Consider the following 72,089-nt stretch of genomic DNA (forward strand, 5'->3'; position numbering starts at 1 on the left):
CCAGTCCAGGATGAAAATCTGTGGGCTACCCTGGATCTCTAGTAGAGGAGTACAGCATCACTGTTAGAGAACTGAATGTTATCTCAAGCTGTGGTACCTCCAGGTGGGTCAAAGTTTGCTGGCATGCAGGAATTCTGCAGGAGAAACAGGGCTGCTTTGGGCAAAAAAATGGCTTTGCAAAAAAACCCCACTACGTGGGGCTTCACAGTGTTAGCGTGTCTGATAATTTGCAGTTGTAAAACAATACAACCAGAGGGGGTCATGAGACTACATAAGTGGTTTTTGCACCAGGTGCCAGAGCTGCTGCACACTAGTTCCACAAAAACCTTCCCACAGGTCTCTTCCATGTGTGTATCACAGTGCACCCGGAGCCCTCTGACGGCAGTGTCATGCGGTTGCACTGATCTAGGTCACGCTCAGCCCTGTGAACTATGAGGTAAGAAAAAATAACTGGTTCTTGAAGAGCCTGCTGGACTGTAGTGGGAGCTGAGGCATGCAGTGAGCATGATGGGTTGGCATGCAGAGAGCGTGGTGGGTTCCCATGCGGCAGAATTGCTGTACCTCTCCTTGCAACTGGCAAATGCAGTCAGATACATTTATTTAAACCAGAGTTCATTTAAATCTCCTTTCAGACATCAAGGAGCTCATTAAACCTATGTTACTGGATTGTGTGCCTGATTTTTAACAAATAGCAAGCTTTTGAAAATACATAGCATGTTTACCTAAACGTCTGCAGTATGGTCCATGTTGTCATATAAAGTTTAGCAACTGATATTTCATTTTGAGCCATAAATGTTGAATGAATTTTTAAAATGGATTCTAAAGTTGCAATATTTACTCATTAGCCAATGCCCCATGTGAGCAGAAATAAAATTTGTCACCAGTGCATTGTCCTAGGCATTAAAAAATTGTGAGGGAGTTGTGAAGGGAAGCTCCTTTCTCTGTTGAGAAATCTACAGCTGGTTTTGAGAAAGCTTTTGGAATGCTAAATGCCCTTATAAAGCAGTAAGTACCCCCCAAAGATGGAAAGAGAGAAAACTTTTAGCCACTAGATAAGCAAAATAACAATCCGTGTCCCATGCATACTCATCTCATAGGGTACTTCTCCTTAGAATAAAAAATTGCTGCCAAGCTTTTAAATCTCAAAATATTTTGCTTTGACATTTTCAAAAGGAATATTTCTGAATTTATAACTTCACAATAATTGTTTCATCAAGAAAAAGCTTGGACACCCTTTTTTTTCCCCCCCAGACCAAAATGAATTTGTTTTTCTTTCACCACAAATGATGAGATGTTACTAGTTTTGGATCTGAAACCCATTCCCTTTGAAATTATTCTGCTTTCTTTTCCCTCTCTGCCAAGTCCCCAGGGCACCTGAGCCTTTCACCAGTCTCCTGACCTCCATTCTTCGCCTTGTGCCCCCAAACCAACCACGTTTCTTGGGCAAATGCCACCAGTCAGGGAAAGCAGTGGGGACTGGCTCTAGCCTGTGTGACCTCACCAAGCCCCTTCAAAACTGAAATGGAAATTCCTGTTGCGAGCCAGCTGGTTTTGGACGCATTAGTGGTTTAGCACTACTTTCCCTTTTATCTCTGTTATTTCAACAACATCGCTGTGGTTTCTAAACTCTTTGGTTACAGCACACACTTGCATCTCTTGCCCATCACCTTCAGAGCCTGCTAATGCCTGCAGTCCATTTGAAGAGCAAAGCCTTAATGAATTTAGAGAAGAAAAAGTTCCAGATGTTTTGCGAACTATCAAAATACACTGGATTTTCTTTTTGTAAGGAACTTTTCACAAACCGATAAAAGCCTATTTTCTTAGCAAACAGATTATATGTCAGCCAGAGGTGTGAAACATTAATAGAGAAGAACCATATGCCAATTCAGGAGAGAAAAAAAAGCAGTCTCCAAGGGTCTCTACATGCTTCCTAATTCTCTTAAAAAAAGAGTGAATATCTAAGAAGAAAATTAAAATAAAGTGTGTTAAATAAAGGTAAAATATATTGACACAGAGTTTTAGTTACCTTTTTTTTTTTTTTTTACTTCAGACAGAAAAATATGCAAGAAAATCACAAACTACGGGGTTTTTTAAACTTACAATGAGTGAATCTTTACAGGGAGTGGATGAACTGGGCTACATTTGCTGAAATGGTGAATCTAAATCCCTTTAAGGGACCGAAGCTCTGAGTTTGGTAGTACATTGCCTGCATCTTGCATTACATATGTTCAAAGGCTGGCTAACTGACTCAGCAAAAAAATTATCTGCGTGAACATTATGTTTTGTGTCATGATGGATAGAAAGTGTTTCATGGAAACAACACCCGATGAAGTACTTTTCATCAGCAAAGCTCAGAGTGGTCTGGGTAGAAGATAACAGGTACCTTGTTTTACAGGTAGGAAAATAAAGATGCAGCAGCTTCCAAAAGCAGAGCTGCAATGGGCAGGAATCTCCTCAGATATGAGCCTTTACTCTATCTACCATACGTTGCTGAAAGGGAATACAGGCACTGGAGAGGTGCCTCCTGACACCTTCTTTCTCTCTCCTCCGATGGTCCTGTGCAGGGCTTTCAGGATTTCAGTAAAGCTTTCAATAGTGTCTCTCACAGTATCCTTCTAGACAAAATGTCCAGCACACAGCTGGATAAACACATCATGTGGTGGGTGAGCAATTGGCTCACGGGTTGAATACAGAGGGTAATAGTAATAATGGGGTAACATCAGACTGGTGATCCATCACTAGTGGGGTTCTACAGGGCTCCATCTTGGGCCCTGTGCTCTTCAACATCTTCATGAATGACTTGGACACAGGACCGGAAGGGATACTAAGCAAGTCTGCAGATGACACAAAACTGGGAGGAGCTGTTGACTCCCTTGAAGGCAGGGAGGCCCTGCAGAGAGACCTTGACAAATTAGAGGACTGGGCAATCATCAGCCCTATGAATTCAACAAAGGAAAGTGCTGGATTCTGCTCCTGGGATGGAGCAACCCCCAATGTACAGACAGACGGGGGAATGAGATGCTGAGAAGCAGTGCCATGGAAAGGGACTCGGGGGTCCTGGTCTGTGGCAAGTTGACTATGAATCAGCAGTGCCCTGGCAGCCAGAAGGGCCAACTGTGTCCTGGGGGGCATCAGGAAAAGCACCACCAGCTGGTCGAGGGAGGGGATTGTCCCTCTCTGCTCTGCACTGGGGCAGCCTCACCTTGAATATTGTGTGCAGTTTTGGGCATTGCAATATAGGAAAGATATTCAGCTCTTAGAGAGTGTGCAAAGGGGGGCAACCACGATGGTGAAGGGCCTTGAGGGGAAGCCGTATGAGGAGTGACTAAAGTCACTTGGTCTGTTCAGCCCGGAGAAGAGGAGGCTGAGGGGAGACCTCATTGCAGTCTAGAACTTCCTCATGAGAGGAAGAGGAGGGGCAGACTCTGATCTCTTCTCTGTGGTGACCAGTGACAGAACCCAAGGGAAGTTGTGTCAGGGAAGGTTCAGGTTATTGTTGGAAAGAGATTCCTCACCCAGCGGGTAGTTGGGTGCTGGAACAGGCTCCTCAGGGAAGTAGTCACAGCATCAAGCCTGGTAGTTTGAGAAGTGTCTGGATGATATTGTCAGTCACATGGTGTGACTCTTGGGGATGGTCCTGTGCAGGGCTAAGGGTTGGACTCAATGATCCTTGTGGGTCCCTTCTAACTCGTCATCTTCTGTGATCCTATGGTTCTGAATTCTTCCACCCGTGGAAGCTTTATGCCACCCCAGACAACGCTTGTTGCTGTGCTTTTGCAGTGGTATGAAGGATTTGCAGGTTTGGCAAAGGCCCTTGCTGGACTAGTTACTGTGGGTTGGAGGTGGAGTGCACTCTTGGAAAGCTGAAAGCCAGACAACCTTTCCTCCAAAATTGCTGGGTGCCATATTACTAACACTGTCTGCCTGTGTAGTCTCTCTCCTTGCACAGTCTGCAAGGCAAGAGGCTGGTTTTAGCACAGTGTGGACATATCATTACACTCACCAATTTGCAGTTGGGAATGAACCCAGCAAACACAGCTCCCATGCAAGGACACCCAATAGGAATTAGGGGGATAATGAATAGAGCTGCTTACAGACTGCAGGTGCTGATGGACATCATCTGCGCATGGATGACTAGTCTCCTGCTAATAGCAAGGCTCTGCCAGTGGCCAAATTCCTTGGTATGCATTGTTTTGCCATGTTACATGGATTAAAGTCACCTGTTGCATTTGAATTTCTCTACTGACATATGTGGGATGATGGTCCCTCACAAAGGTCTGGTAGATACTGATCTTTTTTGTTGATTTAAATATCATTTTTTGTACAATTTTTCTTGTTAATTTTAACCCATGTGTTTACCTTTAACGAGCTTGCTCATTGTGCCTTTTCAGATCTATATTTCAATACAGTTTTGGCATGATTGTGAATTCCTGTGTCCTTCCACTGGGGTCAGCACCAGTAGGCAGTTACACCAGTGTAGGACTGTAGGAGGCATGTCCAAGGGTGCGGGGGACGCACCAAGGGCAGAGAAGCCCAAGGGACATGCGCTGAAACAGATAACCCCGTTGGTCACAAGGTCACATGGTTTTAAGGGACAAGAAGGAGCGCCGAGTTTGAATAAACCTCTTTGATTGCCATCTCATCAGAGAGCTGACTCCATTTTCTTTATTATATAAAGACCCACGCAACATAGGACTATATTAAACTTAAAAATGTGTGTACTGAAAAACAGTATGAGTGCAGTCAGACCCACTCACCACCACATAAATAACAAACAGTAAAGAGCTCTTCAACTTTCGCGTAGAACAGCAGCTCATCCTTTGGAAACTGAACATCAGAGGAGATTCAGGAAGTTTTGCTGATGCTGACATCTGCCATCTGTGCCGCCTTGCCCACCTCTCCCCTCCTGTCTCTGGTCCTGCACATGGTGAAGTGCACTGTGGGTGTAGAGCCAGGAGGGATATTTGCTTTCTCCTCCCTGTCAAACCCCCTTCAAGGGCTCTCTGTGCCTCTTGTGCACTTCCCTCAGACCAGGGCAGTGAAGGGGAAAAGCTAAAGGACTAGTGAATCACAGTGAAGAGGCATCTGGCTGGTTTACATCATCAATGAACAGTGCTGAGTGCTTGCAGTCTCCTTTCCATGAAAGCTTCCTTGCGAGCTTTGGAGATAAGTTATGTGTACAACAGACAAAACCTCTCCTGGGTCTAAAATGAGGCTTATGAGGAGCAGGAAGTGCATATTAAAAAGAACAGGGCAAAGCATGGGGGAAGATGACCTCATTTTGCAATAGGTTTTAAGGAGAGTGCATGTGAAACCAAGCGACAGCAGGGTTACTGCCTTGAGTACAGTATCATAATAGAAAATGTATGGACCATCAAGTGCAAACAAAAGGTCATCTTGTTTAGTTTGAGCTGGCCACAGGGACGTGATCTGCCTTGGTGCTAGAAAGAGTGATTACAATCGTTCCTTTGGTGCTTTTTTGGCACCAATTGAAGCCAACTGAAAGTAGAATATAGGAGTTAGAGCAGTCACTTTTCTCTGTGGAGTGGCAGTATGTTGGCTGAATGTGTTGATATGCCACAAAAAGGAGGAAAAATACCTACAATATGTTTAATTATAGCACAACAGGATGCATCCATCAATGGGTAAAAACATATGTGGTTTTTGATCTCAGTGAAAAAAAGCCCAGTCTCCTGTAAAGACAGAGACCCTATTTTCTGAGGAAAAGGTGAAGCCTGACTTTTAAAGACGGCAGAAAAAGAGAAAGAGCAGCTAGAAGAAGACAAACTTTCCACAACTCAAGTCTGAAGAAAAGTTCCTTTTGCACTGCAGAGGTGGGTTGGCTTTTGGTCACACAGGCGTAAACAAAAATCCCAGACACTCGAGGTACAAAAAGGATGCACCCCCTTGCTTAAATATAAGCCAAATGGAAGAAATTCAATGTGCAAAAGGATCATATTCCATTACTTTTGAGTGGAGGCCTTACTGAAACCAGATAGTTTTTTACATGTGATACATCAGCAGGGTTCTGGAACTCTCCTTAGGAGAAACACAGAATACGTTTGTTCAGATTTAACACCTTATACATGCAAAAAAAGCCATTTCCCCTGCCTACTGGTTGAGTTTTCCTTGGCATCTATGACAACTCAATGGGAAACACAACAGATTAGTAATGGTCTGGAGGTTACTAGAGTCTACCTAGATGACACTTGGGTTTTGGGAGGAAAAACATGATCAGAGGCTCCTAGCAACTCTGGATTGAGCCACATCTGTTAGACAACAGTTAAACAAACACCATCAGCATATAATGGAAATAGCATACATGAGAGAGCAGGAAACAGGGTGCAATATCCTGAGCAATCACACTGAGGCTGTAACCATCACAAATACAGCTTCTGAGTATGTAAAAAGATGTTACAGAGATTATGAATCATGCAGAGAAATGCATGTATTAATTGACGACTTGAAGGAACAATCCAATACCATAGTGGCAGGGGATTGACAGAAAATATGTAATTGCCCTGGAGGTAATGCAGGAGTTACAGAGACCCTGCCTCTGAATCTTTCTGATAAAAAGTACAAAACTAAGATATTTGCACCCGCTTCCACATCAAGGGCACAACAAATTATAGGTAGTCTTTCTGGAGCCTAAAACCATTGCAGCTGCCTCAGGGGAGATCCACCTGGACACTTGGTAGTGCAGAAGCTAATGGGGCGTTACTGATCACAGTTGATGTTGTACACTTAGAGCCCAAATCTGACTTTATTTTCTATCATGTCTGTCATGGACTAGTATGAGCAGCCCTGCTAATTCAGAATCATATCAATTTATATAAATACCTGAAGGGAGGGTAAGAAGATGGAGGTGAAGCTCTTAGTTAAGTGGTGTGGGCTTTCAAATGGTGAATTATAATGATCTTGAACAGGCGGATATGCTAGGTGAGTTAACTGATTTCTGAGAGATTGTGCTTCTGTCAGTTTACTGTACCTCCAACAGAAGACAAGGAGCTCCGTTGTGCTTGTTTTGCTTTCATAGGTCCTGTCTGTGTGTGCTCACTTGCCTTTCAGCAAGTGTAACTCTATGACAGGTCCATTGTGTCCTGGTCAATGGTCTCCAACAGCTTAGTATCTTAGACCTACCTGAAATTGTGACATAGATGAAAAAAAATATCAGGACTTAGCAGCACTTCCTGTTGCAGCTTTATCTAAGATAAATGGAACACCTCTTAGGAAACACAGCAATATGTGCAGCAGACTGGAGGGAATCATTCTTTGCTCTATCTACAAGATGAAAAAGTTGATGCAAGAGCCTTTTGGTCTTCATACAGTAACTACATGCAGGTAATTAAGTCTGTTATTCATACACAAAAGGCTAGGGTCAGCCTAGGTATAAACACCTACTGCTGCTCTTGCAAGCACCTGCTAGAAGAATTCTTATCACGAAAGCTTAGGGGGGTACTTCATGTGGATATGAACATCAGGCAACACCACAGGGAAATATTAGGAAATAATAAAGAGGTAAGACATGGTATGGAAAGCTGGTCTTCTCACTGGATACATTAGGATGAAAGAGAAGACAATAGAGAAGGGAAGGCTGCTTGATGTAGAGTCAGAAAATGGTTCTTCAAAGCTGGATCTGCTAGCTACCTTTAACTCAATATGAGCATGGGTTTTTTCTTACCTTTCACTTATGGATATCATATTAGCAACTATTCCTTGCATTAATTCTCAGCCAAGAATTGTGGCATGACTTTGTGTCATTATTCTTTCTGCAAGTTCTCCTATTCCATTTCTTTGTCTCCAGTAGATACATGTTTAAACTGTGGTACCTAATTTCTAAGATGATGATACTTTTTTTCCTTTTCTTTTCATAGAACATCCCAGGAACGACCCAGGAATTTTCTTTAGGATACTTGATGCATCCCTGGTTTTGATTTCAGTCATCAAACATTAGCTTTCAATATTTGCTCAAGACACCTAGTTCTACAAAGCAGAGTGGTGTCCTGTTGTTACCAGGAACAAACAGAGCAGTGAAGTGAAAAAGAACAGTGATATTCATGATGCAAATAAGAAAAAAAAAGGATGCAGGACTGTAAAAGCCAGTAAAGCTGTTTATATACTCAAGGTGATCATTAGCAACACTTGGTTAAAGTTTCATGACAAACTCGTTCATAATGCTAAGTTTCTGGCAAACATTCTTTACTCTGAGGAATATGCAAAGCCACTCTCAAGCTAGAAGCTGCTATACAAATCAGCAGACATAAGTTCTTTCATAGGTTTTTAAAACTAATCTTTTATATGACAATTTTGTGATTCTGGAAATGCCATTGCGAAATATTTTGATGTTCTCGTCTGTAGTAGAACAACAAAAAGCCGGATTCTGTGATTTTACACTGGCAAAGCTGAGACATTGCACAAGAAGACAAGCTTGACAATTACTAACAAATTTTCCAATAGCCAAAGCAGATGGCACAGATTATTGTACACAATAAACCATTCATATGGATATACCACAGCTGGACACAAATTAACTTTCTTTTCTTAAAAGGAATCTGAAATTTGAGCTGAATTGTGGAAAGGAATACTATAATTTTTCTACCATCAAAAAGCACTTGATTTCTTGTTGTGTAATTCTAGAGAACTGAAGCATTTTGATAGAAATAATTTCAAATACTCCAGATGTTAAAAATACTTCTATTCATCATGGCAGGCTTCAATGACGGATTTCTTCCTAGAAAATTTGGGGTTGCTTTTCAAGTTTTACAGGGAAATCTCTTCTCAGAGCCTGTGACCTGACAGTAGAAAACAGAGTGTGTGTCTTTTCATAGGAGGCTTGGCTGCCTCTTCATCCTCTTTATTTTAAGAGACTATCTGCATTATCTGAAGATGGATACACAACTGGCTAGTCATTTTGAAAATTCCTAGCAGAAACCATCTATGCCTTTAAAAATTAGATGCATTGTTTTCTTTAGAAGTGGTTGAAAAAGGATCAAGGTTCACTGATGAGAAGGAAACAGAATTCGAAATAGAAGAGAAGCTTTTGAATGGATCTAGTTGGTCTGGAAAGGTTATGGGGACATTGCCATTACATTCTGATGAAAGCAGGTTATATTTTATTTTATTTTTGTTATGTGCTTGTTAAAAATCTTTGTCTCTATTTTCAGAGCTGCTAAGATGACCAACAAGAATCTGTAAGAGTTTGTTGTTTTGGTTTTTTTTTTAATGAAATCTAGGCAGACAGAATAGTGGAAAAATATTTGTAAGGGGCTAATTCAACTTGTGATCTTCTACAGTGGTGAAGAAAACAGTGTGCAAGTTCAGGCACAAAAATGTTTACAATCAGATAAAAAAATCTCTATCTGTCTTATGTTATTACGATAGCTTAGTAGGCAATAACCAGGATGTTATATTTTTTCTTTTCAGAGTCTTAAGCAATTGCTTTCTTCCTTCACCCTCAGTAAGATTCTTTAAATAAGCCTCAGACACTTGTTTTTCCATAAATGTAATGTAATACAGCACTTACAAAGTTATAGGTCATTATTAAAGACATTCTTGCAATTCTGTGGAATTTTCTATTTTTACTCAGGATTGTTTTTAGAAGCTGACAGAAATTATTGAATATTGGTTTAGACTACTCTGTAGACTTAAACTATTTTCCACAACGTACCCTTGAGTACTCAAAGTGTTCCTTATATGTCTGCTTCCAGATCACTGGTGGACTGTGACCCCAGTGTCTGTGACTGGGCAGTAATGAGCTGGATCACTATTTCCTGTCCTAGGCATTTTAAAATGAAGATTCAGCAACTGTTTGAATCAAATAAAATATATAGGACTCCCATCTATTTTCAGCTTTTAACCAAGGGTTTGATGTTTCTAAAAATAAGCCTTTTTATTAGAATTATTAGTTACCCCTGTGTGAGCAGTATAAAAATTTCTCATGAAGATGCATTCAGACTTTACCCAGAAATTGCTCTAGTTGCATTTATATTCTTTTGACGTTTGTTTTCTACCAACGACATTTTGCCCCCAGCATAACTGATGGCAGATGAAGTAAGTTCACATGCTCAACTATTTGCATTGGAAGTGATGGATTTTTTAGGGGATGAGACATCAGTAGATCAGGTTTCCTCAAGCCATTTACCAGGGCCCAGGTAAAGAGGCAGTTAAATAAAACATACACCGATCTGACTACATTTTTCTCAGCTAGGAACCAGACATACAAGTGATTATGCGATGCCAGTCACTAAGGTGCTGACAAAAATTACAATCAGCAATGCAATAATGTATCAAGCACATTTTATATGGGATTGGACACTGTTTATTAACAAGCACAGGAGCAGCAGGGTCATACACAGTAAGAGAAAGAATACATTTATACTCTGTTCCCAGCTAATAAATTTTATAGCAGCTTTAATACTTTTAGGTACATTGCTGAAGGGAAGTGCTATGAGATCCAAAAAGAAAGATTTAAAATGCTCTAAAACACTATAATCCTGTTTATTGGAAATTTGTTTTAGCGAGTTGCTTTCTCTGAAATAGTCAGGCTCACATTTATGCCTCCTTGTAATGTGAATTAAACTCATCTATCTGATCTGGGAAAAGAATTGTTTAATTAGGACTAAGAATGATTGATCAATACAGCTTGCATTCCAGAAATTATGTAGCAAAATATTATTCTATTTGTCAGAAACTGTACTTGAACTGAAGATGAAAAACCAAGCAAAGTCTATTAGCTGTGATGTTGAATTAAAAACCTGAGCAGCCTCCATCAGAAACCCAGGTTAAATTCATTGGAGGCATTATTCATCCTTAGGTGCTGCTGCCTACCCGGCTCCAGGAACACACTGGGATTCCTGCGAAGTGGGGATGAGGTGCCTGAGGGACGGGCTTCTCAGCCCCTGTCCAACGTCAAGACACTCAGCAGCATCTGCTCCACCATCACAGTGGCCACCACAGAAGTCCAGTAAATTGGACCTGATTCCTGTGCCTTTAGGGTTTTGCCTGATTTCAGTGGGCAGTCAGATGCTTCAGTGGCTCTGGCCATCCACATGCACACCAAATACTCTTTTATTTGGGGCCTGGAAGAAAGTACTCTTGAAGTTTATACAGATTAGAAAATATTCTGGGATCAAGAGTTACCTGGTAAGTGATAAGAATCATGTGTTGTTACTATTTCAGCTCTAGTTATTAAAAGGGTCTGATGCCATTAAGATTTGTACATAAACATTTTCTCTTAGGAGTATCTTTATCTGTACCTTAATGCCAAGCATTCTGTTGTTTTCTGTATTATTAGCTCTGTTGCTCAGTGACTCTGATACTTAACTACTTATTTCACTTCCCATTGTGTCTTCTGCTGCTGGGATTTAAAAATGGTAATTAATTATCTTAAATTCAAAATAAATATGATATTCAATTTAAGTTTCAAATGAACTTCTGAAGTTCTTCTGTTGATCTTTCTGTTCCATAAACCAATTTTTGAGCAAAATCTAAATTTGTGTCCTTTAAAATTTCCCTTTGCAAGCTGGCCAGTAAGAGCATATCTTTTAAGTTAAGAAAATAACTGCCATTTTTTCTGGGGTTTGTTGAGTCCAGCCATAAGTTTGATTTTTAAAGGTAGTGCATTGCTTGTCTTTCTATGAATGGCTGGACCTACTCATCCATGGCTTTTATTTTAAAATTAATCCCATGCATCCCTCAGTCTTTGGAAATACAGAAACCTGGGCTGCAGAGCCAGGAGTCTTTTATATTCAGCAGTTATTTCTTGGAGCTGATGGGCTATAAAAGCCCTCTTCTGAGATCTGTATCACTGGGAGATTGATAAGCTGGGCTCTGAGAAGGACTCCTATAATTGTGCCCTGATGCTTTATAAAAATATTACATCTTCATATGGAAACGAAAAAATGTAATTTTATTTGTCCTTACTTTTTTTTTAAGTTCTGGTCTTCCTAGAATGTCCATGTGATCAGAGACACATAAGTATATAGTTTAGATACCTACTCCTGTTCTTTCTGCTTTTGTGGCATTTCAAATACAGAACGTATGTATGCGCATCTGTACCTCGCATGTGTATGTACCAACGGGCTATGTCAGTATGGGTTGCACACCAGAGATGTATTGAAAGAATATCAAAGTTGCAAATTCAATCACTTAAAAGTTGGGAAGTACCTGAGAAAAGTACACTTCGCTAATGGCCAGTATTTGCTGACAGCAGAGGAATGCAGAGGTGGAGGACTCCTAAAACCATTTCAGCTCCAGCAGTAGCTGGCGCTATCCATCCATTCCCTCCTGACCTGATGCACTGGCACTCCTCTCTGTGTCTCTCTGTCGTGCTACTCCCTGCTTTGCTTCATCTTTCCTGATCCCTTGCTCCCTGCTTTTGAGGTGTGGGTGCCAGGCTTGGTGCCTGCCATGGCCCTGGCTCCCCCTCCTCCAGCTACTGCCACTGCTCAGTCCCACTGCCCTCAATGGGACCAGTCCCCCTACCCTTTCTGGCTGGCTCTGAAGGGGCATCCAGTTCCACGCTGATCTGAAGGGATGCAGGAGGTTTAGCAAGGGCGTAAGTTTTCTGCAGTTTTTGCCACTGGTCTCCATCGTCTCCTGAGCAGACATGACTGGCAACCACTTAAGGTCTCATAATGTAGTGAGACACAAAGCCTCACCAAATTTGCAGAAATTTTCATAGCATATTCGGAAGGCACATCCATATAGGGAGGACAGACCTGACACGCCTAAGTCTTCTTCTCCAAAGTTAGGTGGACAATAGCTTCTCATGGGAAGATTTTTCAAAGGTTTATAATGTTCTTGTATGGGCTCTTTTCAATGACTACTTGCAGAGTGGCTAAATGGTTGTAGATGAAGCATAAACAGAAATCTGGATGTATTCTGGCACAGAGAATTTCAGCTTAACTGGTTATAACTTACTGAGGTAATTGAAAATGAAATCTTATAGAAGGAATTAGTAGATGCCCTTAATAATAGGATTTCTCTCTGAGAAAAAATACCAAAACATATTTGTTCTATCTTGAGAAATTCTTCAGTGATTTATGCATCCTCAGTTGGGTGAAGATCCCTCCTAATCCATTACACAGAGAAATGCCTTGGAGTTAATGCCCAATATATTTCACACTCTTCTTGAGTGAATACTTGCAATGAAACTTATGCTAGATACAGATTTAGGATTTGAATAACGAAAAACTCCAACCTTGATAACTAGCTGTGAGTAAACTTTTTCAGAGTCTTGAAGCTAAAATGAACCATCAGAAGGCAACATTTTAAACAGCAACCTAGTAAAGAATGCATCATCCACATGATAAAATACCCTGCAGTAGGGAAAAGGATGCTTCATCGGTAACAAAAAGTTAATGCTGCATTGATGTGAAGAGGCTAAGTATAGTATGCATAGATTATGATCTGCTCTTATTTATTGATCTCTAGTTTCTCAAGACCAATATTTCTGACATTTCCAATTGTAACAGCATAAAGTCTGTGATTCCAATGTGAGCTTTGATAGCAGCATTTTTCTAATTTTCATCTGGTTAGGTGTATTATTAGATTATCCTGTGGATTTGTCAAGATTTATGGTGGCAACATTTTATGTGTTTTCTTTGACAAACTCAATATCATGAGCAGGCACCAGAAATAAACCAGTTTTTGCATCTTAATAGGCATGTATTAAAAAGTTTAGTTCATCAACCTGCACAAACTTCACTCATTTCTTACTATTCATTGACTCTGATAGCTCATGTATTTACTAGGTGATTCATAGTGCTGCAGTTCCCAAGGCTTTCAGGCAGTGGAGCTCTGCAGGTTTTATTTGGCTTTAAAAGTTATTACTTGGCAAATTCAGGCTGGCCCCTTCTTGCCCTTTTTGAGAGAAAAATGTTGTGAGAAGTTGTTATCTCTTTCTTTGTGTGCCCCTCAAACCCCAAGCAAAGTCTTTCTCAGCAAATACTCCTCTGGTACAGCACAAGGTCTCTCTAGAGATGGGCCTTGTGGAAACACGGGATGTGGGTAATTGGCTCTAGGTCAGCCAGTAGATGATGAGCACAGAGGGGCTGCCATGGGGCAATGTTAATTTCAGCTTTTCAAAAATGCCAGGGAAGAGGTTGCTTTTTGATTCATCCTCCTGTGATTTAATGGCATGTCCCACACAGGTTAAATCACCAAAAGGACTGCAACAATTTTCTGCTTCTTGGCAAAAAAACATAAATTTTGGTGTGCAGCCTCAATCCTTTTACTGTTCCCTGAAATAAATATTCTGGTTGTGAAGACAAAACAAAATCCAGTCTGGAGGCTGTGCTAGGACAGAAACCAAAGAGGATCTCAGTCTCTCAAATGGCCTGACTCCTGTGAGCTTACTGACAGCTGACAGGCAAGTTTTGCCCTGGCAGATTTTCTGATGCTGGAGTTTCCATCCCCACCTATCCATTATGTTCCCTGGTGAGCAAGGGGAATAGTGCATTTTACTGACTTGAGGCAAACTTTGTTTCCTGAGTTCCAAGCTCTTGGATCTTCTCTTGAACTGACAGTGAAGATACAGAGAGAGCTAAGATAGAGATGGAAAGGATGGAGGGTCCAAGTTCTTGTCATTAGGAGGTTTACTTAGGGGCACTGTAAAGGTATTTCTTGATATTTTGTTTGTGGTATAAAAACCAGTGCATCCAATCAGTGCATCCACCTCCTCTGGTGGCTGGTGCTGTACAAAGACGCAGGAAGCCTCCATGTGCTCCCCAAAATGCTAGTTGGTTGGAAGCTAGTCTTGTATGTAGGTAAGCATCCTGTGAAATACAGCCCATATTCATAGCTTAGAAGAGCAATCTCTGCTGCCCTGTGCTGCTGCGACAGGATTATTGTACTGTATCAGCTGTTGTTACACACTGATGAGTAACAGCTCTTTGGTGCATTAACCTTAACTCCAGGACATTCATGAAAACAAGTCTGGATCATCAGATCCTACCAGAGGCATTACTACCTTAATCTATATTATAGCTGGTATTCAATATTTTATTAGAATGGAGAATGGTATATTTTGATCATTCAAAAATGAATAATTTTTGCAATTCAGTGTTTGAACCATTAAATGATGTTTCTGTAAACAGAGATATATGTATCCAATAAAGATCATCAAACATGGAGCTCTATGGACACTCAAATATTTCGGATTGGGGCATAAAAGGTTTAACAGCAATAAAATTGAAATCTATGCTCTTTTCCTTTCTCCTCAAGGGATTTTAAAATTGTTTTTCCTTCCTGACCTGGAGTCAAATGTTTGTAGATGAAAAGGTAACATTTGATCTTTGCTGAGGACAAAAAGCAGGAGGCTAGTCCTAGTTTTTTCTTTTTAAGAAGGAACTTTCTGTTTAAAAGGAGCGTATTAAAAAGACCTCTTTGTTACAATACAGACTTAAGAAAGTTTTAAAAGGCTGCTTAAACCCATTTTTTTAAGACTAGCTCTTGCACTGTCCATCACATGCTTGTTAGAGAGCCCAGGTTGCATGAGGGCATGTTATGCCTTGGTCTAAGAACAAGCATTGACAACTTTTTGCACTGTTTTGCAGCCACCACAATGTCTTTTCTATGAAGCCACAGGAGTGCTCGTGGCACGTATGAGGTGTCTTGGGCTGAAAGTTGCTGTAGCCTTATGCTCTAAGGTACAACAAAACAACTCAGAGTATGGAAACAGCTGTGCCCTCTGGGCAGCCCTCAAGGAATCATATCAGCTTTTTAGTAATTAATAACAATAGGCCTTAATCAAGATGGCACTTTTTTTTTAATAACTGTAGCTAGTGAAAAGACATTTCATGAGGCAGCACTACCTTTTACACAGAGCAACATCATACAAAGTTCCAGACTTCAACTGAGGCATTATTCTCTCACTGAAATGTTTTGCATCTGAAAGGCAGTGCTGCTGGAGTGCTGATGCCAGCCACACAATTTGCTGGCTATGTTTTATATTCACACAATTCCTCCTTCTTTATTTCATAGAAGAAGCCAAACTTCAAACTCCCAGATTAAGTGGGACCATTTGAATCAGTTTTTAGTTTCCTAATAATTTTCTTAATAAAAACTTAGAGAAAAAAAGCCATACAAATAGGAAGAGGTTTTTTGGTTCCAAGGTTGGGTTAGGCTGGTAGGAAACTGATTGTTATTTCCTGATCTGCAAGCTTCCAAGTTGACAAAATTAGCTCTGAAATGTTAAGAAATACTGAGAATGTATTTCTACATTGAAATCCACAGGAACTGTAGATGTTTCACAGTGTCACAGAATTTGGCTTGAAATTACATTACAAAAAGCAGAAGGGAAAAAGTGAGTCTTTTTCACAGGTACAGCTGCTGTAATACTATGGTGGAAAGAGCTAGACATACAGAGAAAAAGACTGCTAAAAGACCACATGTTAAAGTACCTTTTAAATTCACACCATAATAGCTTCTGCCAAGACTCTCCTGGAAAGCAGCAAAAGCTCCTAACGGTGACCCGAAATAAGATGCAAGATGAAAAAAAATCTACTTGAAAATTCCGTCAGGAAAACATAAATAAAACTCAATTATGTTTTTTCTTTTACAGAGCCATCAATGTCATAAGGTCTTCAAAATTCACTGGAAGTTGCTCTGGCACTCAGAACTCCATTTCCATTCAGGGACAAGTGAAGAAATTAGAGTAATTTGACAAATAAAAATGCTGTTCTGTGTCAGGGAGATGTGCAAGTGACGATGCATTCAAAAGGTGATCCAAAGGGGCGGTCGAGACCTTGAAAGTGAATGTGCCACAAATCTCCGTGAAGGTCAAATTCTGCTCATTATCCTGATTCAGAGCTTCAAAGTTGAGAAACTTAAACATCTAAATCCAGACATACCTGCTTGACAATGATCCACTGGATGACCCAGTTCAGCCAAGGTTTGCTATGGTCAAGTATTTGTGCCTGTGTGCGGCATCTGTGTCATATTGGCTTGTGTAGGAGTTACCAGTGCCAGCAATCTCTCCTCTGGCTACTCACAGACAGTTTTTAAAAATGTTCATACAATGGAATGTCCAAGACTTCCTTAGGGGTGGTTTTCCAAAGGATTAGCAGATTTCACAGTTTCGTGGCATTGTGTATTGAAACCACTACCACATATGAGTGGAAAACAAAAAATGGCTGTGATGAAAGTTAGACTTACAATGCCTAAAAACTGATGAAATGAACAAGGAAATAAACAGATAGCTATTTTATGTAAGTATACATGTCAAAGTTGTGTATTATATGGCATCGAAGAGTTGGAATCCTAAATTACCTCCACCTGGAGGATGAAACTTCTGTGAGTTGTAGTTGGCAATACCCAGTGAGATTAACAAGTTGTGAATCTGACACCCAGCAGCAGTGATAGCTTCATTATTTCATTCCTTAGGCTGTGTATTTCACTGTGTTTGGCTGAACACCTCAACACTTGAGATCACATCCTTTCTATCTGAAGATATTTTTTTCCCCAGCAGAGAAAACATTAAAACCTGAACTCTGTGAAGAGTCTCACTGCCTGGCTGTGAGTGGTAATGTGGAAAACAAGGTACCCATTGATGCTGCGCTGCTCCTGGGATCCTCAATGGTATTTGGGGCAGTTTGACAGTATCATGTGCTTCTCTTGCTTGTGCTATACCTCTTCCTCTGTCAGGTTTCCCCTCATAAAAAAGCAAAAGATCTCTATAGCTATTTTGCTATAAGTGGCAGCTGAAGACTTATTTGACTATTTTATTTAGCAGTACACATCTCCAGTTACACACAACGTGTTTGTTGGTTTGTTATCCCGCTCTTATTTTCTGTTGCTATATATCAATGCAAAAGCACCCATAAAGATACTTTTCCATCTTAATATGTATTGAAATCAAATGCTCCAGGTGTAACATTTTCATCTGGAGCCAAAATCCAAATTCATGTGGTTTCAGTGGAGGGAATTCCAGTGACTTCAGTGGTTCTCTGTGTATGTACACGTGAGTTCAAAATTAAGCTGGCCCATTAATATCAGAGGCAAGGTAATTTTAATTTGCACAGAACTGTTTTTCACCCAGATATTCTTTGGAATATTTCATGTATTTGCTTTTAGTCTAGATGTACGTTTACATGTTGCTGTTGTTTTGCCATATGATCTTGGGCAAACCCACATAGATTCCCCAGTCTTTGTGTCCATTCATTTTATTTCTTTACTGCACGGGTGGTGAAGAGAGCAACTGCTTTATAAATTGTGAATCAGTCTATCGATGGAGGTCATGCAAATTCTTTAGATAAGTGATAACTTTTATATACAGCAATGTATAATTTACACTGATTGTATATATTACTAACCTATTCAGTACGGATGCGCAAAGAAACTCAGACAGCAATATATCAGACTAAATCCCACAGCATTCTGCCAAACAACATGACTGTCCTTTCAGATGAATGGAAATGTTATCAGTGTAAAAAAAATTACATTAATCCTGTGTATTTTACCTACTTATTTAAAAGATTAAGCAGAAATGGAAGTGTGAGGTTAAGTTGCTCTGAAGCTTCAGGTGACTTTGGATCCAAGGCTGAAAACTGATTTAAACTTTGCAGTTCTCCCTGCCTTAACAACAAGCCAAAGGGAAATGCTAGATCCACTTCCACCTCTCCCCCCATACAAATACAACAATTGTACCCCTCAGTATTGGAAAAGCAACTTGCAAGCATTTTTTGATTGTTTATATGAGGAAATCTTGTCCACTATTTTTTTTTCTTTATGCATTTTGCTTTTGGAACTCCTTAGTGTTTACGTTGTCATCCTGAGCATGATATTCCAGAAGAATGATATCATTATTTATACTTTGCCCTCAGAAATCTGTTTAATATAATTGTGACTTTTTCAGTTTAAGGTAAACATTAGCAATTGATGAAAGCTCAGTCCTTTACCTCCTCCCTTGGTAGCTGTTTATTAAGGTCTGCTATGGAGCAGCAGTCAAATTAAGAAAGTGGTGTTATTTCAACAAAGCCAGAGACCTTCTTTTGCTTGTAAATATTAGTACATCCTGCAAGCACTGGTGAGTGCTGCCAGCCATCCTGTCACTTAAACAGAGTCAAGACTGATGGAGGCCAAGTTTCTGTCAAGATCTGAAACTCAATGCATTAGCTCAGGAGTTCAGTGTATACATTTTTATTTTCACATCTACTCTTTTTATGTCAACAAACTTTATGGGTGCTGGTTTCTGTCACACTCCAAAATAATTAACCCTGAAAGAACATTTTATTTAATGTTTTAAGGAGCCAGGATTTGGTAACAGAGTAAAAAAAGCCAGATCACAAGCTGACATCATGTAAACCTGCCAAGTGGCAGGACATTTAATAGATGGGTGGCCCAGAAAGCCACAAAAAATGTATATGTATAACACCTAAATTAGGGCTATCATGAAGATTCAGATGTGTTACAGACACACTCTCCCTTCATACAAAACAGGTAGGATGAAATAATGAATAAACATGGATCAACAATAAGCAAGTGGTGATTTAAAAGTGAGCTACTGTGTACATACACAGAGCTGTTGTTAATGTGAGTGATAGTCCGTAAATATGCTACCAAGAATTGGTGAATTCAGTTAACTTTCTCTGATCAAAGTAAGCATGTTTCTTCTGTTGGAAATAGGAAGAAAAAAAAATTATAGCATAAATCAGGGCTAATTCCCTGTTTTAGGACTCCATTGGTTTCAGGTATGTTCAGCTCATACAACACTTTTTCTCTTCATATTCTACTCTCTTCTCAATCCTCACTATCCCCCTAACTTTTCTTCTTCCTTTGCTCTTGACTTTGTACCTTGCACCACATGAAAAGGACTTCTTCTCCCTCATCTACTGAACATTTCATTTCTTCTCTTTGAACTCTGACTCTGAGGCTTTTCTTGTTGATTGCTTCACTTGTCCTATTAATTGGGAGCTGTCTTTGCTATTTATGCCTCAGTACAAATTTAGCTAGCTGAAAGAAAAAACATTCTAACATATAAGTCCTTCAGGAATAACCCACAGAAATAGCTGGTGGCATATGAACTCAAAATCAGTTTAAATTTGCAGTGTTGATTATTCTTCTATGTTTTTAAAACTGAGAAAAGAAAGGGCCTAAATGAATCTAGACTCTTAATTTCCACCAAAAATATTTTTGAGCCCAGAAAAAACCCCAACCTTTATGTTTGTTTTGTTTTGTTTTTTAATAGAATGTGAAGCTCCTCACGATAAGTTTGTAATTAAAAAATAAACCATTTTTGAACACACAACACACCCCTGCCCTTGAAAACAGTTGGTCGAATATCTAGCCTTGCTTGAATATTAGCCTTTTTGCATTGAGCAGAAAGAGAGAGAAAAATATTGATCTAAGGGAAAATTATGGCATATTTAGAAAGAAAGTATTTTAATGTCACCAGTTTTAGACCAGCTGCTGAAGTTTTGAAGTTTAAATCAGAGCACTCTTGCTTATCGCATGAAATGCATAGTAAAGGCCCGACGTCTCCAAACTACCAGGAAAGCCTGCCCTTATTTTTGATGTGTAGCATAACACAGAGAAATACATTTGGGAACCTGAAAAACGATAGGGGTTTGGGAAGCGATTTTTGGTATCTCAGGCCCAGTCCTTTAATGATGTACACAGAATGCGTCTGCTCGTGACGTTGGGAACAACTCTGAGAGACGCGTCACATGTCACAGTTGAGCACATGCAGAAGCGTTTGCTAGAACCAGGCCTTAGTACCAAAGACTTATAAACAATAATGCTGTCTCATATATTAGAGAGTTCTCCTAGCAACTGTGGCTCCCTGCTATCCCTTTTAGATTGCGTGATTAACAGCGTGCTTCTAATTACCAGCTAATCAAATCAGGCCTTTTTGCATGTAAATAGGACTCTGGGACTTTTAATAAGGTCTCCACTGCATGATTGCTCTTAGGATAGCAATTAGTTTGGTTTCTGCTCCCATTGATAAAGCAGCAGTAGTGTGGAACAAAACTGCTTGCATACCCTCTAAGTCATAAATGAAGTTACTGGGAGGTGACCTTTGATGAGTTGAGGGGGAAGGACTTGCAGGCCTCCAAAAAAGAGGTGGACTTGCTTTTACTTTCACATCATTCTTTGACTTGTCTTACTTAATGGCAAACCCAGGTGTGATACCTTCTGCTTTTACAAAGCTAAATTAAGTATTTGATGCACTGGTGTTATCAACAAGGCAAGAAATTGTGCCTGTACCATTCATTGAGCGGCTAGAATAGGTGTTAACTTACAAAAAATATCCAAATGCTGAGCTTTTCCCTTGTACAAAGAAATTACAATCTAATAATATAATCTAATAATACTGATAATATCTAACAATATAATCTAATATATACAATAATTATAATTATCACCAGATAGAATTTGTATATTTTTCTCTATAGCTCATGTTTTATGTAACAGCCCAATTAATTTTAAATCTGCAAGGAAAAAAGCCATGTTCTGATCTGCAAGGGTAAAACACATATTGTCTTCTTGTCATGTGTAGCTGATCTCCCCTGATTGTGAAACTTGAATAAAACTTTCTTTAGCAAACCATTCTTACTAAAAAGCCTCAGATCAACATTCCCTCCTTCTTCCTTCCTTGGAAAAAAAAATGAGCCACCACAAAGCTACCCTGTATTCTCCATTTCACAAATGTTTCCTTTGGTTTTTCTCTCCTCATCTCCCTATGACAAATATTCCACAGTAGGCAGATTCCTGACCTGCAATACAGAATGTTGCTAAAAGAAACATTGCTGTCAGATGCCTGCATCAAATCCAATAAGCCATATCCAACTTCATGTTGACAGTTGCATTTTTTTTTCTAATGCATATTTTAGCCTTGCTTGACCATCAACCATATGGCAGGTTTGTCCTGTGGGTAAGTTTATTATTAACAGCTTGCAGCTGGAGGTACAATAACTACATGTAACTGTGACATTGCACTAATTGATCAAGACATCTCCAAAACAAGATGCAGAGAGTGGCCACAGCAAAGAGCTTCAGATTACTGTTTGGGGAGCACAAAGGCAAACAAACACCTCTGTCATGCACAAAGTACCTTAAAAACTGAAAGTGTTCTACTTAGGGGTTTCAGTAAAAGGAATTTATTTCAAACAGACTTCTTTTGGTGGGAAAGAGACATTATTTAGGCCAAAGTTAAGCCTGCACACCAGAAGCTCAGACAATTAAATCACCAAATCTGCTGGGTGCCTTCAGTCCATACTTTCCCTTCTAATCCTGCTGTCATAGCAGAGGGTGACTGAAGTTTAAGAACAGCATGTGTAACATTAATCCATCACTTTGCATTAAGGTCAGAGAGTTAGATTTTTGATGGGAGGGAGAAAAAAACCACCTTATTAAGGATTAGGTAGAAGTTAACTGGCTACTGTTCAGGGGTAACTACTAAATAAACTGCTGAATGTGAATTGCTTGCCTTGTATGTGTCTCCTGGTAAATTTATTTCTCAGATGTTTTTGCCAAGCTTGATGAAATGATCTTGAAATGAATGGAACAAATCAGATGAATTCATTGGTTTAGTGTTTTATCTTTGTAGGCTGAAGCTGTCAAACTTAAAAAAAGTGCTGTCAAGTGTAGAGCGCTTGTCAAACAACCTACAGACTTCAAGGTTTAAAAAAGAAAGCTCTTCCAAACTTCTAATTTAATGAAAGGCTGAGTTACAACTTATGCAGGAATGTAAAGTGTATGTGAAGAAGAAAATATGATGACTCCATGCAAAGTATCAGATAACTAGCACCAGGCTTGGACTGGAGCCAAAATAAAAAGTGCTTTGTTGGCATGTCAAGACTGCAAAGCATATTTTGCAAATTCTGTGTCAGTTGAGCAGATTGGATAAAGCATGAGCAAAACAGTCCCTGGTGCTCTCTTGGTTTAATGCTTGGAGTGAGGTGAACTATAATCACAGCATGGTGAGTCTTTCATGAAGAATGTTTCATGCACTATGTTTAGGTCTTGCTTCACAAATGCTGACAAAATAGACTTCAGTTTGCACTTGGTGATCCACTCTTGCAGATTCTTGACAAACACATTGTGCATGCAGGGCTTATGGTTTGTACATAATCTGATCCCTGTGAGTAGGTACACGGATATTTTGGTTTGAAGTAGAATGGGTGCATTTTTGTTGCATGGTATCTTTTACCTTCTCTGGCTGGATGGTATAATTCTTATAAACAGCTGGAGGCCTGACTGACCTTGTGGGTTGCAATTCTCCTATGGAGAAATGGAAGAGCCTGAATTTTAGCAGTCCTTTCCTGAAATGAAATTTCCATAAGGGATGTCTCAGTTTGGAAGGGTCATCACTGATCTTAACAGAGAATTAGAGCAAAAGAATGCCTGCACTTGGAAGTTTACAATGCAGTTTACAATTTTTTCATAAAGTAGTTCTAAAGCTCGTCTGTACAGGCATCTTCTAAAGGAAGATGAATTATGGGTATGCTCAGATTGCACATTGGATGTTATAGATATTATATGACTAGAAAAAACCGTAACAAAATTCTTATTTATTTATTTATTTGTTTGTTTGTTTATCTATTTATTTCCTATTAATCCAAAGCACTCTAACAGCTAAGATTCCTTGTTGATTCTGGTTTATGAGTGCTTTGCACCCCTGGTGCCCCACTGGGGTCTTGTGCATGTCTATGCATTAGTAAATATCCAGGTCCAATGGTAGATATTTGAGATTTTGTATGCAGTTAGTTCAATAACATCCTTGCATAAATTTTTCATCTCTTTCAAACTTACACTCGGTCTTCACAAGCTCAGCTGCTGAAAAACAGTTTTTATTAAAGCTGGAGAAATATTTGACAGAAGGAGATTGATAAATCTCTAACCCATATAACAGCAGCCAATAGTCTTGGTAAAGAACAGGGCAAGGGAAGCTCTAACATACTTTTCTCCATGGGAGGAATAAAGTGCAATAGCAAGTTTTTGTTTAAGTATTTCATTTTATTGCACTGTTTTCACATTGGAAAGGAATATTACTCAAGTTGTATCATCACCTACTAAAACATGCTTGAATTTGGATACTCTGGTGGAAGATCTGCAATGCAAAACTACATGAAGCTGAGATTTTGCAGGGCAAAGGTTTAACTCCATTGCTATACTTGCAAGAGCCTCTTAAACATACGTGTAGCACTGTATATATGCAGTTACACAATCACATAATCACAGAATTGCTGAGTTGGAAGGGAGCCACAAGGATCATTGAGTCCAACCCTTAGCCCTGCACAGGACCATCCCCAAGAGTCACACCATGTGCCTGACAGTATCGTCCAAATGCTCTTGAACTCTGTCACACTTGGTGCTGTGACCACTTCCCTGGGGATCCTGTTCCAGCACCCAACCACCCTCTGGGTGAAGAACCTCTTTCTAACGTCCAGCCTAAACCTTCCCTGGCACAGTTTCAGACTGTTCCCTTGGATCCTGTCATTGGTCACCACAGAGAAGAGATCAGGGTTTGCCCCTCCTCTTCCCCTCAGGAGGAAGTTGTAACTGCAGTGAGGTCTCCCCTCAGTCTCCTCTTCTCCAGGCTGAACAGACCAAGTTCCCTCAGCCACTCCTTGCACGGCTTCTCCTCAAGGCCCTTCACCATCTTGGTTGCCCTCCTTTGGACGCTCTCTAGTAGCCGAATATCTTTCTTATATTGCGTGCCCAAAACTGCACACAATATTCAGTGTGAGGTTGCCCCAGTGCAGAGCAGAGAGGGACAATTCCTCCCTCGACCAGCTGGCGATGCTTTGCCTGATGCCTCCCAGGACACAATTGGCCTCCTGGCTGCCAGGGCACTGCTGATTCAGAGTCAACTTGCCACAGACCAGGACCCCCAGGTCCTTTTCCACGGCACTGCTTCTCAGCATCTCATTCCCCCACCTGTCTATACATCCAGGGTTGCCCCATCCCAGAAGCAGAATCCAGCACTTTCCCTTGCTGAATTCAGATGGCTGATGATTGTCCAGTCCTCTAATCTGTTGAGGTCTCTCTGCAGGGCCTCCCTGCCTTCAAGGGAGTCAACAGCTCCTCCCAGTTTTGTGTCATCTGCAGACTTGCTTAGTATCCCTTCCAGTCCTGTGTCCAAGTCATTCATGAAGATGTTGAAGAGCACAGGGCCTAAGATGGAGCCCTGTGGAACCCCACTAGTGACAGGTCACCAGTCTGATGTTACCCAATTCACTATTACCCTCTGTGCTCGACTTGTGAGCCAATTGCTCACCCACCACATGATGTGTTTATCCAGCTGTGTGCTGGACATTTTGTCCAGAAGGGTTCTGTGAGAGGCAATATGGAAAGCTTTACTGAAATCCAAAAAGATTACATCAACTGGCTTCCCTTGATCATCTAGGTGGGTTACCTTGTCATAAATGGAAATCAGGTTGGGTAAGCAGGCGTTTCCTCTCATGAAGGCCCTGCTGTCTGTGACCGATAACAGCGTTGTCTCTCAGGTGTTTTTCAATACCTCACAGAATAATCTTCTCCATAACTTTACCAGGCACTGAAGACTGACAGGCCTGTAGTTTCCCAGGTCCTCCTTCTTGCCCTTCCTGAAAATCGGGACAACGTCCACCACCTCCAGTCAGGAGGGACCTCTCCGGATTCCTAAGATTGCTCAAAAATCATCGAGAGAGGTTTTGCAACGACATCAGTTAGTTCTTTGAGGATTCTTGGATGAATCCCATGGGGCCCCATAGATTTGTACAGATCCAGCTGGAGCAGTAGATCCCACACAATTTCAGGGTTGGGTGGGAGTTGATCATTCTTACAGTCATGGTCCTCCAGCTCAGGGCACTGAGACCCCCTTGGTCCATCATCTGTGTTGAAGACAGAGGTAAAGAAAGCATTAAACACTTCTGCTTTATATCTGTCCTTGTTTGTGAGGTGACCATCCTCATCCTATAATGAGTGGATGATATTTCTATACTGCCTATTGCCATTATTGTATTTGAAAAAAATCTTTTTATTGTCCCCCACGTTTCTGGCAGCTTCACCTCCAGTTGAGCTTTGGCTGCATGAATCTTCTGCCTACAGTGGCAAGCAGAATCCTTGTTACTGCATCTATGCAGAAATGTGGGAGTGGACCTTGCAGTCACAGTGCCATTTAATACAGCCCATAGTGGGTCTTGGAGCACTGCGAGGAGAGCAGGGACTCTCCCCCAGGACTAGGATCAGACCCCAATAGTAACTAGCAAATTCTGGTCTTTCTACTTGTCTCTGAATGATCCTATTAATGGTTTTGATGGATTAACTGGTTTAAGGGGGCATATTATGTAACTAAGGGGGAACATGTCATATTATAGGCTTCTGTTGTTCCATTCCCTAAAGCACAAAAGCTCCAAGGCCAAGTACAAGTCAGCGATCTGTGGGATGACCCACACCCAAGCTATTCATTTCCATATGGGGGATGGGGAAGTGAGAGGAAGCTTTTGCCAGCACCTCACACACAGCTCCTGGTGCAGCTAGGGAGCTGAGATGTGAGAGATCCAGTCTATTAATCACTTGCAGGAGCTGCAGGCAGAGTTCTGCCATCTTGCTCACGGCTTCAGGGTCTTGAAGCTCATGGCTGCCTACCCTGCATTAGAGTTAGGGAGAGCAAAAGTGTGAATGTGTACAAAGCCCTTACCACAGCCAAGGGAAGACCATGCTAATAATCTTTGTAAATCCTGGTGCCTCAGAAGTTTTAGTGGGAATTTCAGATGCTGCACCTTTTGCAAGGATTGGCCCCAGGGTAGCCCGTGTGTACGTGGGCTGGAAATTCTCCTATAAGATTACCTTCAATCAGGTGATTATCAAGTGACATAGTTTCCAGTAGGTTCAGCAGAAGCTCATGTTCAGCTCAATCTATCTGGCTTGCAGCTGCTTAGGGTTATATTTGATAAGTGGCCATTCAAGTGTCAGGTTTTCTGGGAGGTGGGGTGGAACGACTGTCATCCACAGACACTTTCCAAGAAAGTAGTTCACTCATTGCTAATATACTTAGTGCCCCTGGTGCCTGCATTTGTAGATAATAGTGGAGATATTTTCCAAACTGCTTTTACAATAAAAATACTATTCTTAACTTTTGTCCCTGAAATAAGGGAGCTAACATTGTAGCTAATCAGAATGGTGTGGGAAAACCTTCTCTCTGGTCAGAGGTGTACCCTAAGATTTCTGCAAATCTTTGGGTTTACTTGCATCTAAATCTCACAGAACAACGATGAACATATGCATCTTGAAGGTGTTCCATAGCTACTAAGGAAGACATGTTGGCCACAGGCTAACTTGTCCCTCAACTTTGTTGGTGCCTCAGCTTTGACCATTACCTCTAACTCTCTCTGATGCCTTAGTAGCCTCGCTGCAAAGTATGACTGGACAGATAAACACATTTTTACCATAATTGTTATTTTACTTTATTAGTCCTTGATATTTGCAGTCCTTTCACGCTGGTGCCTTTCCCCCTTGATATGAAAGACCAAAGCATTCACCTAAAGCCTTATTTCTTTCTGTTTTGGAATAATGAGAAACAATTTATCATGCTGATCATCTATCTCCGACAGCCCTCTGACAGAAACATGCCCACACCTCTGTAGCTGCCAGTGTCAATAGCATATTTGTCACAGCTCCACTTTGAAAGCCTTCAGTGGGATACAGATGTTCTAGGAAAAAAACATTGTTCCTGCAAAGTATCTATGGGCTCTAGAGCAGAGTTTGATAGGAAAACAAGGCAGTATAACATCATGACATGGCTCCCAGGATTTCGTTTGTTTTTCCTGCATTCTGTGGCAGGCTAGGGGAGAAATACAGAGACAGATAAAACTCGGGAGACAAGTCATCTTCCTGGGACATATTCCACTTTTTCCTCCATTTCTCACTTTTCCTGCAGTGTTGCCTGTGGTGACTGCAGTTACTAGAGTCAGAGTTTTGTCAGCAGCGCTGCAGTTGCATCTTCTACACCTTAAATTCCTGTTGCATCTGTAAAGCTGTGCAATGTCCATTTAAGGAGACTGTATTGACACAGAAACCAATCTACCACTTTACTGAAAAATATTCTGGCACTGTGTAGAGGATGAGTAGGATCTGTAAGCTAATGTGGAACAGTCCATAGTGTGACTTTATTAAACTCTACAGGATGTCTTTGAAAATAGTGTAGAAAAGGTTTTCAAAAATTTTCAATAAAAATGGAATTATTTAGCATGAGTAAATACCAGGAGAGGTTACACAGAGACCTCAGAACCTTCAGAATAAATCCAACAATTCCAAACACAGTAGTCTATGTAGTTTTGTTTGCTCAGAACTAATTGCCTCTTTTGCACTTATAGAACAGACACTGTGAGGCAAATGGAGGCTTTACAGGTACTATTATCTAGCACCCAGTTATCAAATAACGACATCTTCAGAAATCTGAGGATCTGTTTGTAACTGCCTTTGAGGATCTCTGAGGTGAGAGGAAGCTGATGGTTCCTCTGAGCTGCACAAATCCACTGTGTATCAGCACAACTGAACTGCACACAGCACATTATCTAACATACATAACCTGTTAGTTCCAGTTCGCTCTTCCTGAGCATCCAGTGAGGTCAAGTTCTATAAAAAAAACCTACATAAAATATAATTCACACACACAAGAAAATTTTATTTGGTTTTCCTCCCCTTAATATATTACTCTTTTCCCCTTTCTTCTCTCAAGTAAAAATCCCACTAATTAGGTGTGAATAGATTTTATTTTTAAAGAAATCTTCAAAGTGTAGCTAAAGAGCCATAATAAAAAGATTTTGTCAGCTTTGTTACACTAAAAGCAGCTTGCGATTTGGCCTTTAAATACCAGAGCTGAGTTTTAGAGCTTTAGGAAATTGTGCATAAACAGTCTGGCACAATGCTCTGTAACATGAAGAAGAGAGGACTTCTGTGGTTCACTGCAAAAATCATAGACAGCAATCACACTCCCTATCACTAGCATGTTATGACCATGTGAAAGGTATGCAGATATATAGAAAACCAAGATCTGAACTTCCACCTACACATCTATATATATGCATGCAGCACGTAGACAATGAATGGCTTAATCCTGCCTAGGTGAGCAATTTATGTTTGGCTAGATTTTAAATACTATTTAAGGTATGGGACTGGTGCCAGGAGTTATGTGTAAGTGCTTTCAAACCCTTTGCGGAGCAGAAAATAGCAACCAAAATAACCCTTCTCATTACAGAGAAGGGGCCGTGCGGCAACTTTCTGTCTTCTTGTGGTTAAATCTGCCACTGCTGTTATTATTACTATTATCTTTTGGAAAGGCTAAGCATGACTAAAAGCTAAGTGTCAAAAAGTTAAGATGTGTAAGGGCCAGTTATGCAATGATCCTTTCAGCCAGAAAAAAACAAGTAAACTACCTCCAAGGTTTTTGGAGGCTTGAGATATTTTTTTGTGTGTTTTTTGTTTTTTTTTTTCCCTGTGAAATTATTAAGCAAAGGAAATATCCTTCTAATTATTTGATTTACCTTGAGGCATTTGACTTTTCATTATATGATGGGGTCACAGGCTTTTCCTTAAAAAAAAAAAAAGATGAACAATTGAGAAAAAAATGACTTTGTGTACAGTCCATTAAATTCTGTGGATGCTGAACATACACCCATTTTCCTTACACAAACAGAACAACTTTTATGCTGTATCAGAGAGGCCTAGCCTAGAATTTGCAACAACAGTGGGTCTTTCAACCACTTGTGTGACTTAATGTAAAACTGCCGTTTAAAAAACACACACTTTTCCCCTCCCTTTTCCTTCTCAGGATTTGAACCATTCTGCCCCTTTTCTACATTTCACCACTGTGCTGTTATGCATCCCACCTCCCACCAGCACCACCACCCCCTCCATGCAAGTGACTAATGAAAATCCCAGACTCCTTCCTTAGTGGTTATCAGATTCATATTTCTTTGGGTTAGACTATTATTCTAAACTTAAAAATTCAGTGTCAAGCTTTGCTTCTGGGTTTTTTGCTGGCAGTTTTATAGCTTGACCAAACTTCATGTTGGATGATGTTTTGGTTGGCTGCCATATTGATCCTGGCTGTTAATCAGGATTTTTGTTGTTTTGGAGTAAGGGCAAGGTGGAAGGAGTGGTTATGGCTTCTCTCTGTTAACAGAAGTGGCCATGCTTACTGTCAGGAGCAAGTGTCTGCACTTTGTAACTACAAATTCCTTAATGACGTGTTACATTTCAAAGTGGAGTTGGACTTGGGGGTGAAACCTAAACTGATAAACAAGAACAGCCAACCCAGCCCTCACTTCTAGCCTCTCACAAACTATTTTTAATGCTGCCATTATTTATTCCCAAACAATGATTTTCTATGCTTTTAGTAATAAAGCAGAAAAAAAAATTAATTTATTTTCTATATGTGTGGGTTTGCTGGATGAATTTCTAACTAGTTGTAGACTGGAGCAATTCCAGGTCTACATTTATTAGTCAATGAAGAAAGCAATGGCATTGATTTAAAGAGAAACCCTTCTACCAAACATAAATATATGTTTTTGAGGGGAATAGGGAAAGCCTTTTCTAAATTTCCTATTCTGCAGTAACCTGCTTTCCTGTGACTTCTGTGAAGTAGCACTGCACACCCTTTCTCCTCCACATATTAGTTGAATTATATATATGTATTTGATTAATCATACCACCTTCTTTCTTTTGACCCCATGGAAGGCCACCCTGCCTCTGTCTTGCATTTCCCAGACTTTTCTCCCACACCTTCTGTGGTGTGGAGCAAGGATCTTCACTGTATCGGGGACTTCCAGTGCCAGGGGAGAGGCAGAGAAGCCAAAACAGCCAAACATGCAGCCCCCTGTCCCCAGGGAGCCACCCCAGTGCACACTGTGGTGGATGGGCTGCACTGGGGTGTTTTTTTGTCTACATCGCTGCCCTTTGACAGGGCTTCTGTGTGCATCCCCCCCAGCACTCATTCAGGGTTTCACAGCTATGCAGGGAATCATGGGTTTTACAATGTGGAGGAGGAGGAGCTGGGAGGAGGCAGGGAAGCAGTGGAATTGGGGTGGAGGTTCCAAGGTGGGGCAGCCAGTCTGAGAGACCAGGAGAGATGTGGGGGGATAATTTCTTTTCCTGGCAAGTGAATGGTCCAGTGGTCCTGGCAGTAACCACTTAGCCAAAGCTCCCAATTCCTCTTCATTGCTCTTACAGCATCTAGCACATGCAAATCCTGCACGGAATCCAGGGCCATTTTATCAGATATCTTCTGTTTCAGCTGTACCTATAGTCAGTCTTGGCCCCTCCCAGGTTTCTGCATGAATTACAGTGTATAGATGCCTCACTTCGCTTCACTTGCAAGGCTGTTCTTCTAGAGGACCCTCCTGACACTTTACCACCCAGATACAAAGATGGATTGGATGCCATCTCAGTCCAATTTTGAACTACATCTTGAAGCTAGTCTGAGAAGACCAGCCACCTGATAACCACCACATGCACAGCCGAGGTCCCAGTACTGCCGGAGGGAGGGATGGTTCTGGCCCCACCAGGTCCCATGAGGTTGGCCACAGCCTCTGCATGTGCTCCCGGGTTGGTAGATTTCCCAGTCATGCTGAGCTAAGTCTCTTCCTGCAGCTGGAAGGGAAGCCAACCAGTGGCATGGGGCAGCGGAGGGAAAGAGGGCTCTGTGAAGAGGTGTTCTGGTGAAATCCAGGGGATTTTGCCATGTGGTTGAGCAGGACCACTATTTCACTTCTGCCCTCATTTCCAGTTTGCTTTTGTGTCAGATAGCGAAACACAGACTCTTGCCTGGCCTGCTCATCTGTAAGAGCCTGATAACTGGCACACACCATGCTTCCCTCCTTTCCAGATTGCAGTCAAGCAACATCCCTTTTTACAGATTAATTTAGTGCCTGTGAGTCAACCCTAAGCCTGACCCGAGCTGACCACCCACTTTCAAGGTGTTTATATTTTCAACCCTTGGTATCTTAGTAATAGCTCTCTGGCAGGCTATAGCTTGCTTCGGAGGGGCTGATCTTCACATAGGATTGGGCAAATGATGAACCGCCATTTCAGTGATGTCCATCTTCATTTGAGTAATTTAATCACAAGTGGTTCAGCTTCGATCTGTTTAAGCTAGACAATGGCAAAAACCTGAGACATAAACTCCCTTCTCCTGCCTTCTTACCAGAATTATTCCTAAAAGTGACTTGATATTTTAGTAAAATAAACATTTCTCTTGATTAGTAGAATTTGTTTTTTAATACAAATTCCCAAAATAATTAGGAACACTCACTAACGTAGATAAAATGTATTTTTCATTTATTATCTCTACCAATTACTAAGACAATAAAATATCAATTGAAGAAAAGAAAGAAATGTTTAATTTTATCATTAACTGCAGACAAATATTTATTTAGGATCTGTGAAACATCAGTTATATCATAATGGGAATAGTACTGCTTGCACAGCTTGCAAATTCCAGGGCTTCATCCCTTCACTACAAAAAACAATCCTAGATTTTAGTAGTGTTTTCCAAGGGATATTTTTAATTTGTGTTTTCTCGCTATAGTAGAATTAAAAATATCATTTATCCACTATAATACTTGAAGCCAATTGTTATATTAGTAATCAACTCCCCAGATAGGAAGCACTTTCTCTTAAGTGACGTTTAGAGAAGGGCAGATATCCAGAAATGCAATGTTATCCTTCTGAACTCGTCCTGCTAACTTTATAGGGAATTTTGCCTTTGATTCTTTGGGACTCAGTAGGGCCTTTCACTCAGGAGAGTCAAGGACTGACATGAGAGCAGACAGAGAGATAAGAAACCAAACCTTCTTGTCACCCATCCCTGTGCAAATTTCTCGTAACTCCACGAAAAGTTTCCAGGTTGCTGATAACATTCACATTCTGACTCCGAATAAAACCCTGACTCTCTACTTTATTTTAATTATTCTTGATCCCTTAAATGTAAAATCCCCTTTCCAAATGTTCACTTAAGTGGCTACTATTAAGTCTTTATCAGTTCCGAGCATTTCAGCCTCTTGTTTGCAGAAATTTCTCGATCTGACAGAATAAGAAATGCATTTACATGGCCTAAGCTCTTAAATTGTCCCTTTCAATTAATGCCCCATCATGGAGCAATCTGGAAACCATTACTCAGTAACTCTTCATTATAATTGCTTGCAGCTGAATATCCAGGCCTTGGTAATATAAGAATAAAAGAAAACTCAGTTAGTAACAAGTGCAATTGATTCCATTCAGAATTCCCCTGGTGCTTTGCCATGTTTGGCCTGCATGAGAGGAAACAAGAGGATTTTTTTTTCTCTCTCTTTTTTATTTTTTTTTTATTTTTTTTTTTTTTTACTTTCAGGGCCAGGAAATGAATTGGCAGACATAAGATGGTCTGTGTGCTGCTTGCCTTCATTTTTCAGCTGGTCCTTGTTAAAAATGAGACGGTGGGGCTCCTACTTTTTTTTTTTTTTTAAAGTAGAGGGCTTTTCTGGTAACAGATAAAACTACAATACCTCAATTTGCTGCATGCTAACAGCAACCAGAAATGCTCACCTCCTGTGCTTTTCATAATCAGACCTGAAGCTTTCTTCAGTTAATTCCAGGATTCTTTGCTAGACGAATTGTTTTCCTCCATGATCCCTTTATGGAGGAAACTTTATGAATACTCAAGCAACTCTGAAAGTGAAACTCTGCTGTCTTCCTCTCCTCCAGCAATCTGCCAACACCCAAACAGGAACATGGTGGTCAGCTGGGCCTAAATATATGCTCACCTTGTCCACTCACAGAGGTAAGGCCAAGGGCCATAAATCAGGAGTGATTGAAATTTCATACTAGGAAGTGTTACCCCTGGAAGACATCAAGCAGTTCCCTTCTGATAACATCCTGGCTTTCAAAAATGCCGTACTGACATTTTACAGAGTGCACGTTTCCAGGGCAGTTTGTTTCCCATGCATCCGGGCTTCTGTGAGCATCCAGACCCTGCTTCCTCAGCCCCATGGTTAGTCCAGAGATATCAAATCCTAGCAGTAAGAGCAGTGCCAGATATGATGAAGACAGAGTAGCTTTCTAAATATGAGAAACAGTGAAGGGATTAGTAACAATTCCTGAGTCTCCAGGCCATAGTGAAGGGGTTTAACAGCTGTGCAGCATGGTACAGTAATTCACTTCTGGTGTTTCACTTTTGTTCAACAGTGATGCTTCAGGCCTAGTTGGGACTAGAAATTTCCAGTAACACCTCCACAAACCTGTTTTCCCTGCAAGGCCAGTAGCAGCCAGCAACAATGACTGGGTTGCTGGTAGGAGATCGCACCTACTGCTCCAAGCAGAAAGAACTCCTGGCATTTGGAGCACCTCATCCCCAAGACTGTGTTTTGGTTTTGGGAGATACTTCTTCCACGATCATCTCACATGATGAGTATTGGTATTGGACTGGTTCTGGTCTGTCTGGGAGGTGTGAATTTCCCAAATGGACCTCTTGGCAGTGGCCCCTAACGAGTGACAGTGACATGCCTGGAGCAGACACCACACACGCACACTGGCCAGCCAGGCTGATGGGTGATGTGCAGCAGTGCAGCAATATCCACTCTAGAGCACAGGGAAAGGCTGACAATGCTGCATGGTGAGACCTAATGCTGTGGTTCCACCCAGCAGCAAACAGTGCTAACAGATGGTCATTGCCCTTGCACTGGCAGCTGCCAGAACCGCTTTAGAGATGGGGGCAGCATCAACAGTAAAGCAAGGCAGCCAAATGGTCTCCAGCTGACTCCTCAAGTAGCCACTGAAGAAATGTCTGTAGCTACAAATTCTCCCCTCTGGTAAAGCAGATGGAAAATATAATTTTTACAGTTTTTCATTAAAAAAAAATCTGAACAACAATTTTACCTTTTCTCTTTAAAATGCTTGTGGAAAACCAAAGAAAATTTATTCACAGCAGGGAAACTGCCTTTTCATTCTGGAAAGCTGTTTTTGCTAAGAAGTTGGCAAAACTGTAAAATACAGATTTTCTTTCTTCCTCCCCCCCCTTCCTTTGAACAGATGCATGGAAATTAATGATTTTCCTTGAAAAGTAAAAGTATTATTTTTTTTCCTTTGTGGACTTTCCTGTTTCTGTAGGCCTGACTGCACTCAGTATCATGATTCACATAGGTTTTCTGGATGCTTCTTTAAGAGTGTTGACAGTTATGTAGATGGGCTAATTTGGGAATGGACTTCCCTGGAAATCCTTTGGAGTCTGTGAAGCTCAAAGCTCACCTCAGAAGCTTCCCATTTACACAGCACGGTCTAAAACTAATTACTCATTATAGATATGTTGTTCTTCTCAGGACTTCACTGGAGTGGGGTATGTAGGTCTGTACCTGGAAAAAACCCTAGGACCTGAGTGGGGAGGAGGTGAATCCAACACCATGATATTACACAGAATATACTCAATTTTATGCCGTCTTGTCATTTCATTTTGGTGGTATGGCTGTGGTTAATCTGTCTCACTCACTGTAATTTCGAAGTATATGAGGTACTCAGGGTTGCAGAAAGGTATCACTATTGCCATTTTTAAGGAGAGGCTGTGAAGTCGACACCCTGATGTGTAAGAGTTAGTCAGAGAAACCAATCTGTTCATGCAGGGAGTTTTCCAAGCAAAAGGTTCTGATGCCTAAGGGTGTACAAACATCAGAGATTGTAGGTGAGTCTGACAGATTACCTGGTCGTATACACAAGCTCAAAAATATCTTATTTCCTTTGTGAATTTCACTGGGAAACTAAGAACTATGCACCTGAGCAATATTTGTAGGACTGGTTTATAATGAAGTGTAAATCAAATCCATGTCACCCTCTGTACCATAAAAGCTGTAGCCTGATAATTTTTGTTTCCATAAAAGCCATACAAGACAAGATTACTCTAGAAATAGTGTCTATAAACAAAAGCAATGTTAGGGTTAACCATAAACATCAAATCACTCCCAAGACATCACTGACTGTAATCTTTGCTGGTTTCATACATCATCTAGAGCCATGCTGGAATAAAATATTCTCCCTCAGAGCCAGTTTATTATCTACTCCACGTGTAGGTTGCACAGAGTCTGCCCTTCATGTACTTGCTTCTTTACACCAAACCTCCATCTTGTAATCACATTGCTACTGGGGATTAATAAGGTATTTTTCACCACTGCCATCAGCTCTACAAAGATGGCTGGTCTTCCTGAGACCAAAGAGCAGCATTTCCTGGGCAAAACCCTTTACTGCAAGCAGTTGCTGCAGAGGGTCCTTCTAGCTGCTCACAGACCCACTAGTGATACCTCTGATCGTATAATAACACACTATACATCTTCTTCTGGCTCATCCCTTAGTTCACCCCGTGCAACTACTGCACCTGTGGCTTTTCCATCCTACCCACTGTCTTGAGCAGGGGGCTTGCTTGGATGGTCTCAGCCTCTGGTTTTGGTTGTCTTTTTTTCTCGGCATTGCGCTTATCTATTTATCTGTCATTATCTTGGGAGAACTGTAAGAAAGAAATCTAAATACATTCATTTGGGGACAAGTTTGAAGCTGCATGCTTAAGTATTGCAGTCCAGAACAAAGGAGTCTTTGCAGCTTTCCTGTTATTTTTATCACCACTTTATTTATGCTATGTTCTCATTGCCTCCTAGGTCTTCAATTTTTGTGGCTCAGCATAGGTCTTCTGAAGGGATTTTGAAGCTCCGCTGAATACTACCAGCTGAATGTTGGCCAGAATATCTAAAACCTCTGAATTACTAAGAGGTCTTTGGTGAGAGTGGTGGACTTATCAACAGGACATTACTTCTTTGCAACAAAGGAGAGAGACTATGACTTTGCATGCCTTGGAAGAATTCCCAAATTCCCCAAAGGAATTTTGCAGGCAGAAGAGTTGAAATTTCAGGAAGGATAAAATGTCTTGTTTGAAAATCGTGAGAAAGGAGTCAAACTCATTTGAAAGTGTTTACTTTTTTTTTTTTAATGAACAGCTCTTTCTAATGAGATTGAAAAAAATACTAGTGCTTTTTAGATTGTTCTCCTAATTTTATTGTTAACAAAACCTGAATAGGAAATATCCCTAAAATTTCAGCTCATCCATTTAATTGGCAAACTATCCAAAAATTCAAATTTGTATTGTAGTCTGAAGCAACCCAGCTCACCTCTCTTGAGGCTGAAAAACTGGATCAGATGTCTTGGAGAGGTCAAAATCCTTATATACAACAAATACTAATGTACAACATAGATGTCCATATGACTATTTTTTAGGTCAAAGCCAATAAAAATACCTTTTCTCTTGTTATTTGCACAGCTCTATTGATCTTGGTCAGAAGCAGCCAGTGCAGAAATATCTGTTTATTAGATTGGCCTATTGGTTTTGATCATGTCCCCTTCCAGTGACAAGCCCTAACCACAGTAATGGTGCCATGGAAAAGCTCCATCAACTCAGGTCATCCAAGTCTGAACTTACCAACAACGGCCTGTCCCATTCCCCTCTTGCTGCAGTACCTGTGAGAGTTTGGATACTGCTAGTTTGTTACACAAGAATGATAAATAGTTTCTTTCACATTTTGTTGGAAAGCTTCAGTACAGGCTCTGAGCAGAAGCTCAGATATGTCTTGTCTTTCCACTCCCTCCATCTGTCCCCAGTGGTAGCAACTTAGAATATGAGAGTCTCAAAATCTTCTTCTTTGTATATTATTCAAGATAATTTGTATAAATTATCTTGAAAAGCAATACAGCTTTTATGGATGTGCTTAAGAGAGACTCTGTAGTTCAGCATTTATCCTTCTTTCCTGGGTCCTAAACAAGCAGCTGTTGCCCTGAATGTATGTTCCTATATTTTGTGTGAGAGCCTTATCCACAGTTACTGCATGTAAATAGACTACCTACCATTTTCTGCCCGATTCTGAAAATGTCACTGAAATCTCTTTGTGAAGCTAGATATTCCTTTCCAAATTCCCTTTTCTTTTACTGAAAAAAGACTGAAAGAAATATTTTCTCAGATGCAAAACATTTTCTGATTAGTTGAGGAAAGAAATATTTTTCATTCTGGGTCTAAAAGAAAAAAATTATCTTGTTACAGTTCAGCCACCAAATTAAAAATGATGATTTGCACAGTGCTTGTGAAAACCATGCCCTCTGCAGCAGCTTGTGACAATTTTCATGGTAATACTGTACATTAATATGCTTTATGGGTACAGCCTCACACTGCAATGTAGGACACTTTTACAATGATCCTCGACAACATCACATGTGGCTGTAGCAAACAATGAATCTAATGCTGCACTTGTAAAAGATTTATGATTCAGAGAGCAGAAGACAAATGATTCCAGTCCCTGGATGCTTTAAGAGTAAGTTCCTTTAGCTCATATGGTTAAAATTGATCTTTCCATTGTCTCTTGTATGGAATGACCAAAACTAATGATGTTAGGTAATCAATATGAAAAACCGTGCATAAAGAATTAAAGCAAGAAATAATGGATTGCTGTGTCAAAGGCCTCCAGACAGTAAGAAATCAGCACTGACTGGACACATCAAAAAGACATCCAGACTTTTGGGTATTTCACTTCAGCCTGTGCCCACACCTAGAACAATGGAGCCCCTTCTATTCAGAAAAAAAACATGAAGGAGACCAAGCCAAAAATAACACTACATTATCAGACACACAGTCTCCCTATAACCTGCAACCTTTGAGAGTTATCAGTACTCAGATAACCTGCAAAAGAGCAGAGGGAGGACTTGAAGGCCAAGGAAGGGAATGGAAAAGGAACTAGAATGAAAATCCTCTGTATATTATCTGCAGTCCTGGAGTCTGCTCAGTGCTTCAATCTGTCCACGACTTCTTCATTTATTTTGTGAATTCCCTTTGGAATACACATGTGAAAATAAAACACTAAAATCCTAAATAGTAAAATCCATGAAATCTGGTTTTCAGACTCTCTGTAGTTTGTATTTGGAGTCTTTGCTGTCCAAGAGCTATGAGGCTTTTCTCTAGCTATGGCTGGGGAATTCATAGTAGTGCTCTCTTTGTGGCTTTGCTAGTATCTAGTACCTGTGAGTTTGTGTGGCCGAGCTCACTTGGCAGCCTTTTTGCCAGCATGGGAACCATTGGGATCTGTCTCCTCTATATGACCGAGTACTTAATGAAATTTGCATCTTTGAGAATTTCACATCTTTGAGATCCCTACTGCTCTGTAGAGATTAGTTAAAATCAGCTCCTAAGTTCGTGGAGAGAAAGGAGAGAGAAGGCGCTGACACATCAGCACTCTGGTGCATTCTGGCACATCACTGTGCATGTAATTTTCTCAGAAAATCAGAGGACAGTTGTGAAAGTAGCAAGCCCTTCTTTGGGGATTTAAAAATAGCTGTAGTCATGTTTCTTTGACAAGGCTTGAAGAGCTGGTTGGAGCCTGCCTTGTGTAGCACACAGTGTTAACCTGTGCAGTTAACCACAACTAGCAATAGGAAAACTCATGGACAGACAGCCTAGTCTCTGTCTGTTTCCTTCCCATGTAAAATGATGCCCATTGCAGAGATGCTAATGTCTGCTCTGAATTATGCAGAAGCATGATATTTTTCTGCACACACTGGTTGCTGCTACATAGCTCTTGATGTCTACTCTGCCTAAGTTTTTCACGTATCGTGTCACTTTCAGGACTTTCATCTGTCTTTTCTTTCCTTTCTTTCTTTCTTTCCTTTCTTTCTTTTGTTTTTTCAAGAGAAATATGGGAAAAAGGAGGAAAATCTGAAATGTAGAATCATTTTTGAAAACGTTTCTTTGCTCTTTTGAGTATTAGAGTGAGAAAAAGTTTTAGTTACCACTTGAATCTTCCAGGCAGGATTTACACTGATGTCTCCCGTGAGCCTCATCAGTTCCTAACATCCAGACATAATAGGTATAAGCAGAGGCTTGGAGATGAGCTGGCACAGTCTCTTTTACCAGAAGGAGTATGCATTTCTGTGGATAACAACTTGGCTTCGTGCGTGCTAAAGAATATATCATTCTGTTCTCGAAGTGTTATGCCAAGGAGATAGGCTGAGCTCAGTCAGTGCCTGGCTCCTGGGGTCTGTATCCCCATCTGCCACTTAGAGTATCATATATTCCTAAAATTCAAAGCCTCGCAGTTTGCAAGAGTTCAGCTTTGTTTTTCAGATTGTGAATTCCCAGAACTGGAATCACTCAAGGCCATTCCAGAAGATGGAGTAACTAACTTCTAGGGGATTTCAACTCAAAGAACTTCACCTAGGGACCCTGGCAATGGCAAGCTCAGCACCTAATCATCACTACTATTTTTAATAGTTGATGTGCAGCTAACCTTTAGTTGATGTGCAGCTAACCTGTCTTAAAAACTTGGAGGCAGGGAGTAAGCATGTTGCAGAAGTTGTACTTCTGAGGATTTTTGCATGCTGGGATGCACATGTGCTTTGAAAGGAGCCTGCCTCTGGGATTTGGTGCCTGCAGACTACCTCAACAGCTGTTGAGGATGAACCTTGGGATTCCCCCCAGTGAATGTGCTGTGCCAGCAGCACCTTTTCTTCCCTGTGAATAACCAAGGGATGGCCACTGGTGACAGAGGGAATAATCCCACCCCAGCAAGGGAGGAGTAATACCTCTGAGGTGTCAGCTCAAAATAAAGACTGAAAAACCAAGGTATTTGGTCCTTTAACTTGGATGCTATGGACTGTGCTGGTCCCTCTGAGGTCCTGGGTTTTGCTGCCTGTAAGTTGTACCCCTGTCCCTCATCGCCCAAATCCACCTCTCACCCATTCATCAGAAAGGACTTCAATTCTTTATCTTCTACCTCAGTGTTTTGTTCCTCCATCCCTATACCCCATTATATTGGTTTTAGCCCCAGTCTTGCTCCATTTAACCCAGTGTTAGAGGTCCAGACCTTAAATATTTATTCACTTAATGTAGCCAAATGCACCCAATAGCAATTAAAGGCCTGACCTCTAACACCCTCTTGAAGCAGCTGGCCAAAGTTAGAGGCTCATCATTGCATGAGAAATCTGAGGTAATTAGACCCCCTTCAGCCCTACTTCCCTCCCCCCTGCCCCCTGCCCCAAATATTCTGTAAAATAATACCATGGCACTAAATTAGACCTCATTACCTACTAAGTCACTCGATCCAGACCTCCCTTACATAGTAATGAGTACTGATTTATTGTGATCATTATTCGGGCATTACAGGTCACTAAATAACATGCTCTGCCCACACATGTATTCTGAGCTAATAAATATCCTTATAGGAGATATTTTTGAGTGAATTAGGCTTCAGGTTGGTTCAGTAACTTAAGTCACATTAATTTTCTTAATACATGTAGTGTTTTGATAGGAAAGCCACAGGGATGGAGGCAGAAAAGGAGGCACAGAAAAATCCCCAAACACAACTTTTCTCAAGCTGGGGTTTCTGGATGGAAACTGGGGAACTGGTGCAGAGCGAGGTCAATGGGAAAGATCAGAAACAACCTCAGAAAATGTATATTTAAAATCAACCAATCCTCCAAGGCTCGATCTAAAACTCAATGAAGTAATGGAAAGATTCCCACTGAGCTTAATGGACCTTGGACCACATCCAGGTGTGCCTGAAAGTACAAGGATGTATGCAGCACTTGTGCACACACATACACTACTATACATTTCTTAAAAATTTAAGAGCAAATTAAAATAGTTCAAAAATTTGTTATGGGAACCAAGCAACATGGAGTTTCTGGAATTTTACACCATCCCTCTTACTAGTATAGCTGTTATACAAAACTGAGGAAAATTCAAGTTTGGCAGAGTTTGTTCTATTTACCTAGGTAAAATCTTCAAAAGACCCATTGATTTCAGTTAGAAGATGAACAAAGCAGGTCCATGAATATGTCTATAATATGCTGGTATATATTTCCAAAAGAGACAGTGGAAGATTAAAAAAGGAGGAAAAAAAAAAGGAATTAAAGAAGATTTAGAAGATTCATGATTCAAGAAAGACGAAGAAAGGGATTAAAACCCCACTCTGTTAGCCATCACACAGAATGTTTTATTGCCTTACTCTTAGCAAATCCTATAATACATTTTCATTATTTATAGAAATAATTCTGAATTAGTTTGCCATAAAAAAGTTGGGCTGGACTGTTTTAAAAATTACAGAAATTAGATGAAATCAGGCTCTCTGAATTATCCATGAGCATTGGGTTAATATAATCAATACTTCAGCCATTACAGGTTGATGTTACATCTCGAGACAATTTTCTAACTTAATAAGATTAGAAATAATAAACTGATATTATTTCTTTGTGAATTGGGGCCTCTGACCTAGTAATTTAATGGCTTCATTATTACAGCCATGGAATGTAGAAAGACCCAGCACGCTCCCTATTATCCTAACTGTGCTTTGTCCAAATTATGTGACTTTTAAAAAAGCAAAATAAAAGCTTGCCAAACAATTTCAAAGGGCTGCAGTGGACATTTTTGAGTAGGCATGATATGATATGTCAAATCATGCTTGTGATTTTATTTTCGGTCCATTGCACTGTAATAGTACAGCATGAATGCTTTCACATTTAAAAAAAATGAAAAAGAGCTTCCTTGATATGTTTTTGGAAAGACAATATTAGCAAAGCTTTCAGTGCTTTGTGCTCCTGCTGGTTTTTTGGTGTCTGCTACTCAGACATGCTTACTTCACAATAGGGAAGGAAAAATAGTCTCTTGGTCATAGAAATAGGGGTCCAAGTCTGGTTTTTCCACAGACCTCATCACCTCCGCAGCTGAATGCAAGCTCTGCAGAGGTCAGGGAGGACAACTCTTTTGGTGCTGGGACATCCAGGATTTCACTCTTCCATCAGTTTCTGATCTGGAGAGTGGGAACTTGGTAGGGAATTTCCTTTCCCCTGCTATGTGACTGTTTTGTCTATTAATATATCAGGTTCAGAATGGAGATTTCCATTTGCCACATGCAGCTTTGAGCACCAGAGACTATCGATCTCAGTTGGGATGCAAATAATAGCTGTGGCAAGCCTCATACAGTGATGCATGGGGAAAATGCACCCCAAGTGCCTTTTAATTCCTGTCATTGTGCAGTTTAGATGAAAACACCAGTATTTCAGTGATCTGATAGGAAATATGTAGGACAGGTATGCACATGGTAGTGTGCACAAGGGAAATAGCGCCCCAGAGTCCACAAAATCTTCAAAGAGTAACCCACATTGGGAATCTGGGCACTCAAATGGGCTAAAGCTGACTTTGGGAATGCAGGACATACAGCAGGGTATAGCTTTTCCTCAGCAACAACATTCAGAAGATGAAACCCTTATTTTTCCTTCCCTGTTCTTCTCCCTGCGCAAGACACACTTCAATCCTACCTGCTAGAAAATAGTCCTGCTTTAACATACATCTGCAGTGCAGAGATGCAGGCAAACAGCATTTATTTTACAGCATTTATTTTGCTCCTTATCTTCTTTCTGCACCATTTCTAACTCACAGCAGTTTAGAAGAACAGAAGGGCTTATTCAGAAGGATGCTAATTCAGTTATCTCTACCTGTAAGAGACCCCTGTGTGGTCGTTTCCGAGTCTCTGGGCTAAGCTCATTCAGATACACACATCTGTTATAGCAAATGCTTTCTGTAAGCCTTAAAGGAAACATAACCCAGGATGATAAAACATCAAGGAAAACAGGAGGCTCAGCCAAACAATCACCTCTCTGAATTTCTGCTTGAGAGGTGACTGGTGTTGGATGCACTCACACTTCTCTATCTTTGCATCCATCTTTAATTGGCAAGTTTGCAAGAGCAAGGGAGTGAGAACGAGGATGCACTGAACACAGTCTTCCATCATGGTTTAAGAATGAGGGAGAGTTCTCTGAACTCCTCAGAGTTCAGCGAGGGGAAAAAGAGCTAGGGCGAAGTCACCTGTCTTTCAGAGTTAAGGCTGTAGCTTATTAGTATTTTGTACTGTAACAATCTAATTTGGCTTAATTTTAAGATACTAGTCACAGAATGTAGTAGTGGATTCACTGTGCTCCCAAACTACTATGTTATTGTAATTCCACAAGTCAGAAAAATGAGTCCTGGTGGGGTTTGCTGAGGAACCCCTGAGACTGCAGCTGTCGGGGGGGCAGAGAAATGCAGCATTCCTGCGTCTCGGTAGGGAGAGCGGGGTGCACATGCTTCCCATTTCGTTCAGTGCAATCGCAGGCCAGCTGGTCTTTGATGTCCTTCACTAAGGAAAGGTATCATGGGTCAGGAGGGGCTAGTGGTTTCAGATATATAATGAGAAGATCTTGACTGACATTGCTTTTGCTCAGCTACATAATCACTTGATTCTTTTTTGTCTTTGCTTTTAGAGAAAAATTATTTTGTTTTGCAATAGAAGAACACTTTGATGGTGAAAACACTTTTTTTCGTAGCCACAAAATCATAAGATATATGTATGTATAAATACATTTTTATACATTAAAAAAATATTTGCTTTCAGCATTGAATTAACCCTGAGATAGAAGGCATTTATATGACCTGTGGTACCACTGTTAGCTTTGTGGAAACACTATTTTCTGTTTCCCACAAACGTGTTGGCATTTTTTATGACACTGTATATTTCCAATCACCCTGCATGCATAACCTGTGCCCATTTAGAAACATGGTACTGGAATAAAAAGCCACAGATGCTGCAAGCTTAAAGCAGTGATGGGGTATTTTGTCTGCGACACATGCTTTGGGCAGCACATACAATGCCCCCTCCTTGAGCAACCACGACCAGCCTCTGGTTAATGTCTCCAAAACAGCCTGTTAAGACTGTTACTACAAATTAGAGTCTGGATCATTCTAAAATGAAAATAGACTTCTTTCATCTTCCAGATGGCTGTCTGATTGGGAACTGGGCAGGATCACATTTCAGGTTGTGACTTAATGATTCAGGACAATATTTATGGTTATTACCTGACAGAGGGCAGTGAGGAAAATTAAAGCACAGACCCATGCTTCATTTATGACAAAAAACAAATTCATGACAGTTCTTTATATTAGAGGTGGCATCATTTGCTCGGGGCAAAGTCCGAGCATAGCTCTGCATCTGAGCCAGACCTGCCGGGGGCTGCTGCGAGAGCCTGGCTAGGACAGCTTCACCATCCCCGCTTTGATATATGTGCTATCATCAGAAACAATCTGGTGCTTCCCTTGGAGAAGGTCTTAGGCAGGCAAGATACAAATATGAGTGAGAGCTTTCAGGGGGGAAAAATAACACAGCGTATTTGCTTGATGGCTGCCGTTGTCTGAAATATTATTCTTTGGGGCATGTTTTTGGCATAATTATTGCCACAGGATAATCCCTTCTGGAGAAAACATGGAGTAATTATGCATGCTAGTTGTAGATATGATTCTGCATGTGATTTTCCCTGCAAACGATGCTCCTTGTAATACCAGCTGGTGGGGGTGCAGGGTATTTTCAAGAAATGGGCAATGGTGTTCAGCTAAATCAAATTTAAGTCGCAGCTCTGCTGGCTCTTTCCTCAAGGAAAGAAATTTATTAGTGTTCCCCTCCTGTTTAATCTTTTGCTTTGCATATGGAACAGACTGAAACTTTTTTTTAATTGTCAGCTGATAAAAAAATAAATAGCCCTCATGAAAATGCTGCAACCCACAGCTTTGGACTGCAGGATTTTTTAATAAAAAAAACAATTCTGAGGGAAGAGAGGTAGCTGTTGAAAAAAAATTTGGGAAGATGGCTATCTTTCCCTTTGCTTAAGCTTATTTTATCCCTAAGCTAAAATAAGCTCTTTGAATTTGCAGATAGTGATACAAGGAATATTGTTTCAGTTAAGAGTATCTTATTTTAGGGAAAGATATTCTGTCCACATCTGTTAAGCATTACTCCAAATCAATCAAAATATTTATTATTTAAGAAATATTTTTCCCAGAGGAGTGTTCTTCTCAGTTATTCTTCGAGCTGGACCTTTCTTCTCCTTTTGCTCCCTTCTGCTGTGCCCTCACCCTGAAAAACGCCACATCCATCAGCACCCAGCCACACCACGTCATCCCAGAAAAAGTCCCTGGCTGCCCCTTTCCCCAGCCTAGCTCTGATCCTTCTTGTGGCAATGCTTTAGCAGACCACCAAGCAAATCTGCTTATTGATGCTTGCCGCTAGCTATTTTGATTTATGCTGGGATTTGCAGAGCTGCCCCAGGGAGAGAAAACCATGGGGTGTGAGGTATTCAAATCTCTTGCATAGCACAGAAATACTAGTCACAGAGATCTTCCAGAGAAAAGACCAAATTGTGAATGCATTTGGTTTTCTGTAGTAGAAGGAGAAGAAGTTAAAGAAATCAAAATAGCTTGAGCATTTAGACAATGAGGGCAGTTTATCAACTTCCCTCTGAGTCTTCAGCCACTCCTGTGGTCATGTACCTGTATGCTTGGCTCTCAACTTTTACCTGCATTTCAACATTTTACCTGCAGGCTTATTGTGAGGGGCTGTGAGCAGATCTGAGCCAGGTCCTTGCCAAAACCCTCAAGCTCAGTCCAAATCCGTAGGACCCTGATAAAAGCCTTATGCTGTGTCTCTCCAGTACAGAACCTCCCATGGATGCACATTGCCCAGTGGCTTTGTGATGAGTGCTGGTCTCTGCCACCCCTTCACATCTCCTGTTCATTCTTGGTGCCCCCTCTCAGTACTGCACAATCACCCTTTCCACATCCACATCCAGTCTACACCTCCAGCTCTGCATTTCACTCCAGCACAGCATCTCCAGCAGTGGCTGCCTCATGCCTGCAATCCTTTCCACATCAAACATCTAACAGCAGCCAGGCACTTTAAACACTTTCTTAATTATGTAGTGGTGAGCACCCCACTAAAAATGGGGCTGTGCTATACAATTAAAGAAGAAATGTATAAACTATCTGATGTTGTCAGTATCTGTAGCTCAACATGAAATTACACTAGGAACAGGAGACTCTTGTCTGAAAAATCCATTTTCTTGTCATTTTTATGGCTCTGTTAGATAATAAAATCAAGAGAAAGATGACTAGAATAACAATAGTATCTCTTCCTGGGTGAAAAGATAGGGGAAGGAGGAGGAATACAGAGATGGATGTATGAAATCTCTTGTCTAAGCGAACAATCTACATACATTTGCATTTGCATGTAATCGTTGATACAAAACGTCGTCTTCATTAATATTAGGAGATGGAGATGTATGTTCCCTGACTTAGCTGCCTATTGTAAAATAGGGACTAGTGGCTTTTAAACCTACTGAGCAGACTTAATTCTCCTCATTTGACTGTATTATTCAAGTACCTTAAGATTTAATAAGGAGTGGCTGACAATAATGAGAGCTGAACATCCAGATCCAGAGAATAAGCCCAATGTAGGTTTGATTGGAATAGATAAGGGATGGGTCACCATAGACTAAGACAAAAAAGCAGTAGGATGTTAAAAAAAAACTGGGGGGGGAAACATCCATGAGTCACATTCTGCTCAGTCTTGCCATGATGTGTAGTTTACCCAGCCTGACCCTTCATCCATAACTGACACTGAGTGAGCAGGGTGAGTTTTGCATTAGTCTGCCATGGGAGAGGGGCCCAAAGACACTACCTAAACATTGGTTTAGTCTCTATCTCTCGCACAGAGTTGCAGATCTGTCAGTTTTGGGGATAGTTAAGATTGTCAGTTTTGCTCCCAGCTTCTGCTTCCAACACAGGTGTTCCCCAGGAGATTGGTGTGATAACAGTACCCTTTATGCTTTACAATATATTAGCATAGCTGCTAGTTAGCTACAAAGTTACAAAAAAGAAGTTATTTTGGAGATTTCACTAAGTAGATTTTCCTATTAAAATACAATGTTAAAGGGGACATCTCGTGTATCTCTGTAAAACAAACAAATAACAAGCGTCCCAACATCACCTAATGCTTGCTTTCAAAATTTGTAATGTTTACAAATGAGTGGTGTAGCCAGTCCAGCAAATTCTGCTGCTCTTCCCACAAGGCTTTTTGTATTGTAAAGTGAACTGGTCTGATGCCAGATATTCCATAGTGTTTCAAGCCACCATTTTTTCCTCCTTAATTAAAAAGGAAAAAAAAGAGAAATTATTTGAATGCAAGGTTCTGAACGGCTATACAGCTTTGTAGAATGACTGTGGTAATGAGGCGTCTGCAGGAGTCAATCAGGGAAGATGACTTTCACAGAAAAACTCAATGCCTTTCAGATTTTCAAAGAAAAATAAGCCAATGACAAAAGCATAGCAGCTGTGAGCACACGAAGGAAATTAGTTATAGCAGACTTGTAATTAAGCATTGGAAACTGATCAAAACCATTATCCTGTTAGTTTATACCACAGCTTCTATCTACTACAAAATCAATTACACAAAAAATAAACTACACACTCTCTGAAGTTTTCTCATATGAACATGTCCTATCCAGTCTTTGGACTGCAAAGTATGTTTGTTTTCTCAATAAAATATGCAAAGCATAGAGCAGGGAAAAACTGAGATGAAAAGGGAAACAGAAAAATTGGAAGAGAATGTTGGCAGAATAATTGACTCTATCAGACCCACACTTTCCTAAAACAACAATATTTGTGCAATGAGATAAGCGCTCAGGGTTCTCTTTTGGTATATGCATTTTTCCATTTTCCTTTGCTGAGAACATTGAATAAACAGGACAAATCGACATTAAATGATAGAAATCGTTTAACAATAATAAAGCAAAAGAATGCAACAAAAATCTATGGATTTGAGGGAAATGTATACACAGGAGAAGTTGGGCAAAAAAGTTTGTCTTTTAAAAATCATATGTTATTCCCATTAACTGTAACATGAGATGGATGGCTGAATAAAATAGGGGCTGTGTGAGCTGGGATTTTCCTGGAAGATTTGGGCCTGGTTTACCACATCTTTCATACCAACAGAGCTGTTTCAATTAAGAAAACAAAAATAAACCCTGTCAGGTTACAGACACCCATCCTTTCCTGGTATGAGCAGCACGCCCCCCACCTCCCCACTGCCCCTCTGCAGAGCGTTCCTGCTTGGGCTGCATCAGCGGGGCAGCAAGCGCCACTGCTTTGGGAAGTTGTTGCTCACTCTGTCTTTATTGACGGGATGTTAAGGACAGCTGTAGGATTTATGTGATCAAAAAAGCCATATTTCATAGCAGGGGTAAGAGTAACACATTTCAAGTAGGTCAGCAAAAGTTTTTTTTTTGGTATTAGTTGCTCTGCACAAAAGGTTTGGCTGGTAAAAATGTGCCTGAACATCAGATAAGTATTTGGAAGCCCCTGAAAATACCAGCTCTGATGTGTGAATCTTCCAAAGCACTTCATAAAGTTTATCTAACCAAACTGAATGTTAGGCATGGTTGCCTGCCCTTTGTTCCCTGCTGTGGCTGCCATCAGCAACTGCTGCCCCTCACTGACCCCCCGTCAATTTGGTCAAAACTTGTATGTCCTAAGATGAACTGGTGCAGTGATGCAGAAGCCACCATAGACACAAGACCTTCACAGGTGATATTAGATCTGAGTGAGCTGAGCCTTTATCCTGGTGATAAGTGCTCTGAGCAGTGGTATTGCAAATCCCCAATTCTGTCTGAAGTCAGCACCTCTGAAATTTGGGCTGTAGTTTAAGGGCCTCAGTGTGAATACAAAAACCTAACTTCAGGCTCTTCACTGTATAACTCTTGGCACAAGATCCTGAGACAAAAAGCAGAGCAGAAGCAAAGGGTATTACTGCTATTACTGTGCCATGTGCACCAGAAAAATATATCAATATATGAATACACAGAAACAAGAGGAGAGAGACAGAGATGTTGTGCTTTTAATATATCCGAAGCACCAGAAGATCTTTCATGAGCAGGAACAAGACAGAGTTCATGAAAAGGTAAACCCCAGAATAAATTATGAAGCTCATTCCATTAAAGGTATGTATTAAATACCATATGTAGGTATAGGGTTAGTTTTCTTTTCCTTTTGCATTTTTTTTCTTCAGAAATCATTTTGCTAGTAGCAGATATCTCTTCCTTCTAGGTTATATTCTCTCATGTCATATTTATTGAGGTGAAAGATATCTGGCTTGAAAACCATAAAATATTTTTTTTTTAAATTATATGTAACAGATATAAGGGATTGATTCAGTGCAGGGTAACTTGAGTGAAGCCAGTGAAGTTACACCACCAAACAACTTGTCTCAGTATTTTTATTAACACATATGTGTGTATTGTATTTAGCCATTACTATACTACAAAGGCAAACACATGCACATTCATGTGTATACAGTATAAGGTCACTAACCTAAACACCTAGGATTGTATCACTATTTGGATAAGCAAACGTGTTGTTATTACAGTGTGGCAGTTGTTAATCTATGTGCGAATTGTACTTCTTCCCTGAAAATTATTATTTAGGGCAGAAAAAAATTTATATTTTTCAAGGTATATATATTAAATAGAAAAAGTCTTGTGCAGGCAATGACATGAGCAAGAAGCAGCAGTAGGACTTCATGTTCCGACCATCGTCAGAGAATCCCATCTCACAGACTGGGTTTGCATGATTGGATAACACAGTCCTAACTCTGCAGAAAAGACTTATATTAAACAGTGAAAACCTGTGTCCCTCTGGGTTTCTCTCACTCTCTAGCTTGCCCTTCTGGGCAATCACTGGGACAAAACAAAATGATCCAGTGTTATATTCCAATTTAGGGAACAACTGCTGCTCTGTGTGATGGATGCCTTTTGAGCAACAGCTGGTACGAGATGTATTGAAGTGTACAGAGATGAGGTGAAGAACAGGTTGGTGGGTGGAGTTGGGACCTAAAAGGAGGTGACTAACCCTGAGCCTTTCCTGGATGTGCCAAGGACTAGTTGAAACTTTATAAAACTAAAAGATCTGGTGGGATTTTTTGGTTAGGTGTCTCTAACCCTTGCTATTGCAGGCAGACACATCACATGGCCTTTGTAAGCTTCCTAAGAGAAGAAGGAAAAGAAGACCTGGATATTAAATAGTGGCCTAAACTGGGATGGTGGCTCAGCCTCAGGTGACGGGCTCAGTGAGGAGAATGGGAGAGAACAATGAAGCAGAAAGGTGGAAGTGTTTAAATATAATGAAAACCCCGGGAAATGGGAGTAATAATTTTTCCTCTTTTCATAAAACCTCTCACCTCTTAACATCAAGGGCCAATTGTGGGGCAAAGGACAAATATCTGTGACATTTGCCACTGAATCTCACCAACACGCCAACTGTGTTTTCCACAGCTCCTCCATGCTTCTTGGTAATCATACACAAATGTCAGAAGGGCCTTGGGAACGCATTAAGCGGTTCTGGGCTCTGAGATGTTCAGCCTTATATTTTCTCATACCACCCCCTATGCGGTAGATCCATGCTGGACATTCCCCATGGAATGCTACATTGGGCACATCCTTTCAAAGGCAGAAAGAGTAGCAGATAGCAAAGCCCAGGAGAAGTCCTAGGAATGATACATTGCTGACAACTCCCCCTAGTTGCAGGCATATTTTATGCCTGCCAAATTTCCCTGGTTCCAACCTCTTGCTCTGTGCAATATCAGAAAAGTCACAAAAGGTCATGAAAATGTTCCCAAATCACGTGGAAGTGAGGAATTTAGAGTGAGACAGATGGAAGAAGAATTTCTCTGATTTATTACGAACTGTTGGGCAGATAAGAGTGTGCAAGAGATAAGGTGGGGGAGAGCTCTTAACCCCTCATCTGCCTTTTGGCATAGAATATATTTCAAGGTAGATAGGTGGCCTCTAAAATGTTAAGGTTTTGTCAACAGCTGCCACATCCAACACAATTTTTCCGCGTGCCTCTGTGCTCTCATCATTTAGGAATAGGAAACAAATGTTGCTTCAGGGAGGTTAATGGTAGTGTTAATCATCCAGAGATCATTCCATAGAGCAACATCCAGTCAAGAATTTGCCCCTCGGTAACAGCAACTGCAATCCAAATTCCCAGGTAAGCAGGAAAGCCTTTTGGTGTGGGCAAGTATGAATATGGACTTTTGTGTGAGAGGATATCTTGCAGCTCTAAGCATTTGGAAAGAATACCTAGTAATTTGCTTTATTTTCTGTGTTTATAAACACACATCTGTTATTTGAGTTTCCACTTTGGGGTGAATTTATGATTATAGTCCATCTGCAAGAGCTCTGGGGCTTTTTTTTTGTTGTTGTTGCAATACTGCCTTTAGGGTTTCAAGAAGTCACTGGTGATTGCAGCATAAATATTAACCAGGTTGAATCTGCCAGAGGCATCACACAGTGTGCAGTTATGTGACTTGCAGAATTTTGCTGTCTGAGAAAGCTTCTGGAAAATTCCCTCAATAGATTTATTTATGGCAGTAGATTAAACCAGACTCCAAGCAGACTGCACTCTGTAAGTTCAAGGAAGAATGTCTAATTTATTAGAGATCTCTTTGCTTTTTGCTATCACATTTCAGTCACATTTTCACTCTTGATAAGCAATTGGTTCCTTCCTTGGAGATCATGGGTAGGTAATTCCTGCCTTGAAATTCTTGGAAAGACAGAAAAATCACTTGAGTTTGAGCTTTTTAAAAGCTCTGTCTTGTAAATACTGCAGGCACAATGCACAAGTTTTAAAGTTTTTCCCACTCTCTTCCTCTGCTGCTGGAAATATGGAATATAATTTGAGTTTCTTGTGATTTTCTTCTGTCTCATGTGATGGCTGTTAAGAGCTCTCTTGCTTCCTGCTCAGTACTATCACCATCAGCACGGAGAAGGGTCCAGGTCTTTGAAGATGTGACAAAGTTTCCTGGAGATGTGATGGGGAAAGACAGTGTCAGACCTCCTGTCATCGGGGCCTGCTTGCATTCCTGCTGTCGTCCAGAGCAAAGTTAGTGCAGTATTTTGCTGAGATCCTGCTATGGGGAAAGGCACCAGCAAAGAGTGAAAGATTCATTGCCAATGAACAAGAAAGTCAACATATTTTTTAATTTTTTTTATTCTTTTCTTTTTCCTAATACATCTTTGAGGGAGGAAAATATGACTGTTTAAAGAATTTCTTTGCAAAGGTGGAAAATGCTGAAACACAACTGCAAGGAACCCCTCTGAGAAGAGATATTGGTCTTATATCGAGCTGCCAGTCGAGATTATCTGGAGTGGACGTCCTGAGAGACCAGTAGGAATTCGTTTCCACCAAAGACTGATGGAGGCTTCCCATTCAAATGTTTTAAAAGCTGTAGAGAATTAAAAATAGAAGTCCTACTTAAGGGGGAGAGACTCCTTTGGGGGGGTACTTTGTTTGCTTTGGTTTATATCTCCCTGGGTTGGAATGCAGTAAAAAACTGAAGAAATTAGAGTCTTGCAAAGAAATGTAACCTCATACAAAACTGAAGGGCAGGAAGCTCAGTTTGCGATCTGGTTTTATAATCAGTTCTGTTTATAGTAGGAAAGAAATATCCCCTTCTTGAATTCAGTGTGTGCAGCATTTCTTAGCTGTTCCCTCTTTAGGTAAACATTAAAAGAAATATGTCTTCAATAATTTATTATTAAGAGAGCAACTAATGGCAAATGCAGGTGTATACCATGGGCATGATGGTGTTATATAAACCAACATATATAACAGAGTGGCAATTTTCTCATGGAGTTTTATCCTGATAGCAGCATTCAAGTGAGCAAATTCATGCCGGAACAGCACTCAGTGCCAGGGAGAGACATGGGGGGTGCTTCAAAACCCTGAGCAGCCTCATTGCATTAGATTATTTTGACACCCTTATGTGGCATCTGGAGATACTGTGTATTTCCTTGGAAGGGAGATTACACGGTAATAGGGCTTTTAATTACATGGCATAGAAATATTTCATATTTATTTTATGCTTATGTTGCCTGTAATTCTTCAAGGCCACAGTCTGCAGCTAATGGACAGTGGGCTAGAGACATCTAAAACACCTGCTCTTAGCTCTGACATATATGCCCTATGTTTAAGACACTATTTCCTATATTTTAAATATAGAAGGAGTAGAGATCTAATTGACCTTTCTCTTCCTTCTACATTTAATTCTGCTGTGTGATTAGAGGTGTGTATTTTCTGTGCATCTGTGGATTGATTTTCCAATCTCTAGGGCCAAATTTTGCTACCATGTAGATGAAACTTGTAGATATATCTCAGAAGTCATCTCTGCTGCACTGCCACCCAGTGAGCAGAGATGAGGCAAAATTTTCACCTGCATTTGAGATTCATTGTTCCAAATACTATTTTCCACGAGAACTTTCTGTTGTTCTGTATATTTTATAAAACACAAGTAGTTTATTATTAAGCCATTGGGATTCTTTTCAGTTCCATGTTGATGTTTCCAGAAGTGCTGTCTTTTGACAAGGCAATGAAATATGGCTGTAGAAGTGCTCCTTCTGCAGTTTTTCTTTGCCTCAGACCCCTGGTGGTGACCACCTGTTTCATCACCACGATGCTCCTGGGCACAAGGTGTTGTGGCAAGGAGAGATGTTCCCTTGCGTGGACACATGGACACCTGGGAGCAGGGAGGAAGAAGCAGAACAAAAGCTGAGACTGTGTTCTCATTATTTGAGTTTGTGATGGATTGTACTCTCCTTGGTTTCTCCAGACAGGAGCTCCAAGCAGCCTTGCATGTGTACACTGTGGGGCTTTTCAGGGATACCTTGGGTAGCATGAGGCAGATCCCAAGAGTACAAGGTGTATAACAGTGACATCGGCACTTAGAGAGCACCCATAGGAACCCCCTTGGCTACGCAAAATATGGAGGACATCCAGGGCCACTAACCCATCATCCACAATCCATGGCTTTCACATTCTGAATCTCAAATGTACAGATGGTTCTTACGGGTCATCAACTAAACCCAAGCGAAAAAGGGAGATGTGATTAGTACTGCAGTGTTTAATGTATGCAGGCAACCCATTTCAGCTCTAACAGAAAGAAAAATGGCTCTAGTTACAGACACCCACTACAATGGCAAATTGCTCGCACCTGCTTATCGCATGTGTAAGATTCTGAACAGGCAACACACTATATAATTGCTAAGCATCATCATAATTAATAATTTCCTTCATGGAAACTGAAATATGGTAAAAATATTAGTCGCAACTGAATATTATCACCTGATGCAGGCACAGTTCACCTCTCTTTGCTTGTTATGCCAACAAAGACACATGCATGATACCACCACCTCCTTTTCCTCAGTTGGTATATGAGGAGCCTGCATCTTTATTTCTGTGCTCCCATGATGTTTTCTTCCTCGGTATCACTCTAGACTGGATTTTGTGCTGGCTCAACTCACCCAACCTAGCTGAGTTCAGTGGTAGTGGAAATGTTATTTAGTTTGTTTCTTCATTTTCTGAATGTTCAAGTGAAAGTACTTAGCTTCAGCTGATATTTTTCCAAGAGGTAGTCAGGCTGCTAAATATTTGCTCATGTGCATTGCCATTTGGTGATCCCTCTGGTAAGCAGAATGTACTGTCCTGACTCCAGCCCAGGACTGGAAGAATCATCTTTCAAATTCTAAGCTATCTTGACTGTGTTAATACCACAACTTTCACAACACCTGCTTGCAATGCAATCAATGAATATATGTATAAAAATCTATATAATATACATTAGATATCTAAATATTGTATTATGTTATAACATTATATATCAGTGAAATCACTGATATGTATTGGTCTAGATCTGGGTTCAAATCTGCAGTTTGTCCTTATATTCAGCTGGCACTTTTTTTGCAGTCTAAGAAAGATTCTAAGCAAGATTCTCCTGAAAAGTCTGATGATCAGGTCTATACGATGACTCCCACCTTGTGTAAGGAAAATAGGGGAGTCTTCTCAAAAGAGCGATATATTTTTTTCCTTTTAAAGCTTTCTAAGGTGGTCTAGATTATGTAGAAATGTGAGGATTCTGCTTTACAGAATCAGACCTGGTTTTTACTGCTTTACATGTGTGTCATCACCTCTGCAGAAGAGTTATACTGGAACAAGAACAGCCCCTGACATCCTTATCCAGGTATAACTGGGTATATGGGTACACAAGGGAAAAGCAATGGAGGATTAGACTTCCCAACCCAGTGGCTTGGTAACGATTTTGTGGTTAATCAAACAGAATTTTTACATCAATTTATCCAGTCAGACAAAGAAATTTTGCCCCTCAGATGACAACGGTTGGAATGTTTTCATGAAGGAGTAACTATATCACCCAAAAACCAGTTTTACTTTAGCTACACTGATACATTTACAGCAGCAATAATTTGATGAATGAGCTCAACTACACAAATTCTCTTAAACAACACCTGACTGACTGGTTAGCATGACCCCCGGTTTATCATTTTATTCTCAGTTTGGGATTTTCCTGCTCTTATATCGTGCTCTCCCCCTGGAAACTTCACCCCATTGTAATCCAAATCCTGAGCCATGCTTATGCAGCTTGCCAGCATCCAGCTGAGGGGTAAAAATAACCACTGCAGACAGACAAAAGCAATTATAATTGCACATAATTTTTTTTCAGTTGTGCTTACAAGGTAATATCAGCAACACTGGTTAGCACTGTAAACACTTTGCCAGCAAAAGCAGCAAAGCCCCCCTGTGGAGATACAGCTTATACTGGCAAAAGGGTTTTTTTCTTCTTGCATATTAAGACTACCTCTTGGGACGACTTAATTTACACTGGCAAAAGGCAGCATTTTGCTGGCTTCATTATTTACCACATGTTCTTTAGGTGGGTTTTTCCCCCTCTTTTTTTGCCAACATAGCTAAATCACTTAGGGGTAAAGAGTTCTCTGGTATCTGCACAGTCAAAACTTTTTTTTACAGGCCTGGCCTTACTAATTAGAACCTGTGTTTCTGGGATATGAGGGAAGATGGATCATATATTCTCAGATTTTCTACAGGGTCTTCAGCATGCACAAAGCCAGATCCTGTCTGGATTACTGCAGGATTACCCAACTCTAATTAAGAAAATTTTACCTTTAGAAAAAACACATACATTCATTCTCCAGAGCTAGTTCTTATTGTTAACAGTATATGGAGTTCTCAAAATGTAGGACACATGTTTCCCACACTTAAAGCAGGAGATTCACAGGCAGATGTGCTACCTGCAGTCATCTCCAGGAGCACAGGGAGGAGGTTGTGATTGTGTTTAAACCAATTTGATTTCAATAAGCTTCAGCTAAGGCTTTTGCTGGATGAAAGAGAAAACTCCAGATCACTCTGCATGGTCCTGCTGTGCTAATTCTCCAGGGGGTTCACAGGAGGAGAGCTGTGCTAAAGCTCTTCTACATTTTATTCTTGCTTCCCTTACTCTGTAGAGCTCAGTGAAACACAGCCAAATGATGAAAGGATTTTTGCTGAACAGACTAACCTCAGGATGTGGCATTTCACACTGCTCTTCTACCTGCTGTATGAGAGTCTCTTACAGGGATGATAACGAGCTGCTGGTAGACATGAACCTTTTTAATTAAGGAAGACTGTGACATAACTGATAGATAATGCAGGAATTTTTAAAACTTTCTGCAGTACCTTATATCCTGCTTTGCTTTTTGAATTCCTCTGTATTTACTCTGCCTGTTCCTATCCTCCTGTCATTCTGCCTGACCTGTGAAGGTACAGAAACCTGCCCTTTTTTATTTTTTTCCCACTGAAAGAGCAGGAACAGAAAAGAACAGGAGCAGCAACAGGCTAGTCTGTAAAACAAGACAGCATCTCCAGGGGTACTTCAGAAACTAAAAATGTTATTGAATGTTATTGAGATAATTAGCAACTTTGTTGCCTTTCTGCACAACAGAAATATATATGTACATCTGAATCATATAAATCTTGTTTTCTATAAGCAGTATTTATTCCTAATTTCCACACAAATATGTATGTTATCACCTATGCTGCGTGTTATCACAGCAAGCTGATATCCAAGTCACAACTGTACATTTACAGTTGATGATGTCTCTTGAAATTGTTTTTCCACAGTTTCTGACTGTTGGTGAGGGAATTTATTAAGACCCAGAGAAAAGGAAGGTCAATGCACTGCAGACCTTAGTGCATCCTGGTAGAGTTAATGTGCTTAGCAGTGCTCTCTGAGACTGCAAACTGAGATGAAAATTGGACATCTTTTGCCTTCCAGAAAAAGGTGACTACATTTAAGGTGCCTTTTTGGAATGGTCCCAGGTCTGAGCCCAGAAACTGCATGTGAAAGTGATTTTTGGATGGAGACTGTACTAATTTACTAATACAAGCAGTGGTGTTTCTTGACCAGCGCTGTCAACCAGACATTGCCTGCAAGTCCTCAGTGGGTTTAGGTATCCTAAAGGGCCAGAATTATCCCCATTTCTCTGGAGGGGGTGTTATAGTGAGAATAACAGTCAATGTCTCCTGGAAAGTCCTGTTCTGCCTGCCTGTCTGATGAGCAGCATCAGGGATAGACTAGCTTACCCAAGAATAAGAAACATCATAGACAAATACAGGGAGTGTGTGTGCATGAGTTTGATCAGGGAGAACCTTTCTGAAATCCTACTTTTTTCTGGTGTTTTTTGTTCCCAGGGGACAGCTGGGAAGCCAGGAGAAGTGAACTGGGACAATCTTGCCTAAGAATTTTTTCAGGGAAAAAGGAGCATCACAGAGTTGCACTGAGACTATCAGCTCCAGTTGTTCAGCCCCAAATGCTTGCTGTGATACCTAAAGTGAGCAGCCTAGCCGGAGGTGTCAGACCAAAAAAATCAACAGAGAGAAGGAGTTGCACCTAAGGCAGCAATTGCAGGCTCTATTACTGCTGGAGCTTAATGTATTAAACTATAGTTTAATACATTTATTCCTGTTTAGCAACTGAAATAAACTCTTTCCTGTTTAAACAATATTTGATGTTCTTTTGAGAGGATTGTTTCTTGGTTTGTTTGGGATTTTTTAGTATTGAGTGGCTCTGAGACTTTGAGGATTAAAGCTGGTGCAGGATACAATATGGGTCTTTTGGGAGGTGTGCCAGAAAGAAAAAAGGCAGACAAGGAGGAAAGCTTGGGGGTCTACCCAACTTAAAGATGGGCACAGCCTTTGGAGAGCCAGAGTAGCTCAGTGGTTCACTGGGGTGGCATGAAAGGAATTTATGCATCAAAGTTCTTTGGTACTCAGATCTTGGGAAAGCTACACAGTATCTGTTTCCCACGTCCTCCTTAAAAGTACATGTAGTAGTGACGACATCAGCGATGTGATGAAAGTGTTAGAATAGCAGAAGAAAAGAGCTAGAGAGACAGCTGAGTCAAACAGAGGGATCATGGCCTGTGACTCCACTTTTACCGTAATTCTACCTCTATAAGACTGATAGTGTTCTCCAAGGGACATTATGCCTATGGGTCCCATTTTCCTAACTTGCAGAGATAAGATAATATTTACCTGCTTTTATAACTATGCCAGAAAAAAAGACTGTTTCTTGGACCCTTGTCCTAAGCCGTAGGCAACTGAGTGTCACACTCTTTCCAGCCCAAGGTTAGCCATCAGCATGAGCTCCTAGAAAGAAATCTAATTAAAGATGTCACCTCCAGCCATATTGTAAATTACTCATTTGTATGTGACAGGGGGAAGTGCTTTCACACGTATATACTGTGTGTTTCTTAGTAAGGCATTAGAAAGTCTGTCAGCTACCTACTTAGATGTAATTTTAATGTAACTATCTGCTGTAATAAAAATCCCTAAAAAAAATCATAACAGCTCAAACCAGTGTAACACTATTGTAAGCTGTAGGATTTAGAATCATTATTGCAGTATCATTTTTAAAAGATATTATGTTTCCTCTGTGGGATTTTCAGATTCAAATTAAGTTTATAATAGGTATTAGCCATGACTATTTCCTTGCGCCCATTTATCGAATTACCTCAGACGTCTCGGCTGCCAGCTCCACCTTTGCTCAGCTCAAAACAATAGGTTACGTGTTATTTAAGAGAGTGAGAGATTTTTGAAAAATGATGCTGCACCTCACAGTAATATTTAAGGTGCATACCTTTGCAGGAGGCATGGATGTGTTTCCCAGCTGCTTTTCTCCTTTCAGAATTCCTCCTGGCTGAGAAAGATTTAAAGCCCAGCAGATTAGCCCTGCCTAAGCAGGGAGGGGAGGAGGGAGGGAGGGAGGCAGTGTATGGAGATACCATCGCAATTGAATCAGAAAGCCCTTCTGCACAGCAAACTCTGTTCTTTCCTGGACTGAAAATGGAGGAACATGTTTTGCAAAGAGTATAGCTATTCAGTTTTGTGGCCATTTCACCTCTGCAGACTTGTGATGTCTTTCAATTTTTTTTATGAAATATTATGTTAGAATCACTGTTGACTTTGTCATCATGTTTTCCACATAGCAACAGAAGTGTTTTCCCTTGTTGAAAAGGTTGAGTGATGTGATTTTTCAAATAGTTTCAATTAAGTGATAGATAAGATTCCCATTACAGTTGTTACAAACATGGGAAAACTGAAAAACGTGAATGGTAAGGAAAGTCTTCTTTTTGACAATTTTGTTTGGATTAAAAAAAAAAGAAAGCCACTTTAGTTTAGAAATTCTGGTGGACAGAAGACTGAGAGATTTTTCTGCAGGAGTTCTGTGAAGGGAAATGCAGTAGGAAAAAAATGTGGGCAGAAGCATCCCGTAGTGATTGATCTGTGGTACATGGCTGCAGAGGTCCTAAAAAGCACCCAGTCCAGTCCTTCTGAAGCTGTCGGGAAGTTACACAAGCATTTGGGTAGCCTAGAAAGAAAAAAATACAGCCTCAGAACTTGTATATTCCAGTAATCCAGGAGGCATCACTGCTGACAGCAAGTGCCGTAAGGATGCTTCTTTTTGCCTACCATATGGATAGGTGAGTTACTCAGCTTTGGGTTTATACTGTTTTCCCTGTGGAGCTAATGAGACAATACTCTCTTACCACTGGGAATACCCACGAAAATATGTTTCAATTTATGTAATGGTCCATCTGCCAGTAAAAGAAGCAATATAAAAATACAGAGGTCAGGGGCAGATCTATTATGGAAGGACAGCATATGGCAACACAACCATTAGATGAGCATCTCATACTCTTGAGAATGGTTTAGGACTGACAAGGGGTTAAGGCAAATGTTAGTTCATTGCTAAATTCAAGACTCAAAACGAAAGAATGTAAACGCCTTGTATGATCGGTTTTTTAAAATAACACTTTTAAACAGCCATAGGGATTCTATGCAATAGAGACTGAAAAGTTTTGAATAATGCATGCAAGATAATTTCCAAAATCACCCTTTAACTAGTACCACATTCTTTTCACTGTCTCCATATTCATGATTCACCTTTTGCTAATCCTGATGCATAAGGAATGAAGATAGCCCCTGTGGATAAGACCTAATGGACACCATCTTGGAATAATATACAGAACTCAACATCCAGACATGTGTCTTCAATTTAAAATAATTCAGCAATCATGTTCAACCAGAACCTGATTACACAAAATGGGACTTTTTAACTCCCAGACTTGGATCAAATTTTAAGGCCAGAAGAAAAAAAAAGTGCTATGTTTATACATTCCAGATACTGTGGTTGAGTTATCTGCACACAAATTTAACTGTTTCTTTGAGCCTCTTATCAGCTCATCTGCAACTATTTTAAATGCTTTGCTTTACCTGCCCTTTGTAGTTCCTCAGTGAGTTTTCCAGCATTCCAGAATTGTGATTAATGGATTTCCTGGATCTGGAACTTAATTAAAAATGAAGCTGAGTGACCATACTCCATTACAGTAAAATGTAGCTTTTTTTAAACAGCAACTTCTGCATTTTAGCTCTTTTCTTTTTCTCTCCAAGGCTGAAGAGACAAAGGACTCTGACTCAAAACCAGTAATAACAAGCCTCAGCAAACTGCCAAATAACAGCTCCCTTTACAAAAGCAGTGGCCTCACTTTTTCCTGTGGTTCCATACTTTCTCTGTGAGCTACTCTTCATTCTAGCACATGGAAAGCTATTAGCATCTCTTCTCTGGTCTACAATAGAAAGGGAAGGAAGATCTGATCCTTTAGACTGAGATGGCCCTAAAATGGCCTCAAAGAAGGTCACAGGCTAGCAAATTATTTTTGTGAACAGAAATAAGATTTGGGTGCTGGTTAAATGCCTGTGAGATTTTTTTTGTTAATGCTGTAAGTTAGCTTTTTTTTGCAAAGAGAATCATGCTCTGGTCTGGTGTTTGTGTAAGGAATGCCACTAGAATTACCAAGGATCCCATAAGGGTCCCTGCAGCTCTGGTTTCTTATGTCTGAAGATGAAATGGCTGAGATAAGGCAGAATTTCAGAGGTTCCCATCTTGCCTTGTTCTCTGTTTTTTCACAGTTTGATTAGAGCTGAGTGAATTTTTCTTCCACTCTCTCATGGCAAAACTCAGAGCAAACACCCGGCTTGATATTCACTGGCATGACACATTTTTCACTGACATCAAACCTACTCTGGTCGAAAACCTCCTTGTCATACTTTTAAAAAATGAGCAGGATGGGATGTGAGAAAGAGCTGGGGACACTGGTCTTACAAGGGAAATCCTCTGTTGCAGGTCTCATCACTCTTCCATCTTCAAGTGTGGGTACCTCTGGGAGATGCCCTAAGATACCATCTTTTAGAAAGCTGCCTGATGATGTGGGTTATTTTTCAGAGGAATGTTCAATGCCTAAATGACAGCTACTGCTAAAGAGTAGTGCATTTGGAGGTCCCCTCTCCCCTATGTCCCCCTGGGAGTGTGCCTGTGCAGCTCTATCTGCTCGTGCTCTGTGAGTTCTTGTAATTACCCTCCATGAGACTCTCAGCTTTCATGTGCAAAGAGATAAATTTCTGGTGCTGGCAGGAGTACTAAAAAGCTTGAAAATATTTGTGTAATTCAGAAAACAAACAAGAAGGCAAGTCAAATATTTTAATTTTTTTCATGCAATTTTAAATCCAGTTTCATGATATCTGAAGATGTAAGTCACAGCGAGGTTGAAAGCCAGAGGTTTCTAAGGTCACTTTCACTCTTTATTTTGGAGTCTTTCACTTGAGGCATGTCTTGGGAACGTACTTGCTTTATGTGTGGAAAAACATCATTAACAATATGATGAGAGGTGCTTTTTGCTCTATCTTGAATTGCTTTGCAATATGATGATCCCAGCTCAAGGGCAGGAAAGCCTAATTAACAATCTGTTGGCATCTGAAGAGTTAGATTGTAGAGCTGCATGGGAAAAATGTTCTCCTCAGTCCCTGTGAAAATACTCACAGGGAATCTGATGTTTTTTTCTTGCTCTTCCTAAATCAAGATTAAAAGTCAAAACCAGTAAAAGAGTTCTGCAACACAATTATAGATAGAAAAGATACTTCTTTAATTAAGATAGGTTAATAAAATCCATGTTTGTTTACTTACAAATAATTAATTTTAATGTTAATATTCTTTAAGATAAACCTCTTTTTTCAGTACCATACATTTTACAAACAATAAATATTCTTTTGAAGTAGAAAATGAACTTACTGTTCAGAAATCACAGGCGTGGAATACTTAGACCATTTCAAAACATTTTCTTTTCCTTCCTCCTTACCAAAAACCACTTTTCAGCCATGAGACTTATCCAAATGCAAAATCGTTTCAGATTTAAGAGAGATGTGTATTTTCTAGATCAACTTTTTTATCAAAAAACCCCAGTGAGGAGAAAGCCAATGGTGGGATGGGAATGGCACAGTCTGTTTTAGAAGAGTTTTCTATAAAATCCTCTCAAAAATGGGTTAGGCTTCCAGTCCTCTCCACCCTGTTGTGACATGCAGCCCTGAGGATGCTACTTGCTTGCTGAATGCCAGGCACATGGCCTGGTGACAGAGCTGTCCCACGTGTTCTCCACATATGGTGATGTTACCCCAAGACGCTTTGCTCCCACCGCATGAGATGAAGCCAGAGAGTATACATTTTAATAAAACTGTAACAGATTAAGAACTACAGTTTCTTTGTCCTGTCTCTCTCCCCAGGTGAATATTGCAGCCAGAGTAACCATCTCATTTATTGCATAGATAGATGTAAAAGGACAAACAAAGCACCTCATGTTCTTTACCCTCCTCTTAATCCCAGCTGCCAAACACTGACCCGGCCAGCCTCATTCTTGCATTAGTTCACAGAATTAGCTGATAAAAACTTTTCTGATGTTAAACTCCTCCAAGCTGACTGCTTCTCTCTCAAGCCAACTTCAACTTAACGCTTCATCACAGGAGCACAGGCCAGCACTCAGCAACAAATGTCATCATGGTCTTTCTGGGCTGGACAAGAGCCTAATGGGTACACAGTGGTGAGATCATGAGTGAGGGAGGGAGTTGTTTTGACATTTGAAAATCTCTGGCAAATACATCCCATTGAAAAAAACAAATTACTTGCTTCTAGGAAGATATGTACACCACTGAACCATCTGCGAAAGCACAGGTAGTGTTGTTAGTTATTGCCAGGGAACAGAAATTGTATGGTGAGTGTTGCCAGGAAATTAAGTACCAGAACAAAGTGTTACTGATGCAATACATTATTTGGGCAGGAAGCATGTCAAATTCCAGCTCTTTTTTTTGCAAGTCACTTCTTGATGTCCCTCGGTGGTGTGTGCTGCTATGCTCCCTTACAGACCCTGTGACTCTGCTGGGCTAGATCACTGAAATGATATGTCTCATTTTGTCAGAGCTAAAAAGTGATGGCAATGATGATGATACCAACCTCTCTCATAGGTACACTGCCCTTTACTGTGGATGAACTTCTGCATCAGCCTCTGAACCAACCTCTAACCTTTGCACTGTTTCTTTTAAAGGCCTATACATATCTAGTAGTGATGTAACTTGCTTTGGGATTTAGGACTAAAAGCTCTTGTTAATATTTTAATCACTTTGGCTTGGAGGAGATGCACACACCTCAGATGTCCTCAGAATGACTCTTTCTAGGTGTGTCCTGAGACAGAGTATGTTTTTAAGGTGTTTCTGAGCTGCTCTTGCTGTGAAGAAGAGAGTGATTCCTGCTGGCACTGGCCATGTTTGCTGTGTGTGGTAGTGTCTGTGCCCTTCTGTGCAGCTGCCCATGGAGATAGGGCACACTGCAAGAATTCTGGGGCTGGAGATGCAGCATGGAATAGTACTAACTTGCTTAAATAGTCCTCTATACATCACTATAGTAGCAAGGGAGACTTCTGCAGGCATCGGGCACAGACAGAATAAAAGCCCTCAAGGAGTAATCAAAGTCATCCTCTTTTGAATGAAGTTGCATTCGAGAAGAAAAAAGAAATAGTATCTAGAAATAAACATTACTCCATGACAAGAAATAGGAATCACTGGCCCCACTGGTTTGTTTCATCTTGAATGGGATTGATATTGTTGCTGTTAGTGTTTATTGTTACCTCATTAATAATAACCAGACCATTTAATAGTACAATTGTGTAGAAAAGATACAGTTGTTGTCCAGGTTGTTGCAGTGATAGAGGCTGCATAAACACTAAACAAAATAATAGTCCCTGCCTCAAAGAGCTTACAGCACTGGCACCACCTTCTTCATTTACGAGGTCTATTTACAACCTCAGAAAACACGTGGAATTCTCAGAGTCCATGGAGAGGTCTCATCACCTATCTCTGCTTCCCTCTCCCCGGGCACTGCTGTGCTCCCACACTCCCTGGGCACTGCTGTGCTCCCACACCATGCTTTCCCAAAGAGGGAGGCAAGGCTGAAAGCCCCTTCACAGCGCTAGCCTTGCTTTTGTCCTCTAAAACATCACGACAAAGGTTCACTCTCCTTGACCTCTCCCTGCTTCTCTTTTGCCAGCCTGACCAAAACCAGTAGTTCTGCTCTGCAGCCTTTCTGTGCTTCACTGAACTTTTAGGCACATACACTGGCTTTCCAGGAGAGATCCGAGGTTAGCCAGATCTCCTCCAGGCACTCTTGTATTTACAGTGGCAGATAACATGCCTCTCCCAGCCTGTCTTTCACACAGCCTTTCACTCCTGCTGGTGGGCTGTACAGTTGCTTCATTCCTTCAGGTGAAGATTTGAAGCAGTGGCTGGACAGCACTAGAAAGAAAGGTCTTTCTTAGCTCTCATGTTTCTCAGGAGAATTTCATTAGATCTTTTTCCTCCTCTGTGATGGTTGCCGGCTTTATCTGATTGTTCCCATCTGCCAGCCATTCCTCAAAATTCAGCACAGTGATCTCACTCCTCTGCATCCTGTGCAATCAGAGCAACTGCGGGGGTCCTGGCACAAGGCTCTGTGCCAGAGGGGATGGAGTCAAATGGGCTTTGTGTTCATGTTGATGTTGTATGGCATTCATGAGAGCTTGTCTGGGAAAGATGGGGTGTGCCACCAGCAAAGAGCCCAGTCTCCCTCTGGGAATGGCACTTTGTCTTTTCTGTTGTTGCACTGAATGTCAGAGGATCTTGATGGCAGCAGCACTCTGGACTCATTTGACTTAGGATTTTAGGGCTTGATGCAAATGAAATCTTTTCCAACTTTTTTTTTCATCTTTTGTACTCCAGCTGTGGGAGCTGAGATGTCCCAATAGAAAGTAAAAATAATATGAACTAGAGAATTCTTGTTCAGCAGCAGCCCTTGGGTAAAAAGCAGCCAAAGCATAACTCATAGAAAATTTTGACCTTTTTGATGGATTCCACCATGTCTGTTCGCTTTCAAAAGGCTCTGTTCCCTTTTGTAAGATAGGACCTGTCCAGGCATAACATCCCTGGTGGCAGCGGATCTGCCTCCAAGTTTCTGAAACCACACACTTGTCTAAATAAAAATGCCAAGTCTCCCTCAATTCTACTTTCGTGGCACTCATATTCTCTGTTAAAACCCCTATGGAAGCTCAAGAAAGGCCATCAAGGACTAACAACTCCTAACAACAAGGACTAATGACCCCTGCTTGCATATCTAGGGCCTCATCAAAGAAGATAATTTCTTTATGGTGTTTTTAAAGCCCTCTTGCCACCATGGAACAGTGATTTAAGGACATTAAGAAGAGATTGATTAAAAAAAGCAACATTTCTTCAGTCTCGGAGTGAAGCAAGGCTCATAGGAAAAGTCAGTGTCTTTTATTAGACCATGATGAAAAACTGACAAACTTTCAGGTATCTGATGTCCCTCCAGCGTTCCTGGCAAAGAAGGAGCCAACTGTTAAAACAGTGTTTTACAGACAGAGATTCCTGGTAGATCAACATCAAGGTTTGAACCAACCTATGTTATGTAGAGTAGCGAAGAGGCTGAGGAAAAGCAGCCTTTAGCATCCCCAGGTTTTCTGCTGATACCCTTTGTCATCCTCAGCTGCGTTTCAAGCCAGAGTCTGGTGCTAAAATAGCATGTGCTGTTTTCTTGTTCTCACATGAGTGTAGCACAACTGCACTTATGCTGCTGGTTGTCTCTGATCTACCTGGTTCTTAGGTGCTCTTCTCCCTCAAAAAAATTACAAACATAAAAATATTTCACATCTTCCCTTTCTGAGGGGAGGTCAGAGGTCAAAATGCTCTTTCCCCTTCAAAGGCCACACTGGGCTTCTGTTGTCTTCTTCCTCTGCCTCTAGATGAAACCCCAGCTGGCTGAGTCCTGCTTGTCATGGGCCATGCATCAGATGGAAACACTGCTCTTTCCTGTCTCCCATCTGGGGGAAATCCACACCTGAGACAAGGCACAGCTGAAAAGCAGGATCCAGCTGAGAATGCTTGAAAGAAAGATGTTTCTAGCAATGTACTCTGTTCTGAAAGGCTACTGTCCCCATGTTCTAAATGTCTCTGTGCTTTCTTCTTATGACCAAACACAAGAAAGTGACAAGTCCTCTGAAGTGCTCTGGATTCTTGTTTTTACAGCATGATGAACCTGAAGAGCTCTGGGCAGATGTTAAAGTCAAGGATTTGCTGTGTGTATTGTGAATAAAAAAGCATTATTTCTGTACTTGTAAATTGCAGAGCAATCTTTTGCAAGAGTGCTCATCTGACCTATAGAAAAGGAAGAGTCCTGTCTTGAAAAAATCCTGTGCTAGAGAGTGTTTGGGAGCCATTTAACGGCACTTTCAATATATGCCTGGAAAAGACCTGAGCAGGGAAGGGCTCGCTGAAGGATAGCCTGGAATAGGTCCCACACTTAGACCCAGAGAAGTCTAAGTGGGATAGCTGAAGGGTGTCCCAGCTGATTATAGGATGTATGGCAGTTAAAAATTCCCAGGGAAGTAAAGCTGTTTCAGTGTACAGAGATGCACCCTGGGCACTCAAGAGGTGAGATATGGGTCAGAAGATGAGCAGAGACATGGGCTGCCATGGAAGCTGCAGTGCTGAGGAAGCTAGGGGAGATTATAAGGGTAGGTTGCTGCTGCTGCCAGGGACTGAGGAGCGATGAGTTTTCTGGCATTTGCTGAGGGAGAAGGAAGTGCATTTCAGTGTCAGGAGGAATCCTGGCAAGTGATCTCTGCTCCTCTGAAGCAACCTTTTCTTCATAACATCTGAGACAGCAAATATTTTATGAAGAGTTAAGGTCACCTCTGAAGTTCTGACCTCATTCCCTTGGAAACTGGTTAAGACTAAGCGATTTGGCTGAACTAAGCAGATGGTGTTGTAAACTGGACAGACCTCTCCACCCCCTCAGCCTTGCAGACAAGGAACATGTTGTACTGGAAGCAGGGCAGGAGCCACAGTCCTCCACTATTTGTGAATCTTGGTGTAGAGACAAACCCAACAGCGCCCAGGCTCCTTCATGTAGATGTAGGCATGAGACCTTCTGGACCCTCACAGCACTGGAATGAAGCCTGATCTGGAAATCTCATGCAGTCAGAGCATGCTTTTAACTTTTGTCTTATGCTTTTGGTTTCAAATGTGATTAGATAGGAGGGTGGGGCTTAAAGTCATGAGCAGGGTCTGAACTGGGAATTGCAATTTTTTTACTCTCCTATTTACTCTCCTATGGTCTTAGTAAATAGCAACCTTATGTATCAACTTTAAGAGCAGATGGAGTGAATAGGAAGAAGAACAACAAAAAAGCGGGGTAAAATAGCCCAGAAAGAAACAGCATTAAAACAACAGCCCTGGCAGGGGTGACATACTGGCCCAAGGCAATCACAGAGGCGAGACTGCAGGAACAGGGGGAACTTGTTAATCTGAATGCACTTGCTAGTAGTGGGGCAAGTAATGATACTCAGCAGCTACTTTATAGTGCTCAAAAGTTCACATTTGAGGGACTTATTAGAGCAGGTAAAAAGACAGAACCTTGCCCAGAGACACTACCCCCCTAAAAAAGGCAACATGTAGAAGAAGGGTAGGATCCTTCCCAGTGCAAAATAGATAAATCTGAAGCAGCTTTGGGGCAGACTACAGACTACAGACATTTCCCAGAACCACTTTTCTTCCATTCAGAAGGATGGCTATGAGAGGTACCCATGCTTTTCCTTCACATAAGAATAGAGATGTCTGAAAACCACCCAGGATATCCTCTAGTTTCCCTAAAGGTTTTGAAGGCATGAAGACCTTGAGCAGGTTTACTCTGGAGAAGTTCAGCATATGGTTGAAATGCCAGGAGGCTTGTTGTAGTATCACCCAGAGAGCTGATTCCAGAACCCTGGAAATCCTGAAACGAACAGGAGCTTGGCATTTCTGCAGAGCAAAGAAAAAAGGCTAGGAGCTGATGTGAACAGGAAATCAATGCAGAAATAGTTATCTGGAGACAGGTAACGCAAGCTTTATGACAACAGCTGTGTATCCAGCCTTCTTAGGCCAAATACAAAGCCTCTTGAAGCCCGGGAACTTTTCCCAGTCACTGCTGGATAAGGCATGTCCTTGCCACCTGAGTCGATATTTCTCCTCTGTGGGGTAGTACAGTTCAGTCAGCCTAACTTGCCAGGAAAAAAAAGCACATTTTGTCAATGCAAGCTTCAATCAACACAAATAAAATAACTCTTAATATATTGACTGATTAATATGAACAGAAGGGATGTCTCTAGTGGGTTCATAAGACATATTGACCTCCAGTCAGACTCATAGAGCATGCAGTCCTTATAGCATACAAAGTAAAATATACAAAATGCATAAAATAAGTAGTCTCCTATTTGTAAATCGTCCCTACAATGCCGCAACACTAGAATTTTCCAGGTATCATATTATGGACTCTCTCCATCAACTTTTTGATTGTCACCTTTTAGTGTGCATAATTGTATCAAGCTTTCTCAATGCACAAGAACTTTTCAGGAAATTCCTCATAAAAAAGAAAAGAAAAAAAAATACAGCTTAGATAGTCAGATCTGGCAAAAGTTTCACATTAAAAAAGTGATATTGATCTAAAACCCCTTATGTTATTATCCAAGTGGTTTCCAATTGTTCCTGGAACTATTACAGCATAAAGAACACTGCCAGTTCCTTAGAGAAGGAAACTCATTAGGGTTGCAAGAATTAGCTGAAATTGAAATTCTCTGACATCTTCATGAAGAAAAAAAGATCTGTTTCATGGCAAACAATTCAGATTTTAAGAGATTATGCCAGGTTGTAAAAGTCTGCACAGTTGAGAGAATGGATCTTCTGGTAATAATGTATTTCTAATTTTCACATAATAAGCCCCAAGAATCGATAACTAGAAAGACATTATAGTAATGAGAAAGGCACTGTTACAACATTGGTACAGACTTTGAGGATGTTAGAGAAATTACTCTGAAAGAAATTTGCATGCAGAAAGCTGAAGCAATTGGAAAGTAATGCAAGAATTGTTGGGTGTCAGGAATTGTCCATATTCCTTCTTATGCAGGGGCAGAAGGACACCTGGCAGGAGTTTTTCTTGTAAAGGCTCCTCTGGAGGAGCCTGCAGCAATTGAAAAACATCTGTGGCCACACACATACTGGCACCACAGCCAAAAGGGAATCTGGAAGTGTTAGTGCTTACCATGAAGACTTTTAGCCCCGGGAGACCCAAAATATTCTTAGGCAAGGTGCGAGAGCAACTGGGACCAACCACAAGAAGAAGTCATAATACGATTTGAGGCAAGATGTGATGGTTGTATTCATCTCTAATGTCAAGAGGCAGATCACTGACTTCATAATTCACCATAAAAAACGCTGCCCTACTTGAGGTGAATATTCTGATTTCCAGCTATCATGTGTGCTGCTCCCCCAGGGGTCAGTCAGCAGACAGAAACTGCTAAGCAACCGCAGCTGATCCTCAATACACAGTCAACTGACAGGAACTGTTAGACAGCATCCATATGGTGTTTGAATGAGACATCCCTCCATCCGCACTGGAGGAGAGAATGCTCCTAAAGACCCTCCCAGGACTATGCAGTAGAGTTTAAACCTTAAATAATTCAATGCCATGATTCTTTCTTTCAGTTGTGTTCAGTCCCAAACATTTTATTACTGATGACACAATATTTATGACCCCTCTGAAATGCCAATTAAGAATTGTAATAAGAAACGACTATGTGCTACTGCTAGTGATTTGTCTTTCCTTGTAAAAGTAGCCATATTTTAATGACCTAGACAATAAGGAAATGTAACGTGGTCTACTACTAAGTGAAATCAAACACAATTCCAAATGCAGGCCAGCACTGCCAGCAAGTTACAGAGATTCCCTCAGCTTTAAAGAGGTCTGGAAGGAGGAGCTTTGTTTTACCATTTGTTGGTTCTATGCTGTCCATGGGGGCATGATATATGGTTAAGCCTCATGTTATGATATAACAACACAAACATAATTTAATAACTTGGGTGTCAAATGGCTAAGATTTATGGTCAAGGAGGCTTAATGTTCACAAAGGATTGCTCCAGAGATGCAGTCCTATTGGATTAAGAGAGAAAAACTAGCTAATGCAATGTTTTAGACAACATATCTCTGTGGGGCTATAGGCTTTGGATCACTTTTTGCACTGTATTAATATTTCCTTGTTGGTTTCCAGAAACTCTTTTTCTGGGTTCACTCCATGCAAATTTAAAGGATATTGCTATTTTGTAACTAAAGTGTATGGATTGTGTGCTGCTGCTTAAACAAGAGGGTGTGGAGTAGGCCAGATGTGGTTCTTCTCATCTTAGTGTCACTACAAATATTTCTGTGAGCAGCTTGCAGAGCTTCTGACTTACAGGAAGATCTAATCTACACTGAATTGGCAGATGCTTTTTATTTTCCAAAACAAATAGGAAAAAAAGTAAGCTTGCTAAAGCCTTTCTAAATCAGCAACCTGGAGGCAGGGGCAAGCTGAACGAGGGTAGGTGAGGCATCACTAAATCTGCCAGATAATTGCGA

The 72,089-nt window shown here is 40.8% G+C and overlaps 1 long non-coding RNA gene across 1 annotated transcript; it reads left to right on the forward strand.

Moving 5' to 3' along the window:
* The first annotated feature begins 24,964 nt into the window (after positions 1-24,964).
* LOC135420466 (uncharacterized) lies at positions 24,965-36,876 on the forward strand. Its single transcript, XR_010433535.1, has 2 exons — positions 24,965-25,351; positions 36,600-36,876. It is a non-coding gene; the product is annotated as an uncharacterized LOC135420466 (long non-coding RNA).
* The last annotated feature ends 35,213 nt before the right edge of the window (positions 36,877-72,089 follow it).

Source organism: Pseudopipra pipra, chromosome 1, assembly GCF_036250125.1.
Source record: "Pseudopipra pipra isolate bDixPip1 chromosome 1, bDixPip1.hap1, whole genome shotgun sequence".
Taxonomy (NCBI): Eukaryota; Metazoa; Chordata; class Aves; order Passeriformes; family Pipridae; genus Pseudopipra; species Pseudopipra pipra.